At 37.5% G+C, this 72,089-nt stretch overlaps 1 protein-coding gene across 2 annotated transcripts; it reads left to right on the top strand.

Moving 5' to 3' along the window:
- Positions 1 to 16,388: 16,388 nt before the first annotated feature.
- On the top strand, positions 16,389 to 62,453 carry SMARCA5 (SNF2 related chromatin remodeling ATPase 5). Of its 2 annotated transcripts, XM_024736076.1 has the most exons (24): positions 16,389 to 16,796; positions 19,976 to 20,050; positions 25,130 to 25,296; positions 27,694 to 27,794; positions 29,287 to 29,387; positions 30,158 to 30,337; positions 31,695 to 31,850; positions 31,949 to 32,080; positions 34,396 to 34,464; positions 37,581 to 37,690; positions 45,261 to 45,487; positions 47,312 to 47,433; positions 47,511 to 47,663; positions 49,927 to 50,059; positions 52,850 to 52,998; positions 53,201 to 53,320; positions 54,099 to 54,209; positions 54,532 to 54,645; positions 55,063 to 55,185; positions 55,937 to 56,069; positions 57,057 to 57,175; positions 57,594 to 57,806; positions 60,286 to 60,393; positions 61,189 to 62,453. In XM_024736076.1, exons 1-24 carry the CDS (start codon positions 16,620 to 16,622, stop codon positions 61,252 to 61,254), a joined length of 3,159 nt encoding a protein of 1,052 aa, XP_024591844.1. In that variant the 5' UTR covers positions 16,389 to 16,619; the 3' UTR covers positions 61,255 to 62,453. The 2 variants fall into 2 exon arrangements, with proteins under 2 accessions (XP_024591844.1, XP_024591845.1); XM_024736077.1 differs by lacking the exons at positions 16,389 to 16,796; positions 19,976 to 20,050; positions 25,130 to 25,296 and adding an exon at positions 25,387 to 26,364.
- Positions 62,454 to 72,089: the final 9,636 nt, after the last annotated feature.

Here is a 72,089-nt window from a genome sequence, read left to right as displayed (position 1 = left end):
GATATATAGAGAGCCCTGGAAATGGATGAGGTCACCCAGGGAGAATGTGCAGTTAGAAAAGAGAACTGGTCTCATGACTAAGCTCAACAGGTAGAGATCAAGCAGAGGACAAGGAGTCTGCAAAGGGGACTGAGAAAGAACAGGTAGTAACGCAGGAGGGAAACCAGAAGTGTGTGGTCTTAAGACAGAAGAGTATTTCAGGAAAAAGGCAGTGGTCGAAAGTGTGAAATCCTACTGGGAGGTAAAGTGAGAACTATAAGTCTCTCATGTTTGGAAATTAATCAACTGGAAAAATCAAAAGGGAAGTTAGAAAATATTTGAACTAAATGGTAATAAAGATATGACAGTCCAAAATCAATGATCCAAGTATTCATCTCTGTAAATTACAAAGAAACCCAAAAAAAATTCAAACATATAGTAATTTTTTAGTTACTGATTTCTAGCTCAATCCCCCTATAGTCAGAGGAAATACTTTGATTTAAAGTATTTGAAATTTGTCAGCACTTGCTTTCTGACTCAGCATAGCCTCAAATTTGGCAAATGTTCTATCTATTCTTGAAAAGAATGAGTTTCTACAGTTGGTAGGTGCAATTTTCTACATATATTAATTAGGCCAAGTTTGTTAGTCATATCAATCTTACATCTATCCATACTGATTTTTTTTTTAGCTCCTTGTTGTATCAGTTTCTAAGAAAGGAATCTGAAATTTCCCACTTGATAGATTTCTCTAATTCTTCTTATAACTTTGTAAACTTTTGCTCTGAATATTTTGAGGCTTTGCCATTAGATGCCTACGAACTTAGAATTTTTATATTTTCTTGGTAAATTGACCCTTTTATCATTAGGAAGCGTTCCTTTTTATTTCTAGTAATGCTTCTTGTTATTATAACTATACCAATTTTCTTTTGGTTAGTATTTGCAAGGACTATCTTTTTCTATCTCTTTCCTGTGAACCTTTGAGAATACTTACATTTAAAGTGTATCTCTTGTAAGTGGCATTTAGACTAGTTATGTTGTGTTATCCAGTCTGACAATTTTTTTTCTAATTGGAATATTTAGTTCCTTTCTTGATATCTGCCTTGGAGCCGAGCTGACACGTCCCTGGGGATGTGCCTGGCTTTGAGAATTACTCTTCTGAACCTGTGTATTCTTTCTCCTCATTCCTGTGCTTGACTTTTTCCCTCACCAAAGAGCTGGGCACACAGATCCTGTTGCATTAGTTCTTTAATTATGTGGTGTGAAGCTGGGACAATGGGCCCTACAGCGTGCTTGGAGCTCTGCTTCCCAGCGGGGCGGCATAAGCTTGCTCCAGATGCCCATTCCTCTGCCAGATTCCTAACAACAGAACTCATAATACCTTGTTGAGGAAATAAAAAGAGGTTTTCCTCTTTAATACTAGTCATTTAACATCCTCCCATCTTTCACTGAAGAAATGACAAGGGATAGTCCCAAATTCCAAACCCCTTTTTTCCCCTCTCTAAGACCACAGAAGCCACAGACATGGGCAAGCTCACAAGCTAATATAAGCTATTTTTCTTTTTTTTAATCTCCTCCAAGACTTGGTGGTTCCCAGGCATGTGCTTAGCTCCTACGTAGCCTAGGAAAGTAATCCTTACTTAAAGTCATGTATGAAATAGAAAGTAAATTGTTTAGTATCAATAAAACTTTATTTCAGTATACTGAAGAACTCTGGCTCACCCTGGGAATGGATAAAACTTGTAATTATAAATGCATTTTAGCCAAACATTTACCCTTCTCTGGGCAGACAACATGCAGATATTTATATAGACAGCAGAAATTTTAGAAAGAAACTGATTTGGGGGCACTTGGGAAGTACCGATTTTGTGTCCTGATGACGTCCTTTTGTTTTTCATTGAAGGGCACCTGCTCCATGCAGAAAACCATTTTTGAGTCTCTGTCTCTAAATAACTTTTTTCTCTCGGTCTCAATTAGCTACGAAAAATCATATTCTCAAGGCCAGAATTGTGCACAGGAGAAAAATTAAACACTGTATTATTGAATGTGGTTTAGTGGTGTGTAGTAGGGGCTCAAAATAACAGTGGCTTGCACAACAGAAGTTCATTTCTTCCTCAAGTAAAGGAACTTGCACTCATCCTTCACTTACATGGTTGCACGGGAGGATGGGAAATGCCTTCTTTACTCAGCATGGCCACGTGTCCAGCTAAAATGAAAGCACTGGATAACGGTAGTTAAAGAACAACTCTTAGTCTGTCATCATCACACACTTGAAAATACTTTCTTGGAATTCCCTGGCGGTCCAGTGGTTAGGACTCTGCGCTTCCACTGCAGGGGGAGTGGGTTCCATACCTGATCGGGGAACTAAGATCCCGCATGCTGTGTGGCACAGCTAAAAAAAAACACAAAAAAACAAAAAAGACTTTCTCAGGTAACAGCAATATAGGAACTAATGGAGGCACTAACCTTTTGGGTTTTCTTTAGAATTAACCTTCTTCCGCAATTGTGTTTATATATGTGTATATGTACATCTTGTGTGTAGTACTTATCTAACTTTTTTCTGCGGAGAACCTCATTGCATGCATATATAGTGAGATGGCCTAAACAGCATTTTATCAGCATTATCCTTATAGAAGCAAACTATTATTAACAGAGTTCAGATAAACTGGATGACTTCTTTTTCCTCTTGAGAGGCTGAATACACAAACTGATCATAGATGACAATGGAACTCTGACCCACAACCTGTGTAGCAGCCAGCCTGAGAAGCTAAACCACAAAAGCCTCTACGGCAATCTGCCCAGAATGATCAGGACTTGGTCAGTGACTGCCAACGTCTCTATTTTTTGCCTCAAACTCAGGACCAACCAGAGAAAACCAAATGTGCTCTTCAAACCGATCATGTATATAAGATGGTCTGCTTCTAGCTAGTCCACATCTAGCTTTTCCATGCCCACAATCTGTAATCAGAGCATACCACTATAAAGTTTTTCTACTCTGCCTAGAACGAGTGATGTTCACTTTGTTCTCATTTGGGTGGTCTTCATTCATTTCCACACTCATAATAAGCTACCAGTCTTGAACTATGGGTTTCATCTTTTACTCCAATGCAATTTGGTCTAATTAATCTGCTGTATCATACATTGGCTGTACAGTGCTGTGCAAACCACTTTACCTTCTGTGTCTGTTTCTCTTTCTGCAAAATGGGGACAAATATTACCAATTTCACAGGAGCTAATGTGAAGGCCAAATAAGTTAACACATGTAAAACACCTGTACTAGGACCTAAGTTTTTGTCTTATTTGTCTACCCTGAAGATTGTGTAGTGTGTGTTTGCATGTGTGTGTATATGTATGCATGTGTACGTATGTGTATATAAAATCATTTGAAATTAGTTAAGTAAAATTAGAAGATGAATTTATTAAAAGTACATCTGGGCCTTCCCTGGTAGTGCAGTGGTTAAGAATCCGCCTGCCAATGCAGGGGTCACGGGTTCGATCCCTGGTCGGGGAAGATCCCACATGCCGCGGAGCAACTAAGCCAGTGTGCCACAACTACTGAAGCCTGTGCTCCTAGAGCCCGTGCACCACAACGAAGAGGAGCCCCCGCTCGCCGCAACTAGAGAAAGCCCGCGCGCAGCAACGAAGGCCCAACACAGCCAAAAATAAAAAAAACTAAAAAATAAACAAGTAAATAAATAAAATTTATAATAAAATAAAATAAAAGTACATCTTTCTCTCTCCAAAACATATCATATATGTTTGTGGCAATGGTAGGGAAGAAAAAAATGCTTTTTCCTTCTACCATCCTAGGTTCTCTGGCTGAGGCCCTGCAAAATTAGACTTACAAAAGATTAACAAGAGAAAACGAAACGATTAATGTGTAGTGCACATAAGGCAAGAGAAACCTCAATGAAGAATAATTCAAGGGGTTGTTAGAACTTAGGCTTCTACAGTGTCTTCACAAAAGAACAATAAACTTGTAGAGAAGTGACAAGGCAAAGGACAAGGTTTTAGGCTTTCAAGGGGTGTAAACTGTGGGAAGGTAAATATATGGGGGAAAGCAATGGAGTAAGGTTTGTGCAGATCCATCTGGGTGCCAACCTTCTATCTTCCTCATAGCTATAAAACTTCCCTGGGAGAGGAGAGTTATGACATTCCTCATTTTTCAAAAGTTTCTGCTTTTAGCTCCAGGAAGCCTTCTTTCTGCATCTGTTGATTCTCATTTGCTTCCAGCTCACAATAATCCTCATGCCAAAGTGGCATATTTTGGAGTGGATATTCTGGTCTCCAACACCACCGTGAAACTATGACACTCTATGACACTCCCAGTCCTCCATTGTTCCCCTCTTCTTTACAAGTGTTAGCCCTGCATCTCTGAAGGTACCCCATACCCGCTTCTGCTTCCCCCTTTTATCCTTAACAGGCGTTTCCCCCAATCAATCTCTTGCATGTCTGATCCTGTCTTGGTGTCTGCTTCCACGAGGGCATGAACACGATATGTAAATAAAATGCCAACCAGCTGGAAGATACAATCACAATTTCCACCTTAAGGTATAGAGTTGGAATCAAAGTTGCATAAGATTTACCAGTTTGGGCTTCCCTGGTGGCACGGTGGTTGAGAGTCCGCCTGCCGATGCAGGGGACACGGGTTCGTGCCCCGGTCCGGGAAGGTCCCACATGCCGCGGAGCGGCTGGGCCCGTGAGCCATGGCCATTGAGCCTGTGCGTCCAGAGCCTGTGCTCCGCAACGGGAGAGGCCACAACAGTGAGAGGCCCACATACCGCAAAAAAAAAAAAAAAAAGGTTTACCAGTTTCATAAAGGAAATTATAGCATAATGAAAATAACTACTTCATTGAGAATTTAACTATAACTCCAGAATTAAAATTCGATCTATTTCCAAATATCATGGTACATCAATTCAAAATACTGAAAGAACTGTAGAAGAAGAAAATTCAATGGTAAAAGAATTTTGATTTTAAGTGCTCACCAAAAGAAGTGACAGAAGTGACAAGTTGGAGTGGCCTGCAAAGGTTACAGCGTCCTACAAACTTGTTACAAAGTCAAGGTCCCTGCTCTTTAATTCCTGATTCTCTTACAAAATAGTAAGTAAATGGGTGATGCCTCCTTTGACTTCCGTCCTCCTCTTTTATGTCTGAATGTGAGACTTACAAAATCTCTACTTCCTTCCTCTAGCTAGGCTCTGAAGTAGCCTATCTTCTGAGGACAGAACCAAAAGTTGTGCTATTTTAAGAATGCAACTCAGTGGGTCTCCTGACTCATAACCAAGTCACAGGATTTCCCCCCTTACATACCCTCTGGGGCATTTACTATGGACAGAAGATTAAGTTCAGCACTTGTGAAGAGCATCTATTTTGAGAGAAGTCAAAAGCTGAAATAATTTTTTAGAATTTATAAGATATTAAGTTCATATCTCCTTTCATGATTCTTACCTAAAGAGGTAAGAATCTAATTTTCAAATGGATGAAATTAACCCCCGGCTCTCACAAAAACACTTCAAATACAACTTAGCTGAATGTATTTCCAATGCAATTGAGCTTAGAATTGATCTTTGATTAAATTTAAACCGCAGATGAAAATTAAAAGGATCAGAGTGCTTGAATGGGAATATTAGTAGATTTTTTAATTAAAAAATTAATTTTCTGTGACACAAATAGACTGTAGACAGATGCTGGAGATGCCAAGCAACGTTTTGCATCTATAACTCTTCCTTTTAAGAGAACCTGCCTCCCATCCTGGCTCCTGCTCAAGAGGTAGACCTAGGTAACTATTGGTACCTAGTGGCCCCGACCCCTATTAACACCAAATGAACTTGGGATGAGCACCTGATCTAAACTGGGCTAATCCGTCTCCCAACACCAGGAATTTGGAATTGAAACACTGCTAGTAATCCATGAGATACTACAATGCATAGTTAACTGGAAACTTGGCAGACCATATACATTGTACTTAATCAAGAGCAGTGAAACCAAGAGAAGGTAGAGAAAGCCATTCTAGACAGACATGCAGGAGAATGACAGAAATATATACTACAGTGGTTACCAGCATGGACTTCAGTTGAATTCTAGTTCTTCCACTTATTGTAGAATAAAGAAAAATTAACCAGTTAGGAAGCTACATGATAGTCCAAATGAGAAGTATTTATAATAATTAGGGGCAATGGTGTGTAGGGAAAAATGTGCTTCAGTGAAAACTATGACTTGTCTAAAGCCTAGAGGACAACCCTCCGGGTTTTCTGATTCTGCAACAGTTATTTCACAATTCTAAATCTCAAATAACTGATACAAATGCAAAATAATTCTTGCCTATAGCAATGCAAATACTGTCTTGTTCAGCAGAGAGTAAATTGAATTTCTTTCCCCACTGTGGAACTGGTTTTCCCTCCTTTGCACATTCACCATTCCTTTACTTCTCATAAATTTATGCGTTTTTGACTTCTCCTTTGAACTGGTTGTAACATCTCATTAATTTCCTCATTAGCTAGTTAAATAAAACATACATTTAATATGCATTCTTTTTCATATATGTATGAGAGTCATAATTTTACTTTTTTGAAAAAAATTTTTAGACCATTTTGAAAGTCTTCCACCAAGATGCCCAGTGGATTCCCCTAACAGGACCAGGTAAACTTTGCCGTGAAAAAGTGCACCTCATGGGGAGTTAAGTCCATGTCTGTCTTTTCTTGGCTCTCAGAGGTGAATCCAAAGCAGCAGACTTGCTGCTTTTCTATTTTTAATTTCCCTATTAATTTTGTTTTGGTTTGGTTCTTTTGCATCTGATCAATTATTTTCTATTAGTGGCAGCAATGACTGGCGATTTGGTTTTGTAGTTTGACCATTTGGTGATTTCCCTAAAAGAATTCGTGTTTTCTTTAAATTCCTTGAAATTCAAGGGCTACAAACCATATAAGATCTCATAAAGTTATTTTAATAAAAGCATTTGAATGCTAACATTTAATAAACTAATTATAAATTATTGTTACCCAATTTTTTTATACAACTTAAAAAATTTTTTATTTATTTTTGGCTGCGTTGGATCTTTGTTGCTGCACGCGGGCGAGCGGGGGCTACTCTTTGTTGCGGTGCATGGGCTTCTCATTGTGGTGGCTTCTCTTTGCTGTGGAGCACGGGCTCTAGGCTCAGGTTTCAGTAGTTGTGGCACGTGGGCTCAGTAGTTGTGGCTCTCAGGTTCTAGAGCGCAGGCTCAGTAGTTGTGGCACACTGGCTTAGTTGCTCTGCGGCACATGGGATCTTCCCAGACCAGGGCTCAACCCGTGTCCCCTGCATTGACAGGTGGGTTCTTTTTTTTTCCTTTTTTAACATCTTTATTAGAGTATAATTGCTTTACAATGTTGTGTTAGTTTCTGCTGTATAACAAAGTGAATCAGCTATATGTGTACATATATCCCCCATATCCCCTCCTTCTTGCATCTCCCTCCCACTCTCCCTATCCCACCCCTCTAGGTGGTCACAAAGCACCAAGCTGATCTTCCCGTGCGATGCAGCTACTTCCGACTAGCTATCTATTTTACATTTGGTAGTGTATATATGTCAATGCTACTCTTTCACTTCATCCTAGCTTACCCTTCCCCCTCCCTAGGTCCTCAAGTCCATTCTCTACATCTGTGTCTTTATTCCTGTCTGGCAGGCAGATTCTTTACTGCATCACCAGGAAAGTCCCCATTACTTAATTATTAAAACACCAAGACTTCAGACTTGGAGCAGACTCTCAGCTAGTAATTTACGAAAAATGTCACAGATACTCTCTTGAATTTTCATAGCTGTTCTCACATGCCCATACTACAAAACTACACATTAGGAAAACGGAAATTTCATTGTGAGAATTTAAGCTGATGCTCAGAAGTGTCATACATAATGACAGTTCAGATAAATGTCTGTAAATTTATATACTTTAAACAAAGCTTTTGTGGGCCATCTGAGAAGAAGAGTTGGAGAAATAAATGAGAACTCCAATTAGGTAAGAATATTTTATGTGACAGACCTTACACTAATAAATAGTTGTCCTCTACCATCTCTGTGCAGTAGAGTTACCTACAGACAATTCTCTTTGGAGAGGATACTGATACCCCAGGACTATGAAGATTCTGATTCATTTTTTTCTTTCTCTGGTGCATGTTGATGTCTTTTCATCCTTGCACTTAGCTTATAATTGTGATATGCCTTGACTAAAGATGAATAAACTGAAGTTTAGAGGGAAAAAAAGCACTAGTGTTTTATAGAGATCTATTTCCTGCTGAGTGAAAGACAAAAGAGTATTGGGCTTGTTAGTCTTTTGCTTGTCTGTTTATCTATTTTGAGTTCAACTCAATTAAGAATTTTCTGACCATCAGGAAGAATAGCTCTTTAATACCTGGACCAGAGACATATTGTGATGTTGTGTTTATTTTTGCTTGACTTGTGGCTGAAATCTTAGAATTGAAACTGTAAGTGCTCTCTATGTGGGTCTGCAATTCAGAAAGACCTTTACTTTTCATTGTGTAAGTGTGTAATGCTTTCCCATCTTAGGGTGTTATTGACTGAATAGGTTAAAACTCTTAAATTAAGGGATCTTGTTCTGATTGGCTAATAGAGGTAAATAAGCACTTACATGGATTAAATATTCCTAAAATTCCCAGAAAATAAACTTCTAATACTTTAAATGTGCTAGAATCTAAAAGGAAAGAAAAGTATTCTTAGCAAAACTAACAAGTGACTTTTTAAGAAGCCAAGCTCACAGAATATAGATGAATCTTTGGCAACAAAACTAGTTTAATATTTTGGTTTAATAAATCCAGCTGTGCCTTTTCTGATTTCTCACTGTTAAGGATAATGCAAGCCTACATTTTACTCTAGTTGGGAATGACCTTCCTAAATTTATACTGGCTTATTGATCAAATAAGCTAGCATTACTTCCACTTAATGTTTAAGATTAAAAATATATAAATTTGTGCTTAACTAAATTGAATTATTATTCTGATTTTCAACAGAAGTTACATTTTATAGTATGTTAGATTGAAAATAATTTATTTAGGTAACTTAAAACCTTAGGCTTATATAATTAATTCCCAGATGTTCATTGGATGCCTAAATTATCAATATTTCTAAATCATGGAATGGAAACATTGATTACTGAGCATGATTTTCAGTTTATATGCTTTTGCTTTGTATTTTAAATGCTACAAAGAGGGTATTTCTTTGAGTCTGTTAACGAAGGTGCTTATTTTTGCCACTGTGAGAAGCCTTATAAAGGATGTGTGTGGCTATAGAAAGTTGTGTTCCGTGTATTCATAAGCTTTGCTAGTCTGCTAAAATGCCATATATCATACAGTTCACAATTACTTACCCTGTAGTGTCTGTAAAATAAAAGTTACTTTGGTTAAAAGCTACTATTAATACAAATGATTGAGACCATATACTTAAAAGCAATAGTTTCAGAGAAATACAACTGTGTACATACTTTTGTTTTTCAAGGAAAATAATTTTTTGGTGAAGCAGTCATTCTCAGGGTTTTTGGTCTACAAACTCCTTTGCACCACATTTCCACCAGCAATGTGTGAGTGACTCATTTTATTGGTATCCTTACCGGCATTCGGCGTTGTCATTATTTTTAATTTTAGCCATTCTGTTAGGTATGAAGTGACATCTCATTGTGGTTTTAATTTGCATTTTTCTAATGGCTAATGCTTTTGACCTCTTTTGATGTGCTAATTTGCCATCTGTATATCTTCCTCAGTGAAATGTCTCTTTATTTATTTTCCCAGTGTTCTAAATAGACTGCTTTTTTTCCTGTTGAATTTTGAGAGTTCTTTATATATTCTAGACACTTGTAAATATTTTCTCCCACTCTGTAGCTTGTCATCTCACCTTCCTGACAGTCTCTTATAGAGCAAAAGCTTTTAATTTCGTGATTCAATTTATTAATTTTTCCTTCCACTGATCATGCTTTTGGTGTCAAATGTTAAGAACTCTATGCCCAGACCTAGATCCTTAGCATTTTCTCCTATTTTTTCCAAAATTTTATAGTTTTCTGTTTTACATTAAATCTACTATCCATTTTGAGTTAATTTTTATACAAAGTGTCAGATTTAGGTCAAGGTTCCTTTTTTTTCTTCCTGTGGACATTTCTCCAGGACCATTTGTTGAAAAGCCTCTTTGCACTGAGTCTACATGTTCATTGCTAGTTTATTAAAATAGAGTTGATTTTTGAATGTTTATTTTATATCTTGAAAACTTGCAGAACTCACTTATTAGGCCTTTGGATGTTTTGTAGATTTCTTGGAATTATCTAGTAAATAATCATGTAATTGACAAATAGGGACAGTTTTATATTTCCTTTCCAGCACTGTATTGAATATCAGTGGTGTGAGCAGAATCCTTGCCTGTTTCTGATCTTAGAGGAAAACCATTCAGTCTCACTAAGCATCATGTTAGCGGTAGGTATTTTAGATGCTCTTTATGGAGGAAGTCTCCCTCTTTTTCTTCTTCTGAGAGTTTTTATCATGAAAGGATGTTGAAATTTTGTCAGATGATTTTTCTGCATTGCTTGATATAATCATGTGAGTTTTCTTCTCTAACCTGTTAATATGGCAGATAATATTAATTAATTTTCAAATATTGAACTACTCTTGCATCTCTGGAATAAATCCTATTTGATCAGGGTGCACAATTCTTTTTATACATTGTATAATTGTACTTGCTAATATTTTGTTAAGGATTTTTGCATCTATATTCATCAAGGATATTGGTCTTTCTTTCTCTTACATAGCATCTTTGGTTTGGTATCAGCGTTACAGTAGCTTCACAAAATGATTTGGGAAGTGCATCTACTTTTTTTTTTTTTTTTTTTTGCGGTACGCGGGCCTCTCACTGTTGTGGCCTCTCCCGTTGCGGAGCACAGGCTCCAGACGCGCAGGCGCAGCGGCCATGGCTTATGGGCCCAGCCGCTCTGCGGCATGTGGGATCTTCTCGGACCGGGGCACAAACCCGTGTCCCCTGCATCGGCAGGCGGACTCTCAACCACTGCACCACCAGGGAAGCCCGTATCTTCTTTTATGGAGGAGACTGTGTAGAATTTGTGTAGAATTGTGTAGCAATATATGGTAGAAATCTCCAGTAAAGCCATCTGGGCTTGGAGATTTCTTTTGGGGAGTTTTTAGGTAATGAATTTAATTTCCTAAATAGTTATAAGGCTATTCAAATTATCTATTTCATATTGTCTGAGTTATGGTAGATTTTATTTTTCAAAAAAGCAGTCTATTTCATTTAAGTTGTCAAATTTATGTTTGTAGTATTCCCTTTTACCCTTTTGATGTTTTCAGGGTCAGTAGTCATAGATCCTGTTTCATTCCTAATATCGGTGATCTGTATCTTTTTTCTTTGTCAGTTTTCCTAACAGTTTGTCAATTTTATCCTGTCAAAGAACCAATTCTTTGTTTTATTTTGTCTAAGTTTTTCTGATTTTAATTTCAATGATTTCTGCTCTTGCTTTTATTATTTCCTTTCTTCTGCTTACTCCAGATTTATTTTGCTCTTCTTCTAGGCTTCTGAGATGGAATCTTAGATTTGAGACTATTCCTTTTTTTCTGAATGTAAGCATTTAGTACTATAATTTTCTTTTCAGCACTGCTTTAGCTGTTTTCCACAAACTTTGATATATTGTATTCTTCATTCAGTTCAAAGTACTTTTTCTCTTGAGACCTCCTCTTTGACCCATGGGTTATTTAGAAGGGTGTCATTAAGTTTGGAGATGTAATTTTTGGTTATTGATTTCTAGTTTGATTCCACTGTGGTTGAAGAACACTGTATAATTTCAATTCTCTTAAATTTGTTGAGGTTTGTTTTATGGTTTCTCTTGGTATATTTTCTGAAGGTTCTCAAAAAGTATGTATTCTATTTCTGTATGGAATGTTCTATAAACGTTAATTAGATTCTCTTGGTTGATGGAGTCGTTGAGTTCTACATCTTTCCTGATTTTCTGCTTAGTTGTTCTATTAATTATTAAAAGATACCATAGTCTTCACCTATAATTGTGGATTTTTTATTTCTCATTTCAGTTGTCAGTTATTGCTTCTGATACTTTGCAGCTCTGTTGTTTGGTGCATACATGTTTCAAATTGCTATGTCTTCTTGGTGGACGGACACTTTCATCATTATGTAACGTTTTTGCTCTTTGTAATTTCCTTTGCTCTGAAGTCTACCTAATAATGATATAGTCACTCTTGTTTTCATTTGAATAACATTTGAGGGATACATGTTCCCATCTTCTCTTACTTTCAATCTTTTGAGCAAAGGAACACCAAATTTCTTAACCACAGCTTTGGCTACAGTTAATTCATTTGAAAATATTTCAGGAGTAGTGGTGGTTAAAATTTCATTTGGGATGATAATATTTGGGTTCCAAGAAGTTTTTTATCTAGAGCCAATTCAAGAAAGAAGAAAACATCTTTCACAAGGAAGGATATGCAAAGAGGACTCGAATTTTTAACTTGTAAATAGTAGGGGAAAAAAAGGTAATTTTAAATGACTACATAAATACATGAATTAACATCCAGCAGACACAAAGTCACCCACTGATATGAGTTGGTGACCAAATATGAGGGGGATGCATTGGAACCTTACTTAATGTTTTTGTTTAATTGAAATCCCCTTATGTGGCCAAAGACCTAAGTAGGAGAATTCTGAAAAAGATACATATGTGATCGTTGGTATCTAGTGTTGGAAATCCCCATTCTTAAGATACTCACAAACTCAACTCAACACTGTTTTATTGTTGTCACATAGTAGTCAGACTTTATTTTCCTAGGCTTTCACAAAATAAATGAGTATGTGAGGAAGACGGCCTCAACATTACTACTTTGCTTTTGATAAACTTAATAAAATCCTTTCTGTTACCATTCAAGGCCAAAATGTTGAGAGAGTCCTGGCTCTTTGGCATCTTTTGTCCTCTGGCAATATCTCTTTGCTCCACTCTATTCAGCATATAACATGCTGTTCCAGCACACTAAATCCAATAGAGGGAATTTTAGGTGTAAACAAAATGTATTTGCATATTTGAGATTAACATGATTTTACATTGTAGTATTCTATATCTGGGAACATGTTTAAAGTAGTAATTCCTTCTAGTGTTTTCGTGACACTACTCCCTTTACCCTCCTCCTTATTAAAAAACAATTAGATTACCCTTCCTACAGCTAGAGGCTGACCCTTAGGCTTATGAGTCTTCAAGATTAGAATACCTAAGACTTGAACCCAGAGCTCACTCTATGTCAGGCACTGTATTAAACACCCTACGTACACTAGGGTGTTTTACAATTAAATGATTAAATGTCATTTAATTCTTATGACATTATTATAAGAATGTTATCCAAACATAAAGTCGGCATAATATAATACCAAAAAGTTGAGAAAAGACTGACTTCAGAGAAGTTAGATAACTTGCCTGCATTCACACAACTACTAAGTTCTTGAACCTGCATGGGAATCTAGGCTTGCCTGACTCACTAACCTATTCTCTTGCCAAGATACCAATCCTATGTTATACTATCAATTTCGGAACTAGCTGTTAGTTTTAGCCTCTTACTATTTGAAGAACAACAGGCCTTTGTCATTTGGCTACCATATAAGTACTACCATCTGCCTAACTCAATTAATGTCCCTATAGCTCAATTTCAGGGCATCCTGTCTTTTCTATAACTCCTCTCTCCCCTTCCTCCCTGCTTCTAGACCCTGCTCAAAATTGGTTTCTCTGTCCCTGTTGTTAGATTAGTGATTCAAACATTCAAACATTGTTTTCTCTTCCTCCTTTCTTTTTTTTTTTGGCTGCATTGGGTCTTCGGTGCTGCACGGGCTTTCTCTAGCTGCAGCAAATGGGGGCTTCTTTTGTTGTGGAGCACGGGCTCTAGGCATGCAGGCTCAGTAGTTGTGATTCATGGGCTCTAGAGCACAGGTTCAGTAGTTGTGCACAGGCTTAGTTGCTCCGCGGCATGTGGGATCTTCCCAGACCAGGGCTCGAACCCATGTCCCCTGCACTGGCAGGCAGATTCTTTAACCACTGTGCCACCAGGGAAGTCCCTTCCTCCTTTCTTTTAATTATCTTTTCTCTATAATTTTCCCCACAAGATTCTCATACAGCGTTCACATGCTCATATGAGAAACGCACTCACAATATAAATGTGTATGTTAAAAAAGACAGTTGTCATTTTGGAGGCAATTTTATTTATTGTTTTTCTTGCTATTTGTTTTTCTTAAATTGTCAGACTTAAGCTTCATCCATTTATATATTCAGTATATTTTTAGGGTTTCCAAACCAGGACCCAAGATATTTACCTTTCATTATAGGGTGAAGAAATACTCTGAATATTAAATAAATGTTATATTCTTTCTACTTAATGTCAATATTAAATAAATATTTACTCGTATTTATTTTATTTTTATTTTAAAAAATATTTATTTATTTGGTTGCGCCGGGTCTTAGTTGTGGCAGGCTGGTTCCTTAGCTTTGGCATGAGAACTCTTAGTTGTGGCATGCATGTGGGGTTTAGTTCCCTGACCAGGGACTGAACCCAGGCCCCCTGCATTGGGAGCGCAGAGTCTTAACCACTGTTCCATCAGGGAAGTTCTCATAAGTATTTATTGAGTGTCTATATGTCAGCTACTCCCCTAGACACTAACTTTTTACCCTTCCACACAATCTATTTTTGGTGAAAGTATTTTTTAGATATTAAAAATAAGTTTGCTCAATATAATAATACACAAATTCATTTTAGAAAAAATTAAAAAATACAAACAAAAAAGAATAAGGAAATATACACCAACAACAATCACTTTCAATACTTTTATGATTATCCTTCCAAAGTTTTATTCATATTTTTGAACTGCTAAATTTTCTTTTCAGTTAACACTATAGAATAAACATTCTTCTACATTAATTTTTGTTAAAGGTAAGGAATAGTTCATTTTGTGGGTGTACAATAGTTTTAAAATCATACTTTTAATGTTGGACTCTTAGCCTATTGGTAGTTTTTTTGCAATTACATGCGAAGCCTGCGATGAACATCATTTAGGTATTCTTCTTTTCATATATCCTTAGGCGGTTCCTTATAGTCTCAGAAATAGCATTTATAATGGGCTGGGGGACATTTTTCCAGATCTCAATTAAAGAATTATCACTCGATTGGTTAAAAGTTTGCAGCCTATATAGTCATAGGAGATCCCTTCTGTTTGAAATTCAACATAATCAACAGTTTGCTCAAGCCTTAACTCTTTAAAAGTGTGTCTCCTTTGTTCAATACGTACTGATAAGATACTGGACATGCGGATACAAAGATGAATAAGAGCCTGTGCAGGGCAGATAGCAATTTATTGCAGTGTGCAGATTTGCTACTGAATAGAACACGCTGCGCTTAAAATCTGCAGCAGATGGGTGCGCAAGACCCTCAGGCTGTGTTGAACAGAGGGCAAGGCAGTGTACAAACCAGTCGTGAATAGTTGTAACATTTCTTAAGAAGAGAAGAATGTACATTTTAATTTAATATTTGGTGGTTGAGGAAAAGATACAACCCATCGCCTCTTATCTATTGATTACTCACGTTTCTCACTTACATGGTGGTGGGCACAGTTTGCTTACTTTCAGCATGTAAATTCAGAGGAAATATCGCCTAACTCTGCACCGAAGAGTAGAAGGAATTTAGAAATGACTGATATAGCTAACATCTGATGACAGAAAAATAAAAAATCACACTAACGGGCACTCTTCCCTAGACAACAAAACAGTGAGACGTCAACTGGAATAACCACAACGTCGTCAACACAGTGGCGTCACGCGTATAAGCAAAGGCGGTTAAAGTGTTAAGGCCTGCCCAGACCTCCATGCTGCAGTAGGCAGCGCAAAACCTGTGCAAATTTTCAGGGAGTGCCGCCGGTCGCTACCAGCCACAGGAGATGCGGCGTCCGGGGACCGTGTACCGTTAAGAACGTCTGTAAGTTTGCACTCCCGTCTTGCCCGGGAGCGGAAGCACAAACCTACGCGTCCGAGCCTTCCCTTGAGGCCCCGCCCACTCCTTGCCCTAGAGCTTGCTGGGGGCCCTGGAGGGGGCGTGGCCAAGGGCGAGGAGGAGAGAATGCGCATGCGCAACTGGAACTCAGTCATTTAGCCAACTATCAATCTCGCGAGTGTTGAAAGTCGGTGGCGTAGGTAGTAGACCTGGATGCAGGCGAGATAGATGATCTCTACCAGAGGAAGAAGAGGAGGCGGCCAAGTCGCTGCGCGCTCCCGGTCCCTCTTTCGCTTTCCTTTCCTTCTCCCTCAACCCTCCGCCCTACAGTAAATCAGCCCGCCTTCCTGACCTCAGTGACCCGGGTGACTCCGCCCACTCTCGTCGACGTGATTCCCGCCGTGAGGTAAAGCGCCGGTGGAACCCCGAGCCCGGCGGAAGAGGAGGACGACGAGACGGGGAGGCTGCTGGGCCTGGCTAGGGCTCGTCGCGGAGCCGCGGCGAAGGGGGCGTTCGGGTGGTCCTCTCGCTCCTCCAGCAGCTCATTGCGACGTAGCCTCCCAGGCCTAGGCCTCCTCCTCATCTCTGCCGGGCCCGGCCTCTGGCAGCAGCGGGTGACGCAGAAGGAACATCATGTCGTCCGCGGCCGACCCTCCGCCACCCCCGCCTCCCGAGAGCGCGCCTTCCAAGCCCGCAACCTCGGCCGCCGGCAGCGGGAACAACAACAGCAACAAAGGCGGCCCCGAGGGCGTCGCAGCCCAGGCGGCTGCCTCTGCGGCCAGCGCCGGCGCCGCGGACTCTGAGATGGAGGTGAGAGCGGCTCGTGGCGTGGGGAGACGGCGGGATAGGGAGGAGGAACTGGTTCCCTCGCCTCTGTGTTAGTGATGAGACGCAGAGCCGAACTTCACCCCTGTGCACCCAGACTCGGCCTCGGACCCTGTGGATCCGAAATGATGCTCTCACCCTTGCGCCCTGTGCCTAGCCTATCCCAGCCGACTCAAATGGATCTCTGGCACTTCACATTTACATTATTTGTCTCTTTGGCGAACCTTGCCAAACCCTCGAACGCTCTTGTTAGACACATGTTCTTGATTACTGAGGCCGAGTGGGATTCTACCTTTTTTTTTTTTTAAGCTACACTCCCATAATTCCCTCGCCCATCTCTGAATCTCGATTTTAGTTTCCACTAAACTTGGGGGGAGGGCGAGGGAGATTTCCCCTTAGGAAAGAGGGTAGATGGGCGCGGTGGGGAAGGCATTTAAAAGGAGCGCCTCTGAGGACTTGGGCCTCCTTTTCTTCATCCCGGTCCTTGCGGGGGAGGTATCTGTTCCGGGCAGAAACAATGGCGAGAGCTGGATAGCCGAGGGCGCAGTGGGGATAAGCGGGGCGCAGCTGCTCCTTTGGAGGGAGAGGAGGCTCCTCCCAGGCACTGTTCCATGGGGAGGGAACTGACCAAGGCGGCAGCAGCTGTCTTGAACCCCCGTCTCATTTGGGGAGGGGTGATGGATGGATGGATGGATGAGTTAGTGAGTCAGGGGCTTTCAGACCAGCGCAATTCCTCTTTGGGGGCCTTGGCCTTTTTTTTTTGAAAATTGGTACCTTTCACTGCCGAGCCTGTCTTCTGGGCTGGGACTGGCCGGCCAGGGGATGGTGACAGTACTGCGGGGGTGGAAAGATTGGGGAACTGCCAGGCGGGTCTCTTGGGTGTGCTCCAAGGCTTTGCGATGTCTGGGAACAAAGTGATTGCTTGCTCCTTCCAAATTTTATTCTTGGCCTTCAGTCTGTTTTGAGATATTTTATAGTTGCAGCCCAAAGATTTCTGGGAGTTTTCCATTCTTGGACAGATTGAGCGAAGGTAATACTGTTCTGAAAACGAACGTTGCTGCAGGATTAATAAGGAATTGGTAGCGCAGTTTACCATTGAAGCATTTGGCGCAGTAGTTTTATTTGGGCAACAGCGGTCTAATCTAGGGTGAAGTAACATGTTACTAGATTTTGAAAGAACTTTAAGGTGACGGTGGGTTTTGGTGGATTAGGACATCTGGTGTTCTGTAGTTTTCAGTGACGAGCTTTGTTTAAAAATCATATCTGGTGTTGCCTGTTTTCTCTTTCTTCAGGTTTTAAATGGTTCTTTTGCATTCCCAGGGTTAACTTGGATTCCTGCTTCGTGGTTTAAGGGGGTTTGAAGTTTGACACTAAAAGCAATTGTATGTAAATATGCAGTTCTCTGCAAATTGCTGTCCTTAGTTGTCCTCAGCTTCTCAAAAGGGGCTGTCATTCAACTGTTGGAATAACAACCAAAGTCTCACAAGAGGTGTTATGGAAACATCAGAAAGCAGAATAATTTAAAGCCTAAACTAAATATTTTGGCTTTCTAGTTGCTATTTTTAAGTTAAAGTGGAATTAAAGTTTAACTATGAATACTAATGTTACAAGTACCAAATGATGTCAGTGGTATTTTTATTTGCCAGATGGGGAAATTGAGTCTTTTGGTAAGTAGAACCCACATCTGGCTCGGAAGCTGACCCTTTCCCCGGATATCTTGCCCTTTCATATTCTTACAAAAAAGGTGTTTGACGATTTCATTTATTGAAGAATGACTTAGTTATTTTTACCTTCTTAGAATAGGAACATCAGTAATTTTATCAATCTTTTTACTGACTAGTTTTAGTTTTTATTTTTTCCTTCACATTATACTGTGATTTTTCTTTTCTTGGTCTTTTAATTTGGGTTTTTCCAAAATCATTTATTTTCTGACAGAGCCCACTTTGCTAGAAATATTAGCTAGCTTTCCTACGTATTAGGTTAATTTTTTCTTTTTGCTTGGTACTGATAGGTCACGGAAGCAGTCTCATTTTTTGTTTATTATTGTGATCTTTTTGGCAATGTGGATGGGGCCTGTCTTTGTTCATCCTCATTTCTCAGTATTGACTCAACTGATAGGTAGGTACACTGTATACCAATAACTATATGACCTCAAGAGTCCTAAATCCAAACCTTTTTTTTTTTTTTAATTAAAACTGTGAAAGAAATAATGACTGCTGTTGGAAAGCACATCTTATTTTTTTAGGATGTATTTGACCTTCCATGGTATCCCATTACCATTTTGTGAAGTAGGCTAGGTTGGTGGCTTCGTCATTTTTACTTGTGGAGACCAGAGATTTGTGATGAGCTTAAGGTTACACAGGTTCCTACAGGTCTTAGCAACGAAGTTAGACTTGAATTTGGGTCAGTTGACCTCTTAATTTTAGTGCTATACCAGCCCCATCCCCCCAACTTCTTAATCACAGGTAGCTTTATTACAGTATGTATTGACACACAGATTAGTACATCATTAATGAAAATTAGACTTTTACCAGCTCTTCTTATGTTCTTTTAATGGATGAGTGGAACTTTGCAGTGTAGTTGTTGCTGTTATTTTATTGTTTGTGGCGTTTTGAATGTCAGGGTGAATAAATTTGCAAAAATAGCACATTTATTACCAGTTAAGGAATCAGATTGTACTTAAAGGGTATTCACTTTAGGCTGCATGATGAAATTTTTAAATTTTCCAGAAGATGGGAATCACCGTGACTAATGCGGCTTTCCAGGTGTATATTTGTGTAGCAGTACAGTAGATACTGCAATTTTATGATTAAAAGGGAACGTATTTTCTTCACATTTTATACTGTTGAATTTAGCTTCATAATTTTTGATTAGAAAACGAAACATTTGCTGAAAGTAATTTTGTTCTGGGATGATGGAGATAATAATCTTGTGTTTCAGTCTTGGCAATAGCCATGCAGTTTACATATTTGGATTAAATAAGTTGTTAGCATCATGGTATTTTTCATCAAGGTTTCCTATCAGGTAGGATGACAGCCATTTAAGTATCTGGGAAATTTGGGACAGGAGTGTATTACTTTGAATGTGTTTTGGGCAGAAATCAGTCTAATAATGGTGTGTTGAGTATTCTTGAAGAACAATCCATGATTTTTCCCTCCTACCAGGAAGTATTTGATGATGCGTCTCCTGGAAAGCAAAAAGAAATCCAAGAACCAGATCCTACCTATGAAGAAAAAATGGTATGTTCTAGGCATATGAAGAGTTTTATATAAGCTTTTATTAGGTGATTAAGTGTACCAAAATTGAAGCACAGATACCCAATTTAAATATGTATAACGTGGAGTACTATAACTTTTGTACCTTACTTGACTGTGTAAACCAAATATAGAAGTATTGCATGAATTCACATATTATGTAAATATGTGGGTTATGCTAACACCCCTTATATTTTAAGATTTAGCATTGGGAGTGAGGTGAGTTAAAGACCAGAGAAGTAATTATTCAAGGTAATGTTTATTCTGCATGTGTCTGGCATTGTACTCTACTGGTTATAAAGCAAATAATACATGCTCCTTGCCTACAGCCTTCTTATAATATGGATGGGATCTTTACAAAAGAGAATATGAATGTTATACTTGAAAAATACCCAGCTCATGTTTCATATCCTCTTAGGAAACTTTATTTTACCCTAAGTTAACCGGTACCTACAAAGAGCTTTAAATTTAAATTTAGATTCAATAATAATGACTAATAGTGAATGATTATTGTGTAGCAGGCCCTGTTCTAAGTGCTTTGTATGGATTAAACTCATTTAATTGTTTTGAAGTCTTAAAAAGTTAAAAAAGCAGGTGTAATAATAACACCACTACACAACACAGTATGCTTCTTAAGAGTGGGGACAGTGTCTTCATCTTTCTGTCTTCAACACCCAGAATAATATCTGGCACATAGTACATTTTAACAAATCTTACTTTCCCCTTGTTCTTTGACTTTCTCTTCAATATCAATAAATGTTTCTGAATCTCTTAAATAGCTTCAAAATCCTAAAAGTATGCACATGTGTATATGTATACACATATATAGTGTGCATAATACATATTGCAATATGTAGAGTAGAAATGATGTATTATTCTATGTGATTTCTATTACATTTATATATGTGTATATCTGTAACTGTCCTGCTGCCTTTCTTTGCTGTCAAACTTAATTGAAGAAAAAGATACAATTTCCAGCTCTACTTTTCCCATTTGTTCCTTTAACGCTTCACAACTTAGATTCTGTCATTAACACTGTACTAGTGATTCTAATGGCCAGTTCTTTGGCTTAATTGTAGTTTGATTTTCCTTGCTGTCACTTGTGTTTGACACCATTGACCACTCCACAGAATTTTTTCTTGCCTTGAGAGACCTTTTTTTCCTTGATGATGTCCTATTTACTTGACTAATTCCTTTGTCCTTCTCATTACATTCTGAACATTTGTTCTTGGACAGTTTGATCCTTGTCACTGGTTTTCATCTGCCATCTCTAAGCAGATGCCTCCAACCATTGCATTTTCATTTGTTTGTTGGACATTTAAGTCCCTTTGGTACCTCTTATTTAGGAGTATCCAAAATTGAATTCCTTATCTCTACCCCACACTTATACTTAGGATTATCTCAATGAATGAAACTTTCTCTTAATAAATACCCAAGCTGTTACAGTACCTCTTAGTTTTAATAGTCTTGGCAAATTTAACTTCATAAATATTTCTCTTATCTTTTCCTCATCACCCTAGTTCAGTATTCTTCTGTTGCATGAATTATTGTGTTGGCATCTTTATTTGGTTCCTTTCTGATGATCTGGCTTCCACATCTCTTTGTGTTTTTGCAAAGTATATTTACAACACAAATCTGATTATATAATGGAGGTTTTCATGGTTCTTTACAATGCTTCTTGTCTTCACGGTTCCCTTTATTGGAAATTTTTTCTCACTTCCTACAGATTTTTTAGTCTCCTAGTTTAATTTCCTTTTTCAACATCATGATCTTGAGAAGCAGTTTTCTTCCAAGCAACTTCTTTATCATCTGCTAGATCCTATTCATAGGTAAGTCTTGATATCCACTCTTCATTCTTGAACCCAAGATGCTGAGTACTACTTGAGAAAACTAAAATAATAGTGCTGACTGGTACCGGAATAAGTTTATGGTTTTTACTGTCTTTGGCTTTCAACAGTCCCATTTAGCCATTCTAAAACTTTGCCACTCTGATTAAGTGTTCTACTCCTTTTCTGCCACACCCTCATTTTCAGTCTTCCTCCACAAAGAATTGCAGGCCCATCATCAATTTACTTCCTCTCTGTTTCATGTATGGCTTCTACTGTCCTGGTCGTTTCCTTCTGTCTCAGAGAAAGAAGCTTTTTCCAAGGCTATTGATTTTAATCTTCCATTTGATTTTATGCTTCATTCCTTTTAGGTTCCTAATCTTATTCTATTGTTTCTGATTTTTAGGAAGCGATTTTTCTCCTTAAACCTTTTTTTTTTTAATTGAGGTGTAGTTGATTTACAGTGTTGTGCCAGTCTGTGCTGTACAGCAGAGTGACTCAGTTTTACACATATATGCATTCTTTTTTTAATATTCTTTTCCATTATGGTTTATCCCAGGAGATTGGATGTAGTTCTGTGTGCTAAGAGTAGGACCTTATTGTTTATCCATTCTAAATGTACTAGTTTGCATCTACCAACCCCAAATTCCCAGTCCATCCCTCTTCCTCCCCTCCCCCCCCCATTGGCAAACACAAGTCTGACCTCTATGTCTGTGAGTCTGTTTTTATTTTGTAGATAGGTTCATTTTCCTTACCCCTCTTTTAAGATCTCAAGTCATTTTTATCTTAACCTTCTCATTTTTTCAAGCAGCAAGGTCTTTGCCTGTTATTCCCCTCAAACCTTTGCCACAGTTCTACTGAAAGCTTATTCTGTGTGTTCTGAACTTGGTTTTTTGCAACTAGTTTGTAACCGAGAGAGAATTTTGGAAATCATGGAATCTTTTGTAAGGCCCTGGTGAAACTTATATTTAATTCTTTAAGACAGTAGTTCTCAAACTTGACCTTGTAGAAGATAACAGAGAACAGAGATCTTGGATATTTTTGGTCTGATGGATCATGAACCACACTTTGAAAAAATACCACCTTAAGACATCTAGAGCCATTAAAGGTTTTTGAGCATTAGAGAGGTGTGATAAGGTCTAAGAATTGGGGGGACCCCCTCCCTTCTCTGTTGAAACATTACCTCTGTTCGGATTTTCCTGATCTTCCTGGTTAAAATTTCAGTGCTACTTGCACTTGCCATCACTCTGCTTTATTTTTACTTTTGAGTATTCATCATTTTCTGACAATCTTACATAGTTTACCTATTATGTTCTGTTTTCAATATTGGATTATAATGAAAACTTCCTAAAGAAACAAAACACCTTTTCTGGTAGACACACAGAAGTATTTTTTGAATTGAATAGGTATTTATGAAGAAAAGTTGATTTGAAAATGTTTTTAAAGAAGTGAAGAATACATATTCAGTGATTTGAATACTGTAGAGTAGCTTTTACTTTAAAATATCTAGACTCTGACCTATCTGAATTTATTTCCAGAGCTTATTTATCTTGATCCAAACATAGCAACAATAATAGTCTTTTTTAAGTAGCAGCATCTTTCTCATTGCATGTTCTTGGCTTTTCTTTTATTATACATGTATTAGGAAATGAAATTGTGCAAAATACATATATGTATATGGATCTCAGTTCAGTACTTTAAAACAGTTTTTTAGTCTTCAGAAACAAACAACTGAAGCTTGTCATCTATAGGACATTACTAAGGAGAAACATGTTGACCTGTTGTTAGTTGTATGGATTGGGCTACATTTGTGGTCCAGTGAAACAGTCACCCTGTGCCTTCCTGATAGCAAATTGGGCTTCAGTTTTACCTTGGTATGATTTTAAAAAATTATGTTTTCCTTTAAAAAATACATCGTTTTTACAACATTACGATGTTTGAGTATCTCTGGTGTTTGCTAGGTAAAATATTCTTTTGGAATTCATTCTAAAATTGACATTTTAAGCATTTATAGGTAGAGATGTTGAGTTGAGTAACTGGTTTCTCTGTTTATTGAACTCTTGTCTTCTTGTTTCTCCTTTTTTTAACCAAACTGTTAGAGTGTCTGTAAAAAGTCTGTTTTCTTAAAGGCTCTAGATTTCCCTTGTTTATTTATTTTTATTTTTTAAAATTTTATGCAGTGTTTCATAGAACTAACCCCCGAGGGTTTTTTTTTAAAATAATTCTACAGCATTTCTATTTATTTATTGATTGATTGATAGGCTGTGTTGGGTCTTCGTTTCTGTGCGAGGGCTTTCTCTAGTTGCGACGAGCGGGGGCCACTCTTCATCGCAGTGCTCAGGCCTCTCAGTGTCGCGGCCTCTCTTGTTGAGGAGCACAGGCTCCAGACGCGCAGGCTCAGCACTTGTGGCTCATGGGCCTAGCTGCTCTGCGGCATGTGGGATCTTCCCAGACCAGGGCTCGAACCCGTGTCCCCTGCACCGGCAGGCAGACTCTCAACTGCTGTGCCACCAGGGAAGCCCCACCCTTGTTTATTTTTATAAAAACTTGATTTCAAGATCTGAAATGTTTTTTGGTTTAAATTCTTCCATTCTCTTTGTGTGATAAATAGGGAACATTCAAAGCAGTAGATCTTAGATATGAAAATAAGAAATGGTATTAAGAACTGCATTGTGTTAAAGAATATTTCATGAACTTAATAGATGTTTTTCAAGCCTGATAGCCTTTTAAAATTTAAAACAGCCTAACTGATGAATGACCAATGCATTTTCCCCCCTTCTGAATAAATACACTTGTATTGCATAATGTCTTTTGATTTTTTATTTGATATTTTTTCGTCAACTGTATTGAAGTATAATTGACACACAAGTTTTATATCTGTTATTCAGTGAGTTTTGGCAAACACATGCGGTCATTTAACCACCTTACAGTCATGATGTAGAACAGTTCTGTGATCCCCAAAACTTTTGCTCCTGCCCTCACCCCCTTGCCACTTCAGATCTGCTTTCTATGAAATCACTACTTAGAATATCATATAAGTTGGATCGTACAGTACGTAGTCTTTTATGTTTGGTTTCTTTCATTTAGTATAATGCTTTTGAAACTCATCTGTGTTGTTACCCATAGCAGTAGTTTGTTCCTTTTAATTTCTGAGATTGTTGTGTGGAGGCATGTTGAAACCTTGATTTCTGAAGTTGTATTAATATTCTGATAAAATATGTTTTAAAATTTTTTGCAGCAAACTGACCGGGCAAATAGATTTGAGTATTTATTAAAGCAGACAGAGCTGTTTGCACATTTCATTCAGCCTGCTGCTCAGAAGACTCCAACCTCACCTTTGAAGATGAAACCAGGGCGCCCACGAATAAAAAAGGATGAGAAACAGAACTTGCTGTCAGTTGGCGAGTGAGTAATATTTGATACTTAATAGTTGAAGCAAACTTATTTTTGATAGTCTTCATTAGGAGCATAAAATCACTTTATTAAAAAAAATTGTTTTGGTGCTGTTATTTATTTGGCCTGATTGGCTTGGCAGGATATAGCCATACATGTATAAATAAATAAAAATTTGCATAATGCTTTATTTTTATATGGACTGAATAGGGAATTCAGATGTATTCCACTCCTTGGAGTGGAAACAAATGCAGAGGTTAAGCGGCCTATTTAACATCACCTAGAAGGAATTAGAATAATCCAGCTTTGAATTTAGATCTGACTTGGGGTGTGCTCTGGTCTCCTAAACCACATACATGCATTGAGGGTATTGCTATTATCTGAAGTCTGTGCTTGTGTGTGGATGTTGTGATGATTTATGCCACAGCAGTTTAAAATTTTTGTTACATACTTAGTTATCTTTATATAAATTGAAGTGTCAAGGCGTATGATGACACTGTTAGGTGGTGGTTCAATATGTGTAAAGTAATTCTTACATGTTGAATTTATAAATTCTTTTTTAGAATTTGTGCTGGTTGGATAACTAAGATGTTCAGTTTGTAATAACAAATTTAGGGCAATCTCAGCTCCCTGGAATGGCTATATGTAATTTCCAAAGTGAAAAATGAAATGTGATCAGTAATTAAAATATGCTAGGTTATCTAAAAGAGGAGAGTACAAACTGTTATCAACACTGTTAAATTTACTACATAGTATACAGAAACATGGAGGTATTAGCTCTATCTCAAGGGCATTATCATCAAAAAGCATATTACCTTAATTTTATTTGGGGTATTCTACTCAATCTGATATATCTTTTTTGCTAATCCATTGTTTGTAACCAAAGTGCTTTTGTTTTAATACGTGTGAAACTTCATGAGAACTTTGCAATTCAGATGTATTTAAATTTTTCAGACTTGAAGTTTGCAGCTGTTTAAATAGCGTCAGTCTCGTGCTCTGGAAATGCAGACTGCTGTAATGGATATTGTTATGGGGTCATCAGTATGATGGCATGAGAAGAAACACTTCTATTAAGAGCCTGTAAGATAAAGATACCATGTAGTAAATAGATAAAAAATTGTTCAGCTTTGATCTTATTAGTGTTGGTGAAGAAAAGGAGTCTTGGTTAATAGATTTCTTTTCTACCCATCAAACCATCTTAAATGGAAAATTAGCTTAAGTGAAGTAATTAGGGTAATGGTACTGTCCTGTCCTTCAGTAAAAGTAGATATATGCTTTTTTTCCCCTTTCCGTCATCCAGTTAACAATCAATGATGCCTCAATTTGAAGTAATAAAGCATATTCCAGCTTTTATCTTCAGTGTTACCCATAATAATTATCTTGATAATATATTGTGAAGGAGATTTTATAAAGAAAAAGACGAGGTTAAAATTCTCAGTTTATGGAGAATAACTTGGGGTTGGGGGGGCGGGTAGATCTTTGCACTAAGTTTCATAGGTTTGGAATGCAGAGAAGCACAAGAAATAACACCCTAAGACCTTCTGATTAGAAGCACATAAAACAAACAAAAACATCCTTGCATTTTTATTGCCTTGGCCTGTATTTCTGAGGAATATTTCTGTGTCTGGGAAGGCTGATTATCCTCTCCCATCAAGCATGTAGTTTTGGTAGAAATAAGCAGTAAGTTAGATTTAGAGGTCACAAGAGTGGAATCATCTACTGTTTTCTAATTTAAATAAAACTATTTGTTGAAAAAATGAAGGTATAATTGGAAACTTGAGAATTGGGGCGTAAATAGTTTTACTTACCTGAGTCCTTTAGAGATTAAGACATCTGGCAATATTATAACTACAGAAAATTAGTTATTAAGAGGAAGTCTCTGATTCTCTTGGGATGTAGAATCTGGGCAAGTGTATTTAAAATGCTTTGAGTAATTCTGATGAATCTAGTTAAGAGTCATTGCTTAAGCCCAAAGTCTATTCTGCATATTCTGCAGCTTTTGGTGAAAGCTGTAGTTTTAAAAATGTGACTTCTGGTACTATTTGAGGTCGGGGTGGCGGGGGGGGGGCAGGTAAAATACTTAACTTTAAAATGCAAATTATGAGGTTTTTCTGACTGCATATTTCCTTGAAATTAGATTATCACATTTATGTTTATCACGTTCTGGTTAACCTAAGGTATTACTCTATTTTAAAAACTGTATGTATATCTTAGAAAGCCATGTAAAACATTTCAGGTTTAAATTTACTAATGATTTCTACTGTTTACTTTTTTGTCTTAATTTTCATCCCTGTTAAGAAATTATTGTGTAATCTTGGTCAGCCTCTTGACTATTATGTTGAAATAGTAGCTGGTAGTCAAAATGAAAGCCAAAACTCAAATCACTTGATTTTATTTTAAACTTGACAGCTATCGGCACCGAAGAACAGAGCAAGAGGAGGATGAAGAATTATTAACAGAAAGCTCCAAAGCAACCAATGTTTGCACTCGATTTGAAGACTCTCCGTCATGTACGTTACACATATTTAATTACTTGATCTCTGAAACATCCGCTTGTGAGATATCCTTTGGTTAATGTTTTGGATTTTTCTTGGCTGTAATTTATAAATGGAATTTTTAGTGATCTTTTGAAATTTATTGATAGTGAAATGAACTTCAGATATTTTTTGGATGGAAGCCATAGTATATTAGTACAATAGTGGTGCTGTATTTCAAAGGGTCATAAAACACCATTGTGCTTGTTGTGGCCTGAATGTATATGTAAAACTGGGAATGAAGTTTGCCTTATATTTGCCCCAGATAAGAAGTCTAATGTGTAAAAAAGGGCACTTCATAAAGACTGTTTTTACTCATCTTCTGATTTTCTATCTGTTTTAAATTTTTTTCCAAAATGTACTTGTTATTAAAGGTTTTCCAAGAGAAAACATGGTTAACAAGGTTTAGGTTTTACCCATACATGATCTTGGTTGTCTGGTGGCACGGTTGTCTTCACTGAAGCTCAGCGTTTTTTTCCTGACCTCCTTTCTCTGTCTCACTTGATGACAAGTTTGTATGATCATAGTTGTGAGCAAAAAAAAATTTATAATAGTCAATATAGGATGTATAGTTTGGATTTGTTATCTTAATAATTAGCAAACTGAACTTCGGGGAAGATAGGATTTGGTTAGAAATTCAGCAGGCTGGTTAAAGCGTGTACCTCCAGATTTTTTTTTTTTTTTTTTGCTACACAGTACGCAGTTTCCATTTCTTTTCATGAAGCTAGAGGCCAGAACCAGATTTACAAGGAGAAAGGAAATTTGAATGATTTGTTTATCTCTTTCTCACATTCCTACATTGTAACTAGTTTTCCCAGCATTGATGAACTTTTCATCTCAAAGCAGTGTTTTTCAAAAGGGATGGAGTACAGAATACATAGTTTTAAAAAAAAGTTGGGTTATTTATGATCCATATACTTAGTAATTATTATGGGGTGGGAAATATGTAATAAACCCTGAAAGAGATACAGTTCCTTTTTGTAGGACCCCTTGGAAAAGTAAAAAAAGTAAATTAAGGAAGGGTAAAGGAAAAACAGTCTCTTCTAATTCCTATTTCCCCTTTGTTAGGACAAAAACAAAGTCCCCAGAGGTCATCAGGGAAGGTGAAAACGTTTGGTTAGAAACACTTGTAGTAACATTGAAAAAGGAAATAGAGAGGCCAAAGAGTCTCTAGGACCAGTATATGGGTAACATAGGAACTGAGTGATTGAGGTACTCTGATACCTCCTGTCATGGTTCCTGTACTCGGTTGTCTTCCATATCCGTCATCTCCACTCCAGACCACCGCCACTACCTCCACTGATTTGAAACTTGCAAAATTCCCATTCTTAACACCCAGTAAAGAAAGTACAGTCAGAATAAACATGTGTAGGCCCAAGTTAAACCTCTGAGTATCAGATGGAGGGGGAGCTTCCCACCTGTTTTTATTGTCTTTAAAATGTGCATGTCGTTTTTCTTTTGTTCTTAGATGTAAAATGGGGTAAACTGAGAGATTATCAGGTCCGAGGATTAAATTGGCTCATTTCTTTGTATGAGAACGGCATCAATGGTATCCTAGCAGATGAAATGGTATGTGTTTGATAGCTTTGTACAAGTCCACATTTTATAATTTAAAACCTTATACATCATTAGATTTATAAAAGTTAAGGCTTGCAGCATATAGTTTATTGATCATACTCTAGAACTGTTAGCAAACTAACCCTCTGTCAAACTGATAAAAGCTCACTTTAGTTGCATAAGTGGGATCTTACATCTGTACTTCAGCTGTGAGGAATTATTATCTATGAAAGTATAATAAATTTAAAAACAATACATTTTGAGAAACATGCCTTTGGTTGACTTTTACAATGTAGTGATTTGGCCATCTCCCTTCAATTCTACAAAACACAGGTGGTGGGGTCAATTGAATGTCATCGAGAAATATTTTATCCATGATGGTAGCTTGTACAGTTCTGTCCCGTAAAACATTATATCTTGTTTACTATTTACTAGTTATGCAGTGAATGTTTTATGTTTCCCTATAGCTATAGTGCCAAGACAGTTGCTTAGAGAAAGTATGGAATCAAAAGAAATAGGTCTCAATTCTAGCTCTGCTAGGTGACCTTGGGAAAGTCACTTAAATATCTGGGCCTTATGGAGATGGTAATAGTACATCCTTCAAAGGCTTGTGAAGGTTAAATGACGTAACGCTCGTAAACTTGACACATACCAAGTTTTTGCCATTTGTTAGCTGTACACATAGCTTTTCTTTTAAATGTTTCCGTATATGTCGGGAAGGATGAATATGGAAGTCTGTTTTGTTTTTGTATTTCATTGCTTTGTGTTTATTTTTCTTTCAGGGCCTGGGAAAGACTCTTCAAACAATTTCTCTTCTTGGGTACATGAAACACTATAGAAACATTCCTGGTCCTCATATGGTTTTGGTTCCTAAGTCTACATTACACAACTGGATGAGTGAATTCAAGAGATGGGTACCAACACTTAGATCTGTTTGTTTAATAGGAGATAAAGAACAAAGAGTAAGTTTCTCATATTTCATTACATTTTTGATATTAAAAGAATTTGAATTTAGGTTTTGTGGGAGGAGGATAACTAGAGGAGGGATAAAAGGAGAGAAAAAGAGTCCAATAATAAGCTTGGTCTTCACAAATATTAGTAATTTATAAGTGGAATATTTTTTTGATGGTTAAGATTTATACTATGAAAATGGAGTTGTAGGCTGTAGAAAGCTATAAGAATATAGTTGTTTTCTCCTGCTTTCTGGGGGTAGTTATAAAATCAAAGGCTGTGTCTCATTCTAGCAGCATATTCTTTTTTTTTTTTTTTGCCGTACGTGGGCCTCTCACTGTTGTGGCCTCTCCCGTTGCGGAGCACAGGCTCCGGACGCGCAGGCTCAGCAGCCATGGCTCACGGGCCCAGCCGCTCCGCGGCATGTGGGATCTTCCTGGACCAGGGCACGAACCCGTGTCCCCTGCATCGGCAGGCGGACTCTCAACCACTGCGCCACCAGGGAAGCCCCATTTTCTTATTTTTAAAAGAAGTTTTGAGTGTGTGAGGCAGTTAGAAATTTAAGGAGCCAGATTTTTAGATTGATGTATATAATGGTAATAGTCATGGAATAGTAATTTGTAATAGTAAATAATAATGTAAATAGTAACGTGATGAGTCGGTATGATAACTATCGAAATAAGTTAAAATATTGATAAGTTGGCACATCCTTTTTGGAAGAAGATATGGAAATAATGACACTATTAAGAGTATAAAATTCAGGTTAAAAAATGTACTCATACTGCATTGAAGGACTATGTACCTAATTTTGTTTTCCCTTTATTCAGATATCAGTGATGACTCTAGATTTCTTTTCTCCCTTTTTGTATTCTAAGTTACAAAATTGCTTATTATGCTTTGAAGCCCAGTTGTTTAACCAGTCTTTAGTTTCCTCACCTGTAAAATGAGAAAATTAATAGCAATGTCTTAATAGATGTATAAACATAAAAGGAATGAAAGTGCTTACTGCAAACTAGCCTTTACTCCTTATCTATCTTTATGTCAGAAAACTCTCTATCCTTTTCTAAACCTATGTGCTAAGAATTTCAGCACCTAGTGGAATCGAGGAAAGAAGACATTTTAATAGTTAGTCTGTTGACTTTTGTACCGAAGAATTTTGTCAGTTTGTTTTTACTAAATGGCTCTGACATGATTACTTCATGGTTAATGAAGTTACTTTGAGCTGGTTCTAGATGCTGCGTACTATAGATGACTCTTCTTTTTACTCTTCCCAACCCCCTTTTACATAGTAGATTACATCCTTGTCATCAGTAAATTTAATGTATAGATTATTTCTGCATGGTGTAAATTTTTTCTTCTGCTACACAGGCTGCTTTTGTCAGAGACGTTTTATTACCAGGAGAATGGGATGTATGTGTAACATCTTATGAAATGCTTATTAAAGAGAAGTCTGTTTTCAAGAAATTTAATTGGAGGTACTTAGTTATAGATGAAGCTCACAGGATCAAAAATGAAAAATCGAAGGTAATTTGATATTTAGATGTGCAAATCATTTGTACCTTAGTTTAGAATTCGATCGATGTACAGAATATTCATTCTAATGATGAATTTGTTTCTTTCAGTTGTCAGAAATAGTGAGGGAATTCAAGACTACAAATCGACTATTATTAACTGGAACACCTCTTCAAAACAACCTGCATGAGCTTTGGTCACTTCTTAATTTTTTGTTGCCAGATGTCTTTAATTCAGCTGATGTAAGTATTTCTTATTATTTTCTAGTTGGAATAATTTTTTTTAATACTATACATTTTTGTAATAGAATTGGCCTGCTTCAGAAGTCAAACAAATGGGGCTTCCCTGAGTGGTGCAGTGGTTGAGAGTCCACCTGCCGATGCAGGGGACACGGGTTCGTGCCCTGGTCCGGGAAGATCCCACATGCCGCGGAGCGGCTGGGCCCGTGAGCCATAGCCGCTGAGCCTGCGTGTCCAGAGCTCCGCAACGGGAGAGGCCACAACAGTGAAAGGCCTGTGTATCGCAAAACATACAAACAAACAAATGAACTCATAGAAAAAGAGATCAGATTTGTGGTTACCAGAGGCGGGGGAGGGGGGGGAATTGGTTGAAGCCAGTCAAAAGGCACAAAGTTTATTGTACTTATTTATCTTCCACTTATAAATAAGTACTAGAGATGTAATGTACAGCGTGATAAACGTAGTTAACACTGCTGTATGTTATATACGTGAAAGTTGTTGAGAGTAAACAACAACTAAGAGTATTAATAGTAATAAATCCTAAGAGTTTTCATTACAAGGAAAAATATTTTTTCTGTTTCTTTGATTTTGTACATATATGAGATGATGGATGTTCTGTAAACATTGTGATAATCATTTCATGATGTGTGTAAGTCAAATCATTGTGCTGTACACCTTAAACTTATCCAGAGCTATGTGTCAGTTTATCTCAATAAAACCAGAAGAATAAAAAAAAAGAATTGGCCTACCTTTCAGTCTACTTGAGATAATCATTACTTTTTCACGCCTTTAGGTAGTTAGCTTCGTGTAACCTACTAAGTTTTGTATGCATCCTGAGAATTTACTTTTGTGCCTTTTGATTTTAGTCTTATTTTAGAAATCATGGTTTGTTCTCTCTGGAATGTCATAGATTCGCATTCTTATTTGGTGGTCCTGTTGGCCTGACATTGTTTCAGTGGCTCTAGGTGGACTGATTATGTTTTTAAGGTAGTGCTCAGGGTGTTCCCTCAAGTGAATTTGCATACTTCATGTTGCCTGTGTTTTAAGTCCCCAGGATGCCCTCTCCCCAAGATGGCCTTCAAGTTTGGTGAAATATGTCTAACCATTCTTTCTTATGGTCTAGCAAACATAGAACCTAATCCTCACCTTTGATAGATTATTTGCAGTGATAGAAATGGTTAATTAACTATTTGAACTGTTGGTTGTACTTAGGACCATAATGTACATTATGTCAAGAGTCTGTGCTTATTAGTAATTTCATTTTTTTGTTGGACTAGAATTCATTTTTGACCCTTCGTTCCCATTGCTGGAGTGTGTGTGGCTTTGAAGAGCTTATTCAAATAAGTTCCCAAAAGGTGTTAATTTTGGTTTGTTGTGTTAAGTAAGGATCATTTTAAGAGTAGAGAAAATTGTGTTCTTGAAAGACATTTAGTCAGTGTCATCAAGCTACTTTAGTTCTGCTTTATGTATTTTGATTTTGTTTTTGAGATAATTTTTTTCCTACCACATTGACACTTCATTTGTTTAATAATCTCTGCTAAAGCTTTGTTTTAGTTAACACAGTGAACTCTAAGATTATGTTTACTAACAAAGCAAATACAGTTGACCCTGAACAATACAAGTTTGAACTGGGCGGGTCCACATTTTTTTTCTTTCAGTAGTAAATACTATAGTTCTGCATGATCCACAGTGGGAGGGCTGACTATAAGTTACATGTGGATTTTCAACTGCATGGAGTATTGGTGCTCCTAACCTCTGCATTGTTCAAGGGCCAGCTGTATATAACAAATATGCTAAAGAGGTAAGGAAAGGGAAACTGTCCTTGTTCAAATCCTACCCAAATAGTAATGAAATGCTGATAATCTCAATTTCACTTTTAGTAAGTTTAATGAAAATTGACATTGCTCTAGAAAGCTTGTGTTTGAGTAGTCTGAATGGTCTTTGAGAACAAACCGTGAAGTGGTTTTAATTTTTAAGGTTTTCTGAAACTGAAGAAGGATATTTTTTCAAGGATATTGATTTTCTAATTCTGTAAAACTTGGTTTCTAACAATTTTCTTTTCACTATGAAACTTGGCATCTGGATGTTTTTGAGAAAAATGTTAAGGAAATTATGATTCTCAAACTAGTTCTAAAATTAATTGCTAACAATAGCGCATATGAAAAATAAAGAATTGAACTAAATGATTTTTGTGGTTCACAACTCAAACATTAAATTAATTTTAGAAATTATTGTTATATGCTATATAACTAGCATAACAGGGTATTTTTAGTTAATATTATCTCCGATCTTAACGTATTTTTTATTTGTTAATCTAGGACTTTGATTCCTGGTTTGATACAAACAATTGCCTTGGGGATCAAAAGCTAGTTGAGAGGCTTCATATGGTAAGTATTTTGGAGTAGGGTTAGAAAGCATATTTCCAATGGGAAAAATGCTACAGATTTAAATTAGTGGATTATTTTTCTGTTAACAGAAAGCACAGTGGCTTTAGCATCAGATCTGTTTGAATCCTGCCCACTTAACTGCTTAATCTTATGATGGGAGGAGGGGTAATATAGGCAGTTTTAGCCTTAGAACCTAGGGTGGAATACTAACTTTATGAAGGAAAAAAGTAATCCCTTAGGGTTAAAAAAGTACAGTGGGGGAAAGAAGAGTTGCATAAGGACTTAATATAGATAAGTTTTGGAAGCTTAGTTTAATTTGCATTCCGTAGGAGAATCTAACAGATTTTGTTCTAAAAGGCCAAAGGTCCATCTGTTGTTCTTAAATCCAGTGACTGTGTGTAAGCAGTTGCTAATAGCTCAGTGCGAGAAGAGTTGATATGTTTTTGCCATGAAGTATGGCTTCGTTTCTTCCTGTGGAGATTCACAAGTGAAAGTTGGTAGGAAGATAGAAATTTCTCTGATAGACCACAGATTGTGAGCAGGGTAAATCATGTAAGCATGACATAGAAGGCCTTTCATGACCTAACTTAGGGTTCCTCAACTTTTGTTGACATTCTGGTGTAAATAATTTTTTGGAGGGCGAGGAAGGGTGGCTTTCTTGTTTGACAGCATCCCCAGGGCTCCTGTGCTCTAGATGCCAGAGTATATGCCCTCATTTGTGATAATGAAAAATGTTTCTAGGCATTATAAACATGTCTTGCAGGGCAACATTGCCCCTCCTCCAAAACGTTAACCATTCGAGTATTTTCCAACTTCTGTTTCACTTCTTATATCAAGCTTTAATTTGCTAGAGTTGCTGGCCCCATTGTCAGTTTTCTGTAAACACTGTGCTAATCTCAGTCTCTCTGCTTACCTTTTTTGCCACATCTAGTATCCCCTTTCCTGCCCTCTTACTGATAACACCTAGGCCAAGACTCAGTGGTGATGTCACTTTCTCCACTGAATACCCAGGCTGAGGCCAGCCTAGAGACTCCTTCTGTATATTCTATCTTTACTAATCTTGACATTCTAAGTTATAGGACTTTGCACAGGGTACTGAAATGACTTATTTACACGTTTTCCCTGCTGCATTGTAAACACAAAGGCAGAGTATGTCTTAACATTTGTTCTTGTATCCCTAGCACAATGCCTGGCTCAAAGTGGATATTTGATTAAGGGGAAAAAATTAAAAATTTTATGAATGTTCTGATATTTCTTTCTACATAAGTTAATTTTTAAGATACTTTAAAATTCTATGTACTGAAATTTTATTTTGTTAAACATTTGAAGATGATGATCTAGACACCTTTGTTTCAATTTAGATGGCATTCAAGCATGTAAGCACTCAGATTTATCTGTTTGAAGGACTGTGGAGTATATATGTAGGCTTTGCTTTAATAAATAGATGGGTACATGTAGGTAAAGCATACTAAAATCCACACAACAGAATACCAGTTTTGGCATTTGTTTGTTTGTATGAAGATACGTACCAAATCAGGGGGAAAAGGTCTGGTGGCTACCATTCTGCTCTGTCCTGAAAGTCCCACCATAGCTCCTGTGATCTCATAATGAAAGAGTATATTCACAATCACACGGGTGTACTTAGGAATGAGATAATTCTTGTCGTATGAGTTTTCTATTGTTGCAAAACCCCCCAGCACCCCCAAAAACCCGCACCAAAACCTAAATTGTATGTGTTTTAATAATTCCAGAAGTTATGAGTTGGCTCAGAGGGCTCTTTGCTGGTTTTACCTGTACTTATCCAGCTGCATATACCTGGACGGTTCTGGAAGAGGGCCAGTGGGGCTGAAGGTCCTTGCTCACGTGTCTGGCAGTTGGTGCTAGCTTCCGGCTAGGGCCACACTAGCTTCCTTATGTGATGGCATTAGAGTACTGTTGCTTAATTATTTTTCTCACCAATTTTTAATTTGTTTTGTGGTGATTATATTTTTATAAGCTAAGTGTAAATAGAACAAAGGACGACACAAATAAAAGGATATCTTTAGTTTTATAGATGTCAACTGCATACAACATTGGTATGTCTCACAAGTATAATGTTGTGTAAAAGAAACCAGATATAAATGAGCATGACTCTTTATAGTTAAAAACAGGCAAAACTAATTTATGATGTTAAAATGTATGAATATTGCTTACCTTTGGGAAGAAAAAGGGGGATAGTGACTGGTAAGGTTACAGAAGGATTTATGGGATGTTCTGTTTATCTAGGAGATGGTTACATGGGTATGTTTACTTGATTAAAATGCATCAAACTGTATATTCACGATTTGTATACTTTACATTTGTCTACTTCCATAAGAAAATGGTAGTAAATTTAAAAACTATAACCATGAAGACATCTTAATGTAGACCTAGCCATTTCTTAAGTAATGTTAGACAGTCTACATGCAGGTAACTAGTTTGAAATCTGAGAGGCAATGAATGTTGAAAATATCATCTTGAAAATTTACTATTTTTAATACTTTATGACAGTATATATTTTAAAAAAATTTTTGTTGGAGTATAGTTGCTTTACAATGGTGTGTTAGTTTCTGCTGTACAGCAAAGTGAATCAGCCATAGGTATACATACAACCCCTCTTTTTTGGATTTCCGTCCCATTTAACTCACCACAGAGCATTGAGTAGAGTTCCCTGTGCTACACAGCAGGCTCTCACTAGTTATCTGTTTTATACATAGTATCAATAGTGTATATATATCAGTCCCAATCTCCCAGTTCATCTCGCCCTCCCCTTCTCCCTTGGTATCCGTACATTTTCTACATCTCTTTCTGCTTTGTAAATAAGATCCTCTATACCAGTTTTTTCAGATTCCACATATATGCGTTAATATATTAATTTTTCTCTTTCTGACTATGTATTGAAAAAATATTAATCTTAACATTACTCTTTAGGAAATCACTAATAATAAGCTATATATTTGGAAGGAAGAAGTCCTAAGAATAATTTGATGTCCAAGAAGATACATTTATTTCTTTGTATTTAATAGACACTTTTGAGATCCTGAAATAATACTTATATTACAGATAAGGTCATCTGCATTTCTTTTTGCTCTTTTAAGGTTTTGCGTCCATTCCTCCTTCGTCGAATTAAGGCTGATGTTGAAAAGAGTTTGCCTCCAAAGAAGGAAGTAAAAATCTATGTGGGTCTCAGCAAAATGCAAAGGGAATGGTATGTGTACTGAGACGTTTTTGAAATCACTCTTGATCCTGTACTAACTTTCATTTGTATTTTATTTTCCTAACTTGTGTTGTCAAGGAATTCTGTTTGCTGGATTGAACTCAGCCTAAAGAGTTTCCCAGTCGTATAATTTGATTAGGACTTGCTAATCAAATTTGTGATGCAAAGCCTTTATTAGATGAAGGAATCAAGTTGGGAGGTTTATGAATTCAAAAATTAAACTTGGCATTTAACAGGGATGCATTTAAAGCCTGCTGCTTGGGTTTCTATAAAAGAAGCTGTGGTGGCACAGATGTGAGACATGTGGTTAACCTGGTGGTTCATAAATACTGGCCCGTGGGCTAGTGTTAGTCCCTGATGAAGTTGGAGATTGTAGAGGTATGAGAAAACTTAAGTGCTTTCTCTTATCGCAGAAAGCTACGTTTATTTAATTTAAAAGACTCCGTTCTGAGTTGATGTTTTATTTTAGGCAGGATAAAATGTCCTTTTGTGAAATTATGGTGATGACACATGGTAGCTACTTTTACAATACTTGAATAGGACTTACCAAAAAAGTTGAAAACCTTGTAAGTTTTTATTATCTTTTTCTTCTTTTCTTTTTTTTTGAATTTTATTTTTTTATACAGCAGGTTCTTATTAGTCATCAATTTTATACACATCAGTGTATACAAGTCAATCCTAATCTCCCAATTCATCACAGCACCACCACCACCCCCCTGCGGCTTTCCCCCCTTGGTGTCCATACATTTGTTCTCTACATCTGTGTCTCAGTTTCTGCCCTGCAAACCGGTATATCTGTACCATTTTTCTAGGTTCCACATATACGCGTTAATATACGATATTTGTTTTTCCTCTTTCTGACTGACTTCACTGTGTACGACAGTCTCTAGATTCATCCACATCTCTACAAATGACCCAATTTCGTTCCTTTTTATGACTGAGTAATATTCCATTGTATATATGTACTACATCTTCTTTATCCATTCGTCTGGTGCTGGGCATTTAGGTTGCCTTCATGACCTGGCTATTGTAAATAGTGCTGCAATGAACATTGGGGTGTGTGTGTCCTTTTGAATTATGGTTATCTCTGGGTATACGCCCAGTAGTGGGATTGCTGGGTCATATGGTAATTCTGTTTTGAGTTTTTTAAGGAACCTCTGTACTGTTCTCCATAGGGGCTGTATCATTTACATTCCCACCAACAGTGCAAGAGGGTTCCTCTTTCTCCACACCCTCTCCAGCATTTGTTGTTTGTAGATTTTTTGATGATGCCCATTCTAACTGGTGTGAGGTGATACCTCATTTTACTTTTGATTTGCATTTCTCTAACATTTAGTGATGTTGAGCAGCTTTTCATGTACTTATTGGCCATCTGTATGTCTTCTTTGGAGAAATGTCTATCTAGGTCTTCTGCCCGTTTTTGGATTTGTTTTTTTGATACTGAGAGGGAGTGTTCTGATTTCATTCTTTTACATGTAGCTTTCCACTTTTCCCAGCATCAGTTATTGAAGAGACTGTCTTTTCTCCATTGTACATGCTTGCCTCCTTTGTCATAGATTAGTTGACCATAGGTGTGTGGGTTTACCTCTGGGCTTTCTATTCTGTTCCATTGATCTTTATCTCTGTTTTTGAGCCAGTAACATATTGTCTTGATTACTGTAGCTTTGTATTATAGTCTGAAGTCAGGGAGCCTGATTCTTCCAGCTCTGCTTTTTTTCCTCAAGACTGCTTTGGCTATTCGGGGTCTTTTGTGTCTCCATACAAATTCTAAGATTTTTTTGTTCTAGTTCTGTAAAAAATGCCACTGGTAATTTGATAGGGATTGCGTTGAATCGGTAGATTGTTTGGGTAGTATAGTCGTTTTCACAGTGTTGATTCTTCCAATCCAGGAACATGGTATATCTCTCCATCTGTTTGTATCATCTTTAATTTCTTTCATCAGTGTCTTATAGTTTTCTGCATACAGGTCTTTTGTCTCCCTAGGTAGGTTTATTCCTAGGTATTTTATTCTTTTTGTTGCAATGGTAAATGGGAGTGTTTCCTTAATTTCTCTTTCAGATTTTTCATCATTAGTGTATCGGAATGCAAGAGGTTTCTGTGCATTATTTTTGTATCTTGCTACTTTACCAAATTCATTGATTAGCTCTAGTAGTTTTCTGGTGGCATCTTTAGGATTCTCTATTATCATGTCATCTGCAAACAGTGACAATTTTAGTACTTCTTTTCCAATTTGGAGTCCTTTTATTTCTTTTTCTTCTCTGATTGCCATGGCTAGGACTTCCAAAACTATGTTGAATAATAGTGGTGAGAGTGGACATCCTTGTCTTGTTCCTGATCTTAAAAGAAATGCTTTCAGTTTTTCACCATTGAGAATGATGTTTGCTGTGGGTTTGTCATATATGGCCTTTATTATGTTGAGGTAGGTTCCCTCTATGCCCACTTTCTGGAGAGTTTTTATCATAAATAGGTGTTGAATTTTGTCAGAAGCTTTTTCTGCATCTATTGAGATGATCATATGGTTTTTATTCAGTTTATTAATATGGTGTATCACATTGATTGATTTGCGTATATTGAAGAATCCTTGCATCCCTGGGATAAATCCCACTTGATCATGGTGTATGATCCTTTTAATGTGTTGTTGGATTCTGTTTGCTAGTATTTTGTTGAGGATTTTTGCATCTATATTCATCAGTGATATTGGTCTGTAATTTTCTTTTTTTGTAGTATCTTTGTCTGGTTTTGGTATCAGGGTGATGGTGGCCTCATAGAATGAGTTTGGGAGTGTTCCTTCCTCTGCAGTTTTTTGGAAGAGTTTGAGAAGGATGGGTGTTAGCTCTTCTCTAAATGTTTGATAGAATTCACCTGTGAAGCCATCTGGTCCTGGACTTTTGTTTGTTGGAAGATTTTTAATCACAGTTTCAATTTCATTACTTGTGATTGGTCTGTTCATATTTTCTATTTCTTCCTGGTTCAGTCTTGGAAGGTTATACCTTTCTAAGAATTTGTCCATTTCTTCCAGATTGTCCGTTTTATTGGCATAGAGTTGCTTGTAGTAGTCTCTTAGGGTGCTTTATATTTCTGCGGTGTCTGTTGTATCTTCTCCTTTTCCATTTCTAATTTTATTGATTTGAGTCCTCTCCCTCTTTTTCTTGATGAGTCTGGCTAATGGTTTATCAATTTTGTTTATCTTCTCAAAGAACCAGCTTTTAGTTTTATTGATCTTTGCTATTGTTTTCTTTGTTTCTATTTCATTTATTTCTGCTCTCATCTTTATGATTTCTTTCCTTCTACTAACTTTGGGTTTTGTTGTTCTTCTTTCTCTAGTTCCTTTAGGTGTAAGGTTAGATTGTTTATTTGAGGCTTCTCTTGTTTCTTGAGGTAGGCTTCTATTGCTATAAACTTCCCTCTTAGAACTGCTTTTGCTGCGTCCCATAGGTTTTGGATTGTCGTGTTTTCATTGTCATTTGTCTCTAGGTATTTTTTAATTTCCTCTTCGATTTCTTCAGTGATCTCTTGGTTATTTAGTAACATATTGTTTAGCCTCCATGTGTTTGTGTTTTTTACGTTTTTTTCCCTGTAATTGATTTCTAATCTCATAGCGTTGTGGTCAGAAAAGATGCTTGATATGATTTCAATTTTCTTAAATTTATTGAGGCTTGATTTGTGACCCAAGATGTGATATATCCTGGAGAATGTTCCATGCGCACTTGAGAAAAAAGTGTAATCTGCTGCTTTTGGATGGAATGTCCTATAAATATCAATTAAATCTGTCTGGTCCGCTGTGTCATTTAAAGCTTGTGTTTCCTTAGTAATTTTCTGTTTGGATGATCTGTCCATTGGTGTAAGTGAGGTGTTAAAGTCCCCTCACTATTACTGTGTTACTGTCGATTTCCTCTTTTATAGCTGTTAGCAGTTGCCTTATGTATTGAGGTGCTCCTGTGTTAGGAGTATATATGTTTATAATTGTTATATCTTCTTCTTGGATTGATCCCTTGGATTGATCAGTCCCTTGAATTGATCATTATGTAATGTCCTTCCTTGTCTCATGCAACATTCTTTATTTTAAAGTCTGTTTTATCTGAAATGAGTATTGCTTCTCGCTTTCTTTTGATTTCCATTTGCATGGAATATCTTTTTCCATCCCCTCACTTTCAGTCTGTATGTGTCCCTAGGTCTGAAGTGGGTCTCTTATAGACAGCATACATATGGGTCTTGTTTTTGTATCCATTCTGCGAGCCTGTGTCTTTTGGTTGGAGCATTTAATCCGTTCACGTTTAAGGTAATTATCGATATGTATGTTCCTATTACCATTTTCTTAATTGTTTTAGGTTTGTTTTTGTAGGTCCTTTTCTTCTCTTTGTGTTTCCCACTTAGAGAAGTTCCTTTAGCATTTATTGTAGAGCTGGTTTGGTGGTGCTGAATTCTCTTATCTTTTGCTTGTCTGTAAAGCTTTTGATTTCTCCATTGAATCTGAATGAGATCCTTGCTGGGTAGAGTACTCTTGGTTTTAGGTTCTTCCTTTTCATCACTTTAAATATGTCATGCCATTCCCTTCTGGCTTGTAGAGTTTCTAGTAGAAATCAGCTGGTTAACTTTATGGGAGTTCCCTTGTATGTTGTCGTTTTTCCCTTGCTGCTTTCAATCATTTTTCTTTGTATTTAATTTTTGCCACTTTGGTTACTATGTGTCTCGGTGTGTTTCTCCCTGGGTTCATGCTGTATAGAACTCTCTGCGCTTCCTGGATTTGGGTGGCCATTTCCTTTCCCATGTTAGGGAAGTTTCCGACTATAATCTCTTCAGATATTTTCTCTGGTCTTTTCTCTCTGTTCTCCTTCTGGGACCGCTATAATGTGAATGTCAGTTACGTTTAATGTTGTCCCAGAGGTCTCTTGGGCTGTCTTCATTTCTTTTCATTCTTTTTTCTTCATTCTGTTCCACAGCAGTGAATTCCACCATTCTGTCTTTCAGGTCACTTATCTGTTCTTCTGCCTCAGTTATTCTGCTATTGATTCCTTCTAGTGTAGTTTTCATTTCAGTTACTGTATTGTTCATCTCTGTTTGTTTGTTCTTTAATTCTCCTAGGTCTTTGTTGAACATTTCTTGCATCTTCTCGATCTTTGCCTCCATTCTTTTTCCGAGGTCCTGGATCACCTTCACTCTCATTATTCTGAATTCTTTTTCTGGAAGGTTTCCTATCTCTACTTTGTTTGGTGGTTTTTCTGGAGTTTTATCTTGTTGCTTCATCTGGTACATATACATAGCCCTCTGCCTTTTCATCTTGTCTGTCTTTCTGTGAATGTGGTTTTTGTTCCACAGGCTTGTAGTTCTTCTTGCTTCTGCTGTCTGCCCTCTGGTGGATGAGGCTATCTAAGAGGCTTGAGCAAGTTTCTTGATGGGAGGGACTGGTGATGGGTAGAGCTGGGTGTTGCTCTGATGGGCAGAGCTCAGTAAAACTTTAATCTGCTTGACTGCTGATGGGTGGGGCTGGGTTCCCTCCCTGTTGGTTGTTTGGTCTGAGGTGAGCCAACACTAGAGTCTACCCAGGCTCTTTGGTGGGGCTAATGGCGGACACTGGGAGGGCTCGCGTCAAAGAGTACTTCCCAAAATTTCTGCTGCCAGTGTCCTTGTCCTCACAGTGAAACACAGCCACCCCCTGCGTCTGCAGGAGACCCTCCAACACTAGCAGGTAGGTCTGGTTCAGTCTCCTATGGGGTCACTGCTCCTTCCCCTGGGTCCCGATGCACACACTACTTTGTGCGTGCCCTCCAAGAGTGGAGTCTCTGTTTCCCCCAGTCCTGTGGAAGTCCTGCAATCAAATCCCAGTAGCCTTCAAAGTCTGATTCTCTAGGAATTCCTGCTCCCGTTGCTGGACCCCCAGGTTGGGAAGCCTGACCTGGGGCTCAGAGCCTTCACTCCAGTGGGTGGACTTCTGTGGTATAAGTGTTCTCCAGCCTGTGAGTCACCACCCAGCAGTTATGGGATTTGATTTTATTGTGATTGCGCCCCACCTACTGTCTCATTGTGGCTTCTCCTTTGTCTTTGGATGTGGGGTATCTTTTGGTGAGTTCCAGTGTCTTCCTGTCGTTGATCAGCAGTTAGTTGTGATTCTGGCGCTCTTGCAAGAGGGAGTGAGAGCACATCCTGTACTCCGCCAGCTTGAACCAATCCTCACTGTGGTTTTAATTTTCATTTCCTCCTCTTTTTGTCTTTTTTTAAAAGTTTTATGGGTATCTGAAATCTAAAAGGCTGGAAACTGCTGACTTAAGTGTAGTGTTCAGAGGAGGGGAATAAATAGCCACTGTGGTATAACCAGGAGAGAACACATCTCAAGTATATTGTTTCATACTTTATATTGATAAGTATTTGCAAGGGTCTGCAGTTGTTGGTAAAAGGACAGAAGGGATGTAAGGCAAAGAAATGGGGATGTTATCTGGTAAAGAGATGACCAGTGTAGAAGATAGGCCATCCTAAATGTCTTCAAAAATTTTGAAAGGTGTTAGGGTTAGGCTTGTCTTATCTAGTTCTAAAATACAGAATTAAGACGTGAGTCAATGCTGAGGGAAGACAAATCTTTTTTAGTTATAGTCACATTGAGGAACTTTATATCAGTCAGAATTGTGGGTGCCTTGAGTATTTCGTGCCCCATAATTCGAGTTGTTAAGCATGGATTGCTTTCATTGTTTATGTTATTTTGCTCAGTGGGTTCAAGGTGCTGAATATTTGGTATTTGGACAGATTGCTCTTTCCTTTAGAATAATGTCTAACTTCTTAGTGTATACAGTCAAGGCTTTTCATAATCCAGCCTTAGCTTAACTGATCCCTTCTCTTCCCCCAGCCTGTACACTTTCACTTATATTTAAATCACATTGTATTCATTTTATCATCATCATATGCTTTATGCTCTCATGATTCTTTCTCCCTCCTTAGCACTTAATGTTCTTACCCAAATGCTACATTAGCTACGTTGAATTATAATGGAATAGTGGCACTCTTCTGTTGGAAAAGACTATGAATTAAAATTATGTTTAGGGCTTCCCTGGTGGCGCAGTGGTTGAGAGTCCGCCTGCCGATGCAGGGGACACGGGTTCGTGCCCCGGTCCGGGAAGATCCCACATGCTGCGGAGCGGCTGGGCCCGTGAGCCATGGCTGCTGGGCCTGCGTGTCGGGAGCCTGTGCTCCGCAACGGGAGAGGCCACAACAGTGAGAGCCCCACGTACCACATACACACAAAAAAATTATGTTTAAAACTGGTCTTTTAAGTTTTGCTTTATTACTTAAAAATGTTGTATCATACTGTTTCATTTCAATGCATCCCAAGGAGACGAATTTACTCTTTCGGGCCTCAAGGCCCAAAGCATTAATGGTACACATTAGAACACTGGGGGGAATAAAGAGAAACAGAAGGAAGAGGTTATAGGTGATAGACTCCTAACTACACCTTAGAAGTTGATGGGTTGTTTCTAACAGGTGTTTTGGGTTGAGATGGGATTGAGGATGTAAAGTGGCAGAGACTCGTCCCAGGAACATTTGAGCCCTCTTAAAATGTTTTTCTTCTCACTAGGTATACTCGTATATTAATGAAGGATATAGATATACTAAACTCTGCAGGGAAGATGGACAAAATGAGGCTACTGAACATCCTGATGCAGTTAAGGAAATGCTGTAACCACCCATATCTCTTTGACGGAGCTGAACCTGGTCCACCTTACACGACGGACATGCATCTAGTTACCAACAGTGGCAAAATGGTGGTGTTAGACAAACTGCTCCCTAAATTAAAAGAACAAGGTACTTACGTTACTGGTATCAAATGGAGAAGTAATGGAAACTGTCTTAAGATTCTGATGTTAAAATGAAGGAGCCATCCTACCCTATGAAATGACTACTCTGGCACTTTCTAAAGTTGAAGTGTGGGACATTTAAAAACTTCCGTCCATTATCTGAGCTTCCCCCCACCCCCCCGCCCTCCTATTTTAAGCCTTAAATCTTTTAGAAAGTGATCAGTAGTTAGGGTCGCCACACTCCCTGGATTTGGGGGAGAGTTCTTTCTTATTTTATATATGCTTTCCTAGAAATGTCAACTTTTTGTTATAAAATGCCAAGAATGCTCTTCTCACCCATATGTAGTTCCCAGAGCCTTTGGTAGACAGTGGTGTTGTGTTCATGGTATTTTTTCTTAGCTGTTTGTGTGGATTTTTAATTTAATTAAATGACATGTGCACGGACCCAAAGCGGTTTTATATGTAACACATTGGCTTTTAATATGAAAATGAGTATGTGTACAGATGTATTTAAATTACAAGAATGTAGAGAGAATTTAGTAGGAAGCCAGCTTCAACAATTATAAATTCATGGCAAAACTTGTTTTCATCTACATCGTACCTACTTTCCATCTCCGAGAACGTTTTGAACCAAATCCCAGACATCAAGGCATTTCATAGACAAATTATTCATTCTGTAATACGAAGTATACAGTCAGATTTAAAGTTTCTCCATTTGTGTTTCTCTGTAAATTTGGTAAGAATGAAAATTGTACCAGTAGGTGAATTTCCTCTAGCATATTGACTGTTGAAAACATTGTAAGAGTTGCCAGTGAATTGGTTTACTTTTTTCTTTTTATACCTTTTTTAAAAATATATTTTCTAAAATGCTTTCCTTGGGCCTCAGCCTGGCCTCACTGCATTCTAGGGGCAGTATCCCCCACTTCTCCTGCCACTGGCCTTAACCGGCCCTCAGGCCCTCCCGCCTCCCAGGACAGGGTGGCACCTGCCACTCTCAGGACCACCCTTCCAAGGCAGAGTAAACCGGGACCCTGTTGCTAAATAAATAAATAAATATAGATAGATAAATAGATAAATAAATAAATAGTTTTCCTTAAAAGTTTAGTAATTGAAGAAATTGAATACATGGAGAGGAGTGGCAGGAACTTGCTAGACTACTGAACATCTGTATGCATTTAGGATGTGGGAGGGTGGACAAGAGCAGATTATCAGCCTCAGCTTCTAAGAGAAGATAGTTTTGTAATCATTATTTTTTAAAAGGATCCCTTTGTCTTCGTACGTCCTACTGAAGGTGGTGTGCAGCTGGCTGAAGAAACGCAGTTGGATAATTTGAGTCACGGCATAAGTGAAGGGTGATGGTCTAGATGTGAGGCGCATATTTATGGTCCTTCCATCTGGATTGGGTCTTGAGAACTAGAATGAGAGCAGGGTGTTGGGTGTGTGTTCAGAGATGTGTCGGGCTGTGCACAGGGAGGAGTTGTGGTGGAGGGTTATTTTTAAGTATGTGGGATAAAAAGATAGTGATTCTCTCAGGCTTTGGGATGGCAAGACCTCCCAGGCCAGAGGTAAATACCCTTTTCTGTTTACAGAAACACTTTCCTTCAGTGTGTTGTGTAAATACTACCCTTTTCTATTTGTGCATTGATGGGAACAATGTGGGGAGTGACTAACTTGGATAATAAATAATGTACAGTTTTTTTCTTGTAACTAACTACGTAACCTGGAATTAAGGAGTAATTGGTTAGTCTTGGTTTTGGTTAGCCTTAAATAATTTTTTTTTTCTTTTTACTTTTGAAGCTTCTGATAATGGGCTGTTAATGTTTGCTGACAGGTTCACGAGTACTAATCTTCAGTCAGATGACGAGGGTATTGGATATTTTGGAAGATTATTGCATGTGGAGAAATTATGACTACTGTAGATTGGATGGGCAGACACCCCATGATGAGAGACAAGTGAGTAAAATCTGGGGAGGGGAGATAAAAAAATTATCAGATAAAATAATTTTCTGACATTTATTTTGTGTCTATAGGAGTCCATCAATGCATACAATGAACCAAACAGCACAAAGTTTGTTTTCATGTTAAGCACACGTGCTGGTGGTCTTGGCATCAATCTTGCTACTGCTGATGTAGTAATTTTGTATGACTCGGATTGGAATCCCCAAGTAGATCTTCAGGCTATGGTAAGAGATAACAAATATATTCTGTGCCTAACAGACGTTTTAAAGTAAACTGATAAACAGTCTACAAATGTCAGTGACTTAATCCCGCAGAATTGTATTTTCTCTGACCTCATAGTATAGTGAGGGTATTTTGCTGGTGATCTTCCATCTAAATCGGGGTATTTCCATCTTTGCCATATCTTAGGACCTTAGAGTCCTATTATATCTGCATCCTGTTGGTAGAAAGGGGAGGAGAGAAAGCTGAGAATTGCCCAGGAAATTTTTTATGGGGCAGAACTGAAAGTGACCCCACATTCATTAGCCAGCACTCAATCACATAGCATAACTTACTGCAAGGGAGTTGGTAAATGATAGTATAGTTGTGTCCTAGGAGGAAGGGGTAGTGGGTTTGGGGAGCTACTAACCTGCCTGCCACATTAGATGTGTAAAATTTTAGGCCCATGTGTGGGACTATCTTGGCCAGATCAAGAGGATCATTCGTTTGTTTCGTTTTTTAATTAATTTCATTTTATTATTTATTTTTGGCTGTGTTGGGTCTTTCTTGCCGTGTGCGGGCTTTCTCTAGTTGTGGCGAACAGGGGCTGCTCTTCGTTGCGGTGCGCGCGCTTCTCATTGCGGTGGCTTGTCTTTGTTGAGGAGATCAGGCTCTAGGCGTGTGGGCTTCAGTAGTTGAGGTGTGTGGGCTCAGTAGTTGCGGCTCGCCGGCTTTAGAGCGCAGGCTCAGTAGTTGTGGCACACGGGCTTAGTTGCTCCGTGGCATGTGGGATCTTCCCGGACCAGGGCTTGAACCTGTGTCCCCTACATTGGCAGGTGGATTCTTAACCACTGTGCCACCAGGGAAGTCCCAAGAGGATCATTCTTTTTTTTTAGTTATTTCTGAGATATACATTTTAAAGTAATAACTAGAATTATGACTTATAACATTACACCAGAACATATAAGATTTTTAGAAATTTCATGTAATGTCTGAAACATTTATGTTAACATATTTCCATACAAATAACCCAAAGAAAGTTTAGTATTAGGTGTTTTGTTTGTTTTTTTATACTGCAGATTCTTATCAGTCATCCGTTTTATATACATCAGTGTATACATGTCAATCCCAATCGCCCAATTCATCACAGCACCACCCCACCATGGTTTCCCCCGCTTGGTGTCCATACATTTGTTCTCTACATCTGTGTCTCAACTTCTGCCCTGCAAACCGGCTCATCTGTACCATTTTTCTAGGTTCCACATACATGTGTTAATATACGATATTTGTTTTCCTCTTTCTGACTTACTTCACTCCGTATGACAGTCTCTGGTCATTCTTATGTTGAGAAAATTTATGGGCTATAGATTAATATGAAAACTTAAAAGTTCTAAAGTTTGATATTGCTAATAATTTGACCTGTGGTATTTACATCTTTGGTGTTGGCCACTTTCATCCTGTGACTGTTTGTAATGGTGGCTGGGGAAATTGATCAATTAGAAGTAGGGGTGCTTTGTAAGATGTGTTTTGTGAACTTACCAGAAGTTAAACAGAAAATGGAATTCAAGTTAATTTGATTACTTATATGTAGTTAATTGGGTGCTATTTAAAGACTAGGATTTTTTTTTTTTTTTTCCCGGTACGCGGGCCTTTCACTGTTGTGGCCTCTCCCGTTGCGGCTCCGGACGCACAGGCTCAGCGGCCATGGCTCACGGGCCCAGCCGCTCTGCGGCATGTGGGATCTTCCCAGACCGGGGCACGAACCTGTGTCCCCTGCATTGGCGCCACCAGGGAAGCCCCTAGGATTTTTATATTGTTTGTGGAGATTGTTTATTCATGTCACTTTTTCCCCTAATTGCAATGAAAATTTAGATTTGATTTAGGTAGAAAAACATTTCGAATTTAAACCTAAGAAAAAAAGATTTTTAAAAAACTTTTATCATCAGACTTGAAGATTATAATTGTGTCTGTCTTGTCTGGAGACATTATGTATATTTTATTTCCGTATAACCTAGACAAATTAATACAGTAGTTTCTCACAGATTCAGCAACTATGACGTGTTCTATACCTCCTAAAAGATTTTCTTGTGAGATAACCAGTTAATTTGATTGAAACTGAGAATTTAAGAAATGTTAATGGAATATGAATCTGTTATAGTTGTTTTGTTTCGTATTTTTCAAACCATTTTGTACTTGAGAATATTTTCATTTTGTTTCTCAGTGTACACATTCAAATGTTATTTATGTGAATTTTCAATTGGATTCAAAGTAACCTGGTTATTTTTCTAGGATCGAGCCCATAGAATTGGACAAACCAAGACAGTCAGAGTGTTCCGCTTCATAACGGATAACACTGTAGAAGAAAGAATAGTGGAACGTGCTGAGATGAAACTCAGACTGGATTCAATAGTCATCCAACAAGGTGAGCCTTAGGACTTTAAAAATTTACCAGGTTGAATTTGTAACACTTTTTTCCTGGATTTTTTTTTAGGATATTCTTGTTGTTAAACATATATTAAATCAAGCTACCAGGCAACAATATTTATATTCCAGACTAAAGTAAGCTTCAGTTTTGTTAAGAGGATGGGTTTGGGCTCAGGAAGGTTGAAAATTGAATATTGACTCAGCTGGTTAGCAATTCTTTTACACTATCTGAGCCTCTTCTTCATGTGTTAAATAGGGATACAGAGATTTTTAAGGACTAAAGGGGATCATGTATATAAAAATACCCAGCATTCAGTGTGGTACATATTAAATAGAGGTGTGATGAGTGATTTACATGTACTAACACTCAATTGACTACTCTGGGGAAACTGAAGAGATAACAATAAAACTCAGAATTCTTTTTTCTAATCCACAACGATTTATTGAGCACCAGCAGATGTCAGGCACTGTTCTTAGTGCTGAGAATACAGTGGTGACTGAAACCAACCAGTGTTCTTACTTTCAAGGACTTTATAATTTGGTGAGAGCAAGACACAGAATAAACATTTATGTAAATAGGACTAGATGGTGAAAGTGGGATTTTATTTTGGATTAACTGAAGGGAACTTCAAGTTCTCATGCCAGATCAGCTTTCAAGGAAGACATTTATATTTTCATGAAGCTTAAAATAGAGTTAGTGATGGGATGTGTAAAATGTAAAAACCAAAACAAACCCTCAGTAACCTTGAGCCCACGTTGGTTTCCTTCCTTCCCAAATTGTGTCATGACCAAATGCATTTTATCTGTCTCTAAAGCTAAGAGGTAAACTGTTGTATTATCCACTGATTATTACATTTGTGTGTCTTGGTTTTGTCAACCAGTCTCTAATTTCCTTGTAAGGAAGGGAATGTTACATTTCTTTGTTATCCCTTAATGCCAACCATAGAGTTAGCCACGTGTCTGTATACATAAAGTCAGAAAGAGAAAAACAAATACGGTATGCTAACACATATATATGGAATTTAAAAAAAAAAAAAAAAAGGTCATGAAGAACCTAGGGGTAAGACGGGAATAAAGACAGACCTACTAGAGAATAGACTTGAGGATATGGGGAGGGGGAAGGGTAAGCTGTGACAAAGTGAGAGAGTGGCATGGACATATATACACTACCAAACGTAAAATAGATAGCTAGTGGGAAGCAGCCGCATAGCACAGGGAGATCAGCTCGGTGGTTTGTGACCACCTAGAGGGGTGGGATAGGGAGGGTGGGAGGGAGGGAGGCACAAGAGGGAGGAGATATGGGAACATATGTATAACTGATTCACTTTGTTAAAAAGCAGAAAAACACACCATTGTAAAGCAGTTATACTCCAATAAAGATGTTAAAAAAAAAGACAATACATGATTGCTTTATTATTAGTTGTTTTTGTTAATAATTGCTTAACATAGTGAGCTTACTTTGTACCAAGCCATGTGCTAAATATTTAAATACTGAATATTATCTTCTTTAGTCTTCATGCCAGCTGGAGGTTGGCATCAGAGGTAGAAGCAAGTCACTTATTTACCATTTACACAGCTAGGAGGTGACTCATCCAGGGCATCAAGAGCTATATAAACTATTACAGTGCAGTGTTTAATTAGGAAAGTCTCTGGGGACTTCTGGGGCCTGCCAAACAGGTTTCTTATGAGTGATGTAATGGCTAGTTTTTTATTCCCCCTCACATTCATCCATGCTTTTAGAAATACATCTGCCTTGTGGTTCTTGTTCTCAATTATTTTCATCTCTGAAACCCTTTTATTTTTTTTTTTGAAGATTAAAAAAGTACAAATTCTTCTACAGTCAGCTTAGAAAAGCTTTTTGAGTCTTTTGACTTAATGTTTTTGGGGTATTTTTTTATATTTACTAAGGCAACTTTTGGAGCAAAATTTTGTGCTAGTAGCTTTGTTAATCCCATTTATAGACATATTAGTCAAATAAGCCTTGGGTGCATATGCCTCTGTGTTAACTGTTTTGTGGACTAAGGGGTATAACTAAAAATATGAGAATATACAGAAGTACTTTATGTCTGAAAAGTTCCCTCCCAGTCCACAGGGAAGTAATTTCTGTAAGCTTAAGAGCATTTTGATAGCAGTGAGATAGCTTTCAAGAAACATGTTCTGTGGATATATTCTAACTTTGAAAGTCACAAATATTTGATGGTGCATTCTATTAGGGATCCAAAACCATGATACAAGTATGTAAGGTCCCAGAAAACAGCCTGTATCTTTACCTACTCATTATAAGTTGGTTGAAGTAGAAAAATTAAAATAGAAGAAGTATATGTGAGTGGCTCTTGAAGTTTGGCAATATGAAGGTTTTTATACTTCACTTTTGTAAGTAGAACAAGCTGATTTGGGAGCATTAGTAATAATACTAATCAGTTTCTGCGTATCAGAAACTTACTGCGTTTATAATGCTCTCACCTTTTGATACTTAAAAAAGTTATGGTAATAATTTTGATTTTCAGATATCCCAAGTTACTGTCATTCTCACTGTACAAGAATATATTTTATTGAAGTGGCATTCGGTAGGCTTCATTATGTAATATGTAAAGTTTAGAAATATTTCAGTTTACAGATTAGAATTTGGTATTTTATATAAAAATGAAAATTATCAGATGAGAATAAACAGAAATGATTGACGTTTGAGGCAAAATTATGTGGTATTACATCTAACATTTAAAATTCCAAATATCCAGTAAACTAAAGTTTGTTTGATTAACATTACACAATAAAACCTTTTTTTCAGGAAGACTTGTGGATCAGAATCTGAACAAAATTGGGAAAGATGAAATGCTTCAAATGATAAGGCATGGGGCAACACATGTATTTGCTTCAAAGGAAAGCGAGATTACTGATGAGGATATTGATGGTATTTTGGAAAGAGGTGCAAAGAAGGTGAGATGCAGATTAAAAGATATATTTAATATGTAAAATATTTTAAACCAGAGCTGTTTGAGGAAATGGTTATGTGAGTTATCGGTAATCTGACTTCCACAGAAAGAAGTTTTTATGTAGTATAAAGCCTAATTTATTTTGACTATAGTTCTCAATGCTTTTTAAATTCTCCACCTAATAGAATGTTTCTTTTGTTTCCTAGACTGCAGAGATGAATGAAAAGCTCTCCAAGATGGGTGAAAGCTCACTTAGAAACTTTACAATGGATACGGAGTCGAGTGTTTATAACTTTGAAGGAGAAGATTATAGAGAAAAACAAAAGGTAATTTAGAAAGAGATTTTGGTTACTTGAAGACTTAATATTTTACTTGAAACTTGGAATTTAAGTGTTAGGTGTAATGCCTTGTCTCAAACAGCAGTCATTTCTGTTTACTCACAACTAAATTATTTTCATTTTTGTGTTAAACTTAATGCCGCATTTTCAGTTGGTAAAGTGAAATGTTTACAAAGTTCATGTATACTGTTAAAGTGCACGATGTTGTGTGGGGTGATTATAGTAATTTGGGATATTTGAAAACTAAAGCTTGCCCCAAAAAATCGTCACAACCTTATTAGACTTTTTTTTTTTTAAACAGCAGAATTGGCTGGTAATAATTAAAGGGAATAACTTCTTATTTCATAAGTAATACTTGCTGTTATATAGTGAAATTAGAAAATACCTACAGGGTAGAAGAAAAAAAAATTCTACCTGATGCTTTCCCTTTTAATATTTAGGCATGTACATCCTCTGAATTTTTTCTAGGCTAAATATATACCTACATTTCTCTCCTAATTGGGGTTCTAAACCTTCTATAGCATTGTTTTTCACCTAGTATTCATTTGGTCAGGAAATACTTACTGAATGCCTATGCTCTTCACTAGACCTCCTGTGTGTTAATTGCATAGTCCCTAGCCTCATAGAGCTTATAGTCTAGAATTTTATGAATATCTTTGCATTTATAAACAGCAGTCGTAGTGATGTACATAGTCGGAGTTGCATTCATGTAGGATTTGCGACTATATAATAAAGTTGGTGATCTGAATTGTTTCCCATGTGCTAGATTGCATTCACAGAGTGGATTGAACCACCTAAACGAGAAAGAAAAGCCAACTATGCTGTTGATGCCTATTTCAGGGAAGCTCTTCGTGTCAGTGAACCTAAAGCACCCAAGGTGAGTTGACAGAGCACAAATGTCTAAAAATATTGGAACTGTAAATCATTTTTCTTCTTATACTCTTGAGATAAAATCAGATTGAGAATTAGATTTTATGGTTTCTTACAGTACACCTCCTTCAGCTTTTGTTAAAAGTTTTCTAAAGATTAATTTGGAATGTAAGCATTTAAAATTTGATTAATGTTTGTTCAGTTTTAGTGGAAGATGCATTCAGTTGCTTGGAGAATTGGCTGTCATGATTTTATAGAATGAAAAAAGGTTATAAATAGATTTAAAGCAAAATAGTTGCTTTCTTATGAAGAATACTTTTTGTTTTTAGGCTCCTCGACCTCCAAAACAACCTAATGTTCAGGATTTCCAGTTCTTTCCTCCACGTCTATTTGAATTATTGGAAAAAGAAATTCTATATTACAGAAAAACGATTGGGTACAAGGTAGAAGAAGTAACACTTTGTTCGTAACTAACCTGTTTTTTTGTTTTGTTTTTTAAAATATTTATTTATTTATTTGTCTGCGCCGGGTCTTAGTTGCAGCGTGTGGGATCTTTAGTTGCAGCATGTGCACTTCTTAGTTGCGGCATGCATGCGGGATCTAGTTCCCTGACCAGGGATCGAACCCGGGCCCCCTGCGTTGGGAGCGTGGAGTCCTACCCACTTGGCCACCAGGGAAGTCCCTAATCTGGTTTGTTTTTAACTTAATAAATGCAGAATATCAATATGTTTTCTTTCATGGCTGGATTAAAAATTGTGAAAAATTTGTGAAATGTCATGTACTTGGTTAAGAGTTTAGTTGATTGCATACTTCCTAAAATATACTGACTGATGACATAGGAAAAAAAAAAATATTTTTAGGTGCCTCGAAATCCTGACCTACCAAATGCAGCACAGGCACAAAAAGAAGAACAGCTTAAAATTGATGAAGCTGAACCCCTTAATGATGAAGAATTAGAGGAAAAAGAGAAGCTTCTAACACAGGTATAGCCTTCAATCAACACAGAATTTAGTAACATTATTTTGTAAGGTGCTGTCTTAGGCTGTGTTGGAATATATAAAGGAGGTACATTTTTTTGATTTCAAAAATGGAATAATTGGTGATCATAAAGCATGGGCATATGGTGTTTGCTACATTTTGATTGTCATTAGTTGTTGAGGTGGTAGAGAAGATTATGGATTTGCACCAGCCTTGGTAGAATGGGTATCCTTTTGATCACCATTCTTCCAGCACTCCCATCTTCCCTTTCCTGTGAATCTTCTACGTTGCTACTAAATTATAATTCTCAATGACAAATCTCTGCTCCATACTTTTTTAACATCCTTTAAGTTTCAATCAAGGTCTTTCAGAATCTGGCCTTAACCTACCTTTAAAGCCTTATTTTTCTTCTGTTTTCCCACTTGGTTTATATCTTTTCCCTTTAGTCTATGTTCATTCCTCCTGGCAAACTTCTACTCTTTGAAAGCTCAGTGAAAATGTCACCTTTTTGTGCAGCATTCTTTATTCTCCCGCTCAGCTTCAATTGCTTGGCTATCTAAGCAATATATGGTGTATTGCTAAAAGTGCTCATCTATGTACATGAAAATCTACTACTTTAAAAGCACTTAACTTAAAAAGAAAACTTGGAGCAACTGAAAATTTTCTATAATACTCAGCAGCATTGGTAAAGTTTAATAGCTTTTCTCCCAAGTTCAGTGTGCTGTGATTATATGTTTTGTTTCCATTGCTTTGAAGGGATTTACCAATTGGAATAAGAGAGATTTTAACCAGTTTATCAAAGCCAATGAGAAGTGGGGTCGTGATGATATTGAAAATATAGCAAGAGAAGTAGAAGGAAAAACTCCAGAAGAAGTCATTGAATACTCAGGTAATTCTCCTATTATTTTAATAGGTATAAGAATGTTCTCAGGCTTCTGGAGAGCTGTTGGAAAGTTCAGATTTTCTTACTCTGAATACTGTTTTGATAAGCTTAATTTCACCACAACTTAGTGCCTTGTTGTTTTTTTTTTTAATAAATTTTATTTATTTATTTTTGGCTGCGTTGGGTCTTCGTTGCCACGTGCGGGCTTCCTCTAGTTGTGGTGAGCAGGGGCTACTCTTCGTTGTGGTGCGCAGGCTTCTCATTGCGGTGGCTTCTCTGGTTGTGGAGCACAGGCTCTAGGTGTGTGGGCTTCAGTAGTTGTGGCACGTGGGCTCAGTAGTCGTGGCTCCCGGGCTCTAGAGCGCAGGCTCAGTAGTTGTGGTGCACGGGCTTAGTTACTCCGCGGCCTGTGGGATCTTCCCAGACCAGGGCTCGAACCCGTGTCCCCTGCATTGGCAGGTGGAATTTTAACCACTGCGCCACCAGGGAAGCCCTAGTGCCTTGTTTTGTTTTGTGTTTTTTAAAAATTGAATTGGAAAATCTCCCCTTCTTTAAAATGGCATTGTTAGTTGTTTTTTTTTTACCCCCGTTCACTAGCTGTAGCCAAGAAAACAAGAATAGGTCACTGAATAATTCTGCCTTCATTTTTATTTCATTGTCTTTCATAAGTTTTCAAGTGTTACGTGTTTCTCTGTGCTCCTGGAGCCAGTCAGATTGTCAGGTGGGTGTAGCTCTGGTGGTCCGCCCAGAGCTTCAGAATAGACACAGCTAAGAATTGGGGGATACTTCCTATAATCATCCAGCTTATCTTCCTGGTTTCTTCATAGTTAAGGAAACTGAGAAATAATTACGTGACTTACTAGTGTTAGATGTGGGGAAAATGGAAACATTTCTTAATCCTTAGCAAGTAAAATAGAGCACTTACAACAAGAAGTTATTTATCTTTCTGCCCTTCCCCCACCTATCTTATCTGCCCAACTCTTATTCCTACAGCTGTGTTCTGGGAAAGATGCAATGAGCTGCAGGACATAGAGAAGATTATGGCTCAGATTGAAAGGGGAGAGGCAAGAATTCAAAGAAGAATTAGTATCAAAAAAGCACTTGACACGAAGGTACTTTGAATATTAATAAATATGATAGTAAAATAACTCCTCTCAGTAATATGAGAGTTTAAAGTAACTTTTAAAAAGGAAAAGAAATGATGATATAAAATTTTTTTTCAAAGGACAGCATTCAAACATTATAGGTGTTCTCAACAGAATTTACCTCAGTATTTCAGTTGATATATCTGGGTCAGAGTCACTATGATTGGCTCTTTGCTGTGTGGTGTACCAGAAAGTCTGAGTCTGTATTTCTTTTTAAAATAATAAAGACTGAAGTTGTTTCAGAACAAAGATTACAATGTAACCGACTTTGGCTAGAAAGTTGATATGAAATACAACATTTATAGCTAACTTTACTAAAGCCGAGTTTGAAACATAGATTATATAGGATTTGTATTTTATATAATATAAAATCTGATTTTCATAGATTGGACGGTACAAAGCACCTTTTCATCAGCTGAGAATATCTTATGGTACTAACAAAGGAAAAAACTACACTGAAGAAGAGGATCGTTTTCTGATCTGTATGCTTCACAAGCTTGGATTTGACAAAGAAAATGTTTATGATGAATTGCGACAGTGTATTCGCAACTCTCCTCAGTTCAGATTTGACTGGTTTCTAAAGTCCAGAACTGCAATGGTGAGTACTGGGGGCCTTTTTCTGTAATGTAGAATTAAACTTCCTCTGACAGTTCAAAGGAAGTAGGTTATTTAATATTCTTTAAGGTAACTTTTTAAATTTTATTAAGAGAAAACTGTGGTTCAGCTGTATCTTTGAAGTAAATTTTTGTTACAATATTGTTTGTATTACAGTTTAAATCAGTTCCTTAAGAAACAGTTCACATCCACAGTTAAAAACCTAATGTCATAAGTAACTTACAAAGTTTATTTTTTCTATTGTTTAATAGCACATCTTTTAACATCACTATATATGATAGGACTAATTTTTTTATGTGAATTTTAATCAGGTTCTAAGTAGGAGGAAATGTCACCATCAGTTTTAACTTCTGAATGTCATGATCACAATTTAAAATTTGACTTTTGGTTTTATAAATGAACACATTTCTATAAAGAAAGGACTTGTACTCACGCATCTGCCCATCAGAATGCTGAGTTTGAGTTATTTAAAAAAAGCTTCATGTAGTAAAACACTATACTGATTTAATCCTAGGTTTTGTTTTTATTCCCAATATCAACCTGTTTCTGATCAGCAAGTTCCATTTGTAATGACCTGAAATTAGAATTCAGAAAAGTTTAGCTTTGATGAATTGCTCTTCTCTTATGTATTTTTTTAACTTTTTATTTGATATTAGAGTATAGTTTATTAACAATGTTGTGTTAGTTTCAAGTGTATAATAGCAAAGTGATTCAGTTATACATATATCTGTTCTTTTTCAGATTCTTTTCCCATTTAGGTTGTTACATAATATTGAGCAGAGTTCCCTGTGCTATACAGTGGGTCCTTGTTGGTTATCCATTTTAAATACAGCAGTGTGTACATGTCAATCCCAAACTCTCTAATATACTTCCCTCACATACTCCCTAATACACCCGCTTCCCCCCCGGTAACCATAAGTTCGTTCCCTAAGCCTTTGAGTCTCTGTTTTGTAAATAAGTTCGTTTGTATCGTGTTTTTTTAGATTTCGCATATATCATATGATATGTCTTTTTCTCTGTCTGACTTACTGTATGTTACCACCTTTGAGTTTTTAGCTTCATCTTGTGTTCTTCAGGATGATGATAATGCCAAAACAATTCTGTAGTCTTAATTTTGAGGTGTACTAGGATAGCAAAGTTTAAACAACTTTATAGTAGGATTTACCTCAGTATATTTAAAATACATTGTCACTCTTCAAGATGGAGGATAGTGTTTAGTCTTTAAATGTGACCACTGAAGGGGTTTTTTTCAGTAAACATCAATGGAGGCTACTGTTTTGTGAAACCCTAGTTTGGGAAATGTTGCACTATAAATGCATTATAAATATATAGTTAGAGGAGACACATTCAGTTGCTATAAGCTCTATATTACGTCTTTTAAAGTAGGAACAATTTATATAATTAATAACTGATTTTGTGGTGAGTGAAACAAGATGCAGTGTCACATTGATTTACTGGTACAATACCGTGGTCTAAAACTGCGTGTTATTTCCTAATGTGTTTCATGTTAAGGCACACATACAAAATGATAATATGCGTATGGCCCCTTGTGATAAACAGTTGAGGCATAATCCTTCTCTAAGAGCCAAGAAGATTCATGCCGTAGTACATCTGTAACACATTCTGGCATGTGTATCTCAGTGTACCTGTTAAAGGGAATAAAGAACTTTGATGCAGTGTACTACCTTCTCTCTCTATACTATTGCAAATATTTCCAAACCTTATATGGTTTTGTCCTATACGATAATATTTTTAAATGATTTTATCGTGACCATTTGTGTAGAATGTCACGACAAGGAGAGAAAAAAAACAATTTTACTCAGTAGGTAGCCAGCAATGATACAAATGGACTCCTGTTTTCTTAAGGGGTATTTACTATTTCTACACTATAATTTAAAATCCTTTCTGGAGCCTGTGTAGATTGCTAAGGAGAGATGAGGTAAAACTCATCATAGATTTCTATGACTATTTTTCCCGAACTGGGAAAGACGGCAGGTGATACACCGTCTACCACAATTCTAGTGGTAATGCGTTTAAGGGAAAGATTATATATACCTCTTATTAAGTTTTAGTGATTTTGACCTCAAATATGTGCTGTTAATTTTAAGTTTTGGAGGTAGACGAGTTTTCAGGCATAGACACTATGTAGCAGAATTGCATATATTAAGAGATGTTCATTTTCACTGCTTCAGTTCCTAAGTGAAGGAAGGATTTATGAAAAATACACAACAGTATGGCCTTAAATAATGAAGTGAAAAGTTTACAGATACCTTTTTTTATCCTCCTAGCATGGATTGTGTATGAAAATTACCAGTTCCTTTTGCTTTTTAAAATTTTGTCTATTGGGGGTATATAAGTGATATTACACTGTTAAAACATACCTTTGGTTTTGAAATTGTAATCATGAAAACTTATGGATGGAGACTACAAGTTTACCATGTAAATTTATGTTTGTAACTCAGGAGCTCCAGAGGAGGTGTAACACTTTAATTACCTTGATTGAAAGAGAAAACATGGAACTAGAAGAAAAGGAGAAGGCAGAGAAAAAGAAAAGAGGACCAAAACCTTCAGTAAGTACTCATGAAAATGTAAATATTTTCTTGGGGAACTTAACTTTTTTCAAGAATTTGAACATTACTTGGCTATCACTGATGTGTTAGTTTTGTTTTTGTTTTTTTTTTGGTAAGTAGTATGGCCTTGGATTGCTTTAAAAGTATAAATTAAACTTGATTGCATTGTGTGGGGAAAATCATGTTATGGTAGTTCACAGTATGGGGATTTGTGAGAATATGGGAAGGTCTGTCTTGTGAATGGCAAGAGCCTACACTTGATGTTGAGAGTACACATTATAATTTTAGAATATGTAAAGAAATATTAGGAAGGCAGTGGCCTTTACAACCTTTACTGTTCACTTCTAAACTTTGATTTATTGTACCAATGATATCTTAGCAATGTGAAGGCAAGAATTATAAGAAAAAAGTCATCTAATAATGTTATCTAATTCTGTTATCTAATAATTTATATAGTCATGCGTAAGTGAACGTATCAGGAAAGTCTAGTATACTCACAAAGTATTTCTCATTACTGCTTTCTTTTGATGAGAGGGCACGTTATACATTTGTTTGGTGTATTGATTTACTATTGCTAATTGTGAATTACTCATTTACTTCATTATTAGCATTAAGGTATTTATGTTAGTAAAATATGTAGATAAGATTATTTGGAGAATTAAGGTTATTCTGGTTAAGAAAAGTAATACCTGTTACTAAGTGGCAGTTATTAATAAATTGCTGTCATGAGTCTTCCACTGTATTTCATGTTAATATTACTCTTGTGATGAAGATAATCCTTCTGTTTGTTTGTAGACCCAGAAACGTAAAATGGATGGAGCACCTGATGGCCGAGGAAGAAAAAAGAAGCTGAAACTATGAATACATATTTGTTTCATAATCACTAACTTTAAACCAGTAGTTCTTTAATTTACGGGTCTTCATAAGATGTACTGTACAATGCTCAATTGTTATGTCATTCAAAGACATCAGGTTCATCTGTTTACCAAGCTAGAAACATAGTATGTAGTTTCACTTTTTTAAATGCAACAGCTGTGCTGAAAATTTTTTATCATTAACACTTGAAATAATAAAATAGGCTTCATTTATTAATAAATGTTTCATTTGATTTATTTTTATATTATAGTTCCATTTGTGAGGCTTGTGACTTTTGTTTATCAGCTATAATTTCTACACTTGTAAGGCTTAAAAAGAAGCAAACAAGTTAAAAAACAGAAAATTGCAAATAACATTTGTCCCTTCAGTCTTCACTTAGTTGTGTAATTGTTTTAATTCACTTTGCCTTTGCAGAAGTTTGGGTATCTTTGTAGTGCTATTGAGTCTCATCTGGGAAGATTATGTATTGCATTCTCCTTGCTTATTATATGGGTAGAATGAGAAAAAAAGGCAAGACAAATTCTCATTAAATTCTATGCATATTTCTGTTATGCTTTCTGTTTCTGTAGTTGGTTCTGAGGTGAATATGCCCTATTCTGTTTGGAAGAATGGCCTTTTAGTTATATAGCCAAAGACATTTAGTATTTTCTGGTTCCTTAAGGTGTTGTTGTACCATTTTGTAAAAGGAATATTATTATTACTTTTTTTAATTGTTCGGTAAATATTTTTGACAAATTACCTTCTGAAGCAGCCACAGCTTAGAAATAATGTCAAAACTAAGGTGATTTTTTTTTTTTAAAAAGACCCAGCCAAAATAAGGTGTGAATTTGTCATACTGTTAAAATGAAACTGGTAAAATATATCCCCTTCCAGTTTACTTTTTTGGGTTTTAGAGTAATTGAATGTTTTATTTTATTATATTTAAAATAATTTCTAAGTGTGAGCAGCAAGACTGACTGTAGTTTCAGTTTTTATTTTCTGTGGACAGACTTGATAAACTGCAGACCCTGAAGCAGGATTACCCAAATTGTAGTGTCAGGATTTTAGCTGTACCAGAGGCCTTTATGTGCTACACATAACTTGTATAAAGTTTTATATGTGCAAATTGGGTACATAAATAGTCTCCATTTTTCTAAGGGAATGCAATAAATGTAGCATCGTGAATAAATATAACTTTTATAATCCTTAAGTGGTCTTTTCTTTCCATTGCTGTAATTTTCTTTTCTCGTTTAATTTTTATTTGCTTTTTTCCTTAGGACGTTATCTTTTTTCCTTAATTGGATTTTTTCGTCTCAGATTTCTATCAGTTGTTTTCATTTGCCCACACATAATTGGGATTTTTATTTATAAGGGTGATTTCTATAGTATTACTACTACTGCTTGCTTTTAAAAAGTGGGATTACCACCATCAGTGTCAAGCAAAATGCAGTGTTCATGGCAATTTGTGGAGTAATTTGTTTTGTGTTCCCCCCAAATTGACTTCTTTATAGCCTTGGATTCTTAAAATAACAATTATGGATCTAATATATGCAAAACGTGAGGAATGGTTATTTCTTCCATGAAAAGAGCTATCATTCTTGAGTGGTGGCTTTATTTTGGAGGAAATAATTGGGAAAATACAAGCCAAAGGAAACTTTACAGAGCTCACAAAGGAAGTGATGATTTCAAGAGGAAGAAAACACAGCCTAATATGTGTGTGTGTGTGTGTGTGTGTGTGTGTGTGTGTGTGTGTGTGTGTGGTGTTGGAGGAGGGAGTAGAGGAGGTGGGAGGAGGGAGTAGAGGAGGTGGGAGGAGGTTGAGAGTGGAAATACAAAAGGAACCTAGTGCCAGCCCTTCAGAGCTCAGGGACATGGGAACATGTGTACAGGGAAACACTTGAAAAAAGCATGAAAGAAAACATTAAATTTAGCATTGTGGTTTAGCCAATGTGTGAGGCATTTGTGTTTCCCAGGTCAATTAGGATATCACTCTTGTATGTCTATCCAGAATAAAGTAAAGCCAAGTTTTTATTTATACTGCTAGTTAAGGGAAGGAAAAATGGTAACTAAGCTCAACCCAACTGTTTAAAAGAGGAATTGGTGGTTGGAGTGGACTCAAAATTAGAACCCAATTTCCAGTTGATTTCCTCAATTTCCAGTTGAGGAATAGGAGGGCTTAAATAGGGGGAAGGAATGGTCCCTAAAGCCAGCTTAGAAGAGGCTGGATGTTTACACAGGTGACCAGGGTCACTGTCGTTACCCAGAATATTTCATTTAATAGTTAATTGAGTAAGGCTTTCTATATTATTCTGTTGGGAAGATTATATTCTATTGGGAAAATATACAGGTAAAACTAGTAAAATGTAATTTTAACTTAAGTCTTTTAAATATTAATGTAACCTTGGAGAAAAAAGATAATGGAAAATTTTCCAATAGCAAACATTTTTTAAAAATTTAGGGTATTTCAAATTCGTATAGTAGACTTAAGGTGTGTGCTTTTAATTTTATAGCAGTGCTTACATATGCTCATTTTAATGTGTTAAAGTTTTATTCATTTCCTTAGGAAATCTGAACTGAATAGCCCTAATTGAGGGTAGTGGCATTTATGGATCTCTAAATGTTGGTCTTTAAAGGATACTGTCTACAATATTAAAAAAACAACCCAATCCAAAAATGGCAGAAGACCTAAATAGACATGTCTCCAAGGAAGACATACAGATGGCCAAGAGGCACATGAAAAGCTGCTCAACATCACTAATTATTAGAGAAATGCAAATCAAAACTACAATGAGGTATCACCTCACACCAGTTAGAATGGGCATCATCAGAAAATCTACAAACAACAAATGCTGGAGAGGGTGTGGAGAAAAGGGAACCCTCTTGCACTGTTGGTGGGAATGTAAATTGATACAGCCACTGTGGAGAACAGTATGGAGGTTCCTTAAAAAACTAAAAGTAGAATTACCATATGACCCAGCAATCCCAGTACTGGGCGTATACCCAGAGAAAACCGTAACTCAAACAGAGACACGCACCCCGATGCTCATTGCAGCACTATTTACAATAGCTAAGTTATGGAAGCAACCTAAATGCCCATCAGCATATGAATGGATAAAGAAGATGTGGTACATGTATACAATGTAATATTACTCAGCCATAAAAAGCAACGAAACTGGGTCATTTGTAGAGACGTGGATGTATCTAGAGACTGTCATACACAGTGAAGTAAGTCAGAAAGAAAAATATCGTATATTAACGCATATATGTGGAATCTGGAAAAATGATACAGATGAACTGGTTTGCAAGGCAGAAATAGAGACATGTAGAGAACAAACGTATGGACGCCAAGTGGGGAAAGCGGGGTTGGGGGGTGGTGGTGGTATGAATTGGGAGATTGGGATTGACACATATACACTAATGTATAAAATAGATAATAAGAACCTGCTGTATAAAAAAATAAAATTCAAAATACTGTCAAGTGTAACAGGTACACGATAAGATACTAAAAAGGGTCAATATGTTAACATTTAACACTTTAACCAATTAACCTGCCTGTTGGTGGTTTCAAGTAACTGTTTTTCTCAAATAGAATTATGCTCTGTAATATTTTATTTCATATTTGTGTATTTTAAAAATATTGCTACTTTTTAAAGATCAGTATGTCAGTGTGGTAGGTAAGTTCAGGTATAGTAGCATTTTAAGGAACATTTATAAATCCCTTTTCTGAGAGGCCACCAGCCCCTAACACCAGACCCTTCCTGTCAGCGTGTCTCGGGGAATTAATTCAGTGGGCAGGCAGGCTCAAGTTGAAAAAGTATGAACAGGTTGAATCAAGTGCACAGCAATGCACTTGTTTCAGGCATAGAACACAGTTGTCCTGACTCCTATGCCCATTTTAAAGGCAGGGGCAGCTCTTTGTAAAAATAATAGTGTAACCTATCTCGTGTCTGGAGCCAGAATACTCCTGCACAGCCCTCACACTCGGATTTGTGCTCCAAGTTTTAGAATTACTGCCTATGTTTAGGCAGTCGCTCACTGAACACTGGTGAACCTTGACAGCAGAAGCAGTCGCGGTAGTGTTCCAACATCCTCACCATGTACACCTTTCTCAAACCACTTTTCTCTTCTGCTTATATCTCAGGCATCACTCAGTACTGCAAATTGCGCTTGGAAAAAAGTATCACCCTGAATCTGATGTATTTTGAAAACGGAGATATCATAGTAATCTGTGGACTTACAGTGATAAACTAAAACCTTCACCTTGGGAGCTTGTAAGAAATGTAGAATCTAAGGCATCATGCCAGACCTGCTGAATTAAAATCTGCATTTTAATAAAACCCTCAAAGGTGATTCATATGCACGGGCAATTTTGAAAAGCACTGCTTTAAACTGCCAAAGTAAAATAAAATGAAACCTTAATAGTTGTTTAACAGATACATTGACATGATATCATCAGGGTAACAGATCTTTTAGTTTAGGTCAGGAAGATCATTCAATACTATTTCAGAGAAAATGCTTTTATGTTGAATTTTGGATCTGCAGATAGTTTTAGCAGGGGTTCCTCTGGTGAGCTGTAATACACTAGCATTTAAGTCACCACATCTCAATTACATTGGAGCAGCGTGTGGTCCGAGGACCAGCAGCAGTGGCGGCACCTGGGAGTTTGTTAAAATTACAATTGCCACAGCTTACCCTTCCCCCTCCCCATAAAGCGAGAGAGAGGCATGGACATATATACACTACCAAACGTAAAATAGATAGCTAGTGGGAAGCAGCCACATGGCACAGGGAGATCAGCTCGGTGCTTTGTGACCACCTAGAGGGGTGGGATAGGGAGGGTGGGAGGGAGGGAGATGCAAGAGAGAGGGGATATGGGAACATATGTATATGTATAACGGATTCATTTTGTTGTAAAGCAGAAACTAACACACCATTGTAAAGCAATTATACTCCAATAAAAATGTTAAAAAAATTACAATTGCTCAGATCAGATCACACCACACTCTGTTCTGCTGAATGAGAAGCGGGGTTGGGGGCGGGTGGCTTGCATTTATGTCCGAGGCTCTCCAGGTGATTCATACTGAAGTTTGAGATGCACTGGGTTAGTACCTCTCACTATACCTGTTGGTTTCCCCTTCCTTTAAAGGGAACAAATGTTACATAACTTTGGATGGTGACTTGCTTTTTTCTACTCACCTTTTTATAAATCCAATTATGAGACTATAAAAGGAAGCAGGCTGAGTGCGTGGGTCATTAAACAAATCATGCCTGAGTCATCTCATTTTTATAACGAAGGTGAGGCGTTCATGGGTAGAGCTATAAGCCACCTCTCCTTATAGGGATGATGTACAAACAGTGGTTAAAGAACCAGACGTGGTGACAGAAGGGTTTTGGGTGTGTCATCTCTTTCACAGGAAGGACCATTTTTAACATCAAAAGTTATTCTCAGCACATTTGTCCTGCTGTATGTTGTCACTTTCGATACATGGTTGATCTGGTTTGAAGTCAGAAACTTTTGTCCCCCTGTTGACGCACAGACGACAATATCTGCTGCTAGGGATGGTCAAGGCCAGCTTGTAGCATGGTAGACTTCTGAGGAGTCACCATAACTGCTGAGTGGAGTTACTGTCTGGTTGCTGTTAAAGTAGCTTACAGATTGGTCATTTTTCTCATCTGCGACATCAACCTTATGTCTGAGTAGAAGGGAAGTCAGTAACATGAGGCAGCTCAGGAACAGGAGCTGCGTCCCCCAGATGGACATGGTGCTGCTTGGAGGATCCATACCTATAGTTTCTAGTCCCGTGACCTGCGCCACCTGGGAGCAAGTCTGGAGGAAGCTGGCTTTTTTAAAGGTTCAGGGCGATATGCTGAGTATGGGTGCCCTTGTTTTTATCAGCAGGTGTATCTGGAGATAGAGTCGGGAACTCAGGATTGGCTCTTCTGCATTTGAAGGCTTTGCCCCCAGCAAAGGAGAGTGCGGACTGATAATATTCCGGACTCCTCTTTCCAAACGCTCGGTTTGCGCTCTTCTTTCTCTTTTTTTTTTTTTTTTTTGGCTGCAAGCTTGCAGGATCTTAGTCCCCTGACCAGGGATTGAACCCAGGCCACAGCAGTGAGAGTGCCAAGTCCTAAGCACTGGACCGCCAGGGAATTCCCTCTGTTGGCACTCTTTCTTGATTCGACAGTATAAATTGTATGCATGTACCACTCTCTTCCAGTTGCCACCTTTGAAAAAAGAAATCTGCTTTGAGGAAGTTTACACAGTAAGAGAAATTATAAGGGAGTGGGAGTTTGGAAGCTATCGTTAAAGGCACTGGTGGGGCTGCACTTCTTCCAGGGGCTCTAGAGGAGGATCCAGTTCTTGCCTCTGCCAACCGTCCGTGGCTTGTCACTTCGATCTCTGCTTTTATGGTCACCTTGCCTTCTTTTCTGTGTCATCTCCACCGATTCCTTCCTGTAAGGACCCTTGTCAGTACAGTTAGGGTGCCCCAGGATGATCTTCCCACCTCAGAATCCGTAACTTAATCCTATCGGCAAAGATGCTTTTCCCATATGAGCTAGGGCTCACGGGTTCCATGGATTAGGACCTGAATGCTTTGGGGGCCGTTACTCAGCCTGCTACACCTGTCAAATTCAGTTTGTTTCGTTTCCTTTGTCTTACCTCCCAATGTGTAGAGACACATTCAGTGAAGCCCAGTTACTGAACTCCACTTTTCTTTTTCTTTTCACTTCTATTGTACTTAGTTTTGATGGCTTGCATATACCTCTTGGTGTCTGGCTCATTTTTCCAAAGTCAGAGTTAATGTTCCCAAAGGGACCCCATACGACTCTGTCCCAAGTTGTGATAATACAGTAGAGAGAAGTCATTACAACCTGTTTAATTTCCTTAATTTCATAAATAGCAACAACTTGCCATTGAAGAGATTTACCAATAGAACTATACAGTAAGTTTGGAAAAAATTAGTGATAATCTCATTACCCTAACACAAAGTTCTTATCTTTTCGAGGCACGTCCTTTTAGTTTTTTTTTTAGCACACGGGCCTCTCACTGTTGTGGCCTCCCCCGTTGCGGAGCACAGGCTCCGGACGCGCAGGCTCAGCGACCATGGCTCACGGGCCCAGCCGCTCCGCGGCACGTGGGATCTTCCCGGACCGGGGCACGAACCCGCGTCCCCTGCATCGGCAGGTGGACTCTCAACCGCTGCGCCACCAGGGAAGCCCAGTTTTTTCCATATTTTTTAAGGCTTGCAGTAGCAACATGATCACTGATAATCTAGAATTCATTATGCCATCAAGTGGCTATCTGATGATTCAATGAACTATTTCCTGAGTACTGGACATTTAGGCTGCTTATTATTCATTATTATAAAAAAGGTTAGTAGGAGCAATATTGGGGTGACTAGTGTCAAATAAATTTTAGAATGCTTACCAGGCAGAAAACTAATTGTGGAGTCATCCTCTGTCATCACTTGAGCCCTGGTGGGTGTAGCAGCACAGCAAGGACCTGTGCCTGGTGTCTCCACCATGGGAAGTGAATGCCCTTAGCTGCCTGTCTTTTTCATTCACCCGGTATGTGGGCTCCTTAAATTTGGCACTGGGTACTGGAATGAAATGTACAACATCTTTCCATTCATAGTTTACACAGTAACAGTGACGTCATGGGCATCTGGTATATCTCCATTATGCCTTCCAAATCCCTAAGAAAACTAAAATATTAAATGAGGAAAAATGTATATGCTTTTTCTCCATAAAAATGTTATCCCTGGGGAAGAATATGTGAAGAGTGAACATGAGCCCAATTTTCCATAGTGTGTAGCTCCATTCTTAGTAGGAAATGAGGCATTTTTCACTCTTTTAAGCCGTTAGATCACTTTCATTACCCAGCTACCGAATACACCGTAGGTTGTATCTAGAATACACTAGGTTTTATCCTAGAAGCCTAAAAAACTTAGTTTTGCTTCCCTGGCATGTCTTACTGGGAGGAAACCGGGAACGTAACAGATCAACTTCATAGAAATCGCCGTGGGTAACGTCACCCAGAAAAAAAGATGTATGCGTAAGCACTGCATTCATCTGAATGTAATTCCTTAACAAAAGACAGAATAAGAGAGAGAAAGAGAGTGATTTTCTGCAAAACACTGAAAGGCTAGGATTAATTTCAGGTGCAAAATAGAATCCTCCTTGGCTTTTTTTTTTAAACAAGGCTGATAATGTGAATTTCTCCTGGGCACAGAAGTACTCAGTGGGAAGGTCAAATTGGTTGCTTCATTTGGAGAGTAAGTCAGGGCATCAGTAGGACCTGTTGGGTATATCTGAGAGTTATCCTGGCCAAGATGCAGTTTTCTCATTATTATTATTTTTTTAAACATTTATGAAAGATCCATATCTCTCTGACATGCTGGAGAAGGCCAGTAAGTGTTTGTTGAATTTAATTGAGTTTAAAAGATTTTTGATTGTGGTGGTTGGGAAAATTGGAAGGTGAGGGAGGGTGACTTTCTGTTGGTAGCTATTTACTCAGACAGGAATTAGAACTGAAAGGGATCTTAACAGAAATGGAGTGCAAACTTCTCATTTTACAGAGGGAGAAGTGAGGTGAAGAGTTGTGAAGTAGTTTGGAGAAATCACCTCTCTGGTTGGGGAAGCTGATGTTGTCTAGCAATGAAGCACAACCTGGGCTGATGGGAGAGAGAAGGACTTCTCTACCTATATATGCAGACCCCATGGTAGTCAAGAGCCTTCTCATCCCTGCCCAATATTTTGGAAGATGGCTTCTTTTTTTTTTTTTTGCATTTGTAGTTTTTAAAATTTATTTTTTATCAAATAATACAATGTTGTGTTACTTTCTGGTGTACAGCAAAGCGATTCATTTATACATATATATATACACACATATATACTTTTTCAAATTCTTTTCCATTATGGTTTATTATAGCGTATTGAATATAGTTCCCTGTGTTATACAGTAAGATCTTGTTGTTTATCCACCCTATATATAATAGTTTACATCTGCTAACCCCAAACTCCCAGTCCATCCCTCCCCCACTCACCCTCCCCCTTGGTAGCCACAGGTCCGTTCTCTATGTCTGTGAGTCTGTTTCTGTTTTGTAAATAAGTTCATTTGTGTCATATTTTAGATTCCACATATAAATGATATCACACGGTATTTGTTTTTCTCTTTCTGACTTAACTTCACTTAGTATGATAATCTTTAGGTCCATTCATGTTGCTGCAAATGGCATTATTTCATTCTTTTGTATGGCTGAGTAGTATTCCATTGTGTATATGTACCACATCTTCTTTATCCATTCATTTGTTGATGGACATTTACATTGTTTCCATGTCTTGGCTATTGTGAATAGTGCTGGTATGAACATAGGGGTGCATGTATCTTTTTGAATTACAGTTTTGTCTGGATATATGCCCAGGAGTGGGATTGCTGGATCATATGGCAACTCTATTTTTAGTTTTCTGAGGAACCTCCATACTGTTCTCCACAGTGGCTGCACCCATTTACATTCCCACCAACAGTGTAGGAGAGTTCCCTCTTCTCCACACCTCTCCAGCATTTGTTATTTGTAGACTTTTTGATGATGGCCATTCTGACCGGTGTGAGCCGGTACCAGGAGATGACTTCTTGAAATGGCTTCTGTCATGTGCCATGTTGGCTTGAGAATACGTTAAGTCATGTCTGTAATACAAATTTTAAAAATGTTTTTACAAGAAATACCTAAAAGATAATGATGGGGCACAAAGATGTGGTTTTCAAAATAGTTTGGAAACTCTAATTTATGTAATATTAGCTGAGGCACAATAATGGTGATTTATATTGTCAGCTTAAAATGAGTAAAGAATTGGCAGTTTGAAGATTTTACAATTCTTTAAATTTTCTTAGTTCTCTCTTGTGATACTTGCATTTTTACACTTTATTATTATCTTCTTTTATAAAGGAGTTTGCAAAAGAAGGGAGAGTTGATGAAAGGATTTCCCTTCTAAGTAGCCCTGATAAAGACTTGTGGAGGAAAACTGAGCAACTGGCAAAAAGGAGGTTTAGGCTTATCTGCAAATCTCAGTAAGGGCACTCAGCACTATAACCAGAAAAACTGACAGAGGATGAGGGTCTCTCTACAGTTGAAAAGTGCTTCCTGTCCAGCATGAATCAGCAAAGAAAGGTCGACCCTTTTGTTCTTAACTGTTGATTTAATTGAGGACAGTGGGTTTCACTGGCCTTGGTAACAAAGTAAAAGAAAATAGAAAATAAACAAAGAGCATGGTCTAACAATCCTTTGTCGGCTGGATCCTTTCTCTGTTGTACATATTCATACAGTTACATAAACTAGATTTGCACATATCGCCAGAATATATGTAACACCAATGTCAGTTCAATACCATTGATATCCTGGAGTTGCTAAGATCTGGAAACTGTGGTTAGGAGATGTGTTTTGGCTGTTTCCCCTCCCTTGAAGTCTTTCAATCAAAAGAACGACAAGCACTCTGTTTAGAGTCAGTGACGGTGTCATTGATGAAAATGGTGGTTTTACTGGGTTCTCCAATTGCTGTGTCCAGAGGCATCTGGAGAAGCAATTCAAACCTCTCTGGACCCTCTGAGATGGGCTGTCCCAGGTCATCAAGGATTGTCAATTGGAACATCTCAACACACACTCCTGGAGCGAAGACCAGTTTTGGGCTGATGCCAACATAGTCTAGCCCAGCTGGTGGGAAAGGAAAGCCAAGAGTGAGACTGCAGAATTCACTGCCAGAAGTTTTCCTTCGGAGAAAAAAAAACATTCAGAGACTGTCTGTAGCATTCTTCTACGTACACAGCACCTTCAGATGCATATTTT

This window comes from Neophocaena asiaeorientalis, unplaced genomic scaffold, assembly GCF_003031525.2.
Source record: "Neophocaena asiaeorientalis asiaeorientalis breed wild unplaced genomic scaffold, Neophocaena_asiaeorientalis_V1.1 scaffold7, whole genome shotgun sequence".
Classification (NCBI taxonomy): domain Eukaryota; kingdom Metazoa; phylum Chordata; class Mammalia; order Artiodactyla; family Phocoenidae; genus Neophocaena; species Neophocaena asiaeorientalis.
Note: the sequence above shows the minus strand (reverse complement) of the source record. Positions and strands in the feature narration are given on the sequence as shown.

Excerpts from the sequence above, each read along its gene's own strand:
- SMARCA5 (XM_024736076.1), top strand. The coding sequence starts at position 16,620 with ATGTCGTCCGCGGCCGACCCTCCGCCACCCCCGCCTCCCGAGAGCGCG. Across the intron at positions 29,388-30,157 it reads GTATCCTAGCAGATGAAATG|GGCCTGGGAAAGACTCTTCA; the intron begins GTATGTGTTTGA and ends TTTTTCTTTCAG. Across the intron at positions 56,070-57,056 it reads AGAAGTCATTGAATACTCAG|CTGTGTTCTGGGAAAGATGC; the intron begins GTAATTCTCCTA and ends TTATTCCTACAG.